The 72,089-nt window shown below is 42.3% G+C and overlaps 1 protein-coding gene across 1 annotated transcript; it reads left to right on the forward strand.

Moving 5' to 3' along the window:
- The first annotated feature begins 371 nt into the window (after positions 1–371).
- ajap1 (adherens junctions associated protein 1) lies at positions 372–43,170 on the forward strand. The gene is made up of 6 exons (XM_086107861.1): positions 372–1,149; positions 19,933–20,693; positions 30,450–30,537; positions 30,677–30,919; positions 32,811–32,943; positions 35,153–43,170. The coding sequence occupies exons 1-5, from the start codon at positions 1,121–1,123 to the stop codon at positions 32,881–32,883; spliced, it is 1,194 nt and encodes a 397-aa protein (XP_085963987.1). The 5' UTR covers positions 372–1,120; the 3' UTR covers positions 32,884–32,943; positions 35,153–43,170.
- The last annotated feature ends 28,919 nt before the right edge of the window (positions 43,171–72,089 follow it).

The following is a 72,089-nucleotide window of genomic DNA, read 5'->3' on the forward strand; positions in this document are numbered from 1 at the left end:
ATGGCTGGCGGGTAGTCGGGCCAGCAAGAGATATCTAAAATTGGTCCATTTCAATCGCACACAGCGATAACCTCATAATGGTGCAGGCATGTTTACTTAGCAGGCTTTTCTGTCAATAGTTAGATAAACCATATTTGCTTTTCCATTGTGCTTTGTTTTTGGGGGAAAGGGGGGAGAGAAGGTCCACGGTCGGTCTTGCTTGGTGCCTCCAGTGATTCAGGAAACGCCCCTCATGTGCCATGTGTGTGTGCGCTCTCGTTTGACGTGCCAGGCTCAGACGCGTGACATCTTCGACTTTAAAATGACGTCACGGAGGCGCGAGCCTCAGCAGGCAGCTCGTTTGTCAGCGGCAGAGAAGAAGCCGAGCGGCGGCAGGAGACGGAGCTGTCTTTCTTTCTGACTCTCTCTCTTTCTCTCCTCTCTCGCTCCATTTCTCCACCGACACGCTCTCATCCTCTTTCTCGCTCCAACTCCACGGAAACAACCGCAACCACCTCCTTCGCCACCCCTCCTTATTCTTATTTTGGTTATTTTTCTTTGGTTTTTTTTCTTCCTCTATCTCTCAATCAGAGATGTTACCCCAACCAGAGATGTTACCCCCTTCTTAGAGATGCTTGGGGCGCCTAACTCGCGACGACTTCTCTCCAGCTGTTTGTCAACATTTCTGGACGTATATCAGCCTGACAACGATGTAGGAAAGAGAGAGAGAGCAGGCGAAGATGCCGACTATATCTCTTGTTTTTTTGTTCTCTCTTAGTCTTCTTCGCCTTGAGAGGGGGTGAAGAAATGAATGCAAAGTTTGAGGGTTCGAATTTTGGCTTCCGATTCACCTGCCCACCTACACACGCCCATTAGCCTCCCCAAATGCCTACCAAGCCCCCCATCCCGTCTACTCTGAAGATCATTACCAAGTAGAATAAGTTAGAGGTTGTTTTCTGGCATCGCTGGAGGAATTATATGTGCGCCAGCTCAGTGGATATGGCTTAAATGATGTTGGCGTCACCGTTAGATGGAGAAAAGTCCGTCACTTGAGTGTCGTTAGCCGCTCTCGATTTTGGTTGAACGCTAATCTAAATGGGAAGATACCCGATGGACTAATTCGGCATTTGAGAAGGAGAACATGCGGATAAAACGGAGTGTCGCACGCAGGTAAGACTCGATAAAAAAAATACAGTATATATTAACACATATATATGTAAAACACAGTATATGTCTCTATTGAATGTTTGAGTGGATTTGAAAATGTGCGTTTCACTCTTCTGATCGATAACCCTTGATTTTCAAACTACGTCGCTCCAATTGAGGATATAATGATTTATGGCAGCTCTCTATTAATACTTCAGTATAGTCTGCTAGAGTCTTTGGAATAAATATTCTCATTCTATATTCAAACCATATGTATATCTGTTTCATGTGTTTTAAATTATTAGTATTACTGTATTATTATTATGTGTCTCGTTTGAGTGAACAATACATCATCCGAACGCTGGGGGTCGCCAATGTAACGGCGTAAGCAGCGCTTTTGACACGAGGTTGGGTCCGCTCCCCACCTGTGAGAGCACACGCACTCCCACATACGCACAATTATCTGGCTAATTGCCGGGTGAAAACAACAACACCATTAATGGATGCCTTCTTTGTTGTCTAGTAAGAGCAAAGATAGGAGGGAGTCAAATGAAGACCAGACCACCTACTTTGACTTAATGAAGTGTTATGTTTTTGGTAACAGGTTTACTCGTGATACATGAGACCTACCAGCAATTCGATATTTACTCTCAGATCGAATGGCAGGTCACTTGTATGCATGCATGACAATACTGAACATCTCACAGCTAACCTCGCGGGGAAATTATGTTCTCTGGAGACACACATATGATGCTTATTTAATAGGTAACGTGCAAGTACTTCACGACCATGGGTTTGGACAGATGAATCAGAGGTGCAGTTTACCAATTTCCAGTTAATGAAAATACTGTCATTATTTTTTGACTTGATAGAATGTACCCCTGTCATAATGAAGCTAGTCACATGAACCCAATTGTCTTTGCCGACATCAGTCTCCAAATATTTCTTACACAGCTGTCAATCACATTGTATCCGACTGAACACAAAAACTGAAGTAAACAAACTACGAGCTCCTCATTACTGAAGTCATTCTCCTCAGGAAAAACACAAGATCACGATTGTATCAAAGACACAAGATTGTGCATTTAAAAAGTACACCGCAAGCTATAAATGGGGTCACTTGGGAATCGTTTTGTTTGTTTAAAAAATATGTATATTTGTTTAATATATCAAAAATATTCCTTTTTAAGGAAAAGATCCAGAACAAAAAGACAGACAGACAAAGAAAATCCTCAACATAGTTGTAGAAGTGATTCGGAGGAACCTGTCATGTAGTTAGATTTTTACCAGCAGAGATGAATCCTCCATTAATCATTATTAGCTTTCTTAGGCACATTACATGCTCATTCCGTGGTCAAGATTCCCCACACCAATCTCTCCTCCCACCACTGGAAAGAATATACAGCGCAATGCAACTGCAAAAATATCGCTGGCAGACACCAGTTGCCTTTCAAGTGGGCGCTGTAAGCAGCTCTTCACATCAAAAGGATAGTTAAATATAGGAAGCCATTTAGTTGCAGGAAAGAACAAAAGAAAGTTGGGAGAGTGAGATGAATGCTTTGCATGCTACTTTGAATAGATGCTCAGCTTCCACAAGAGCACGATGGGTTTCCAAGCAAACTGATGAGGATCGATTTTGCCCCCATAAAAGCAAGTTTTGATTCCGGCTCCCTTCTAGATATCCAAAAACACGTTTGGTCCAAGAACTTTGAAACTGCCCATATGTGAGTATGCGAATGGTCCTCTGTCTCTGAGTCCGTCTTCTGATTGACAGATGGTCTGTCCAGGGTACAGTCTGCCTCTCAACCAATTTTTTAAGACCCTTAAGAACCAAATGACATTTCTGATCAAGGCGATTTCTGTGGTCAGAGATGAATGCTTTTGATACGGCCAGTTAGAAGTCTTCGCAGATGTCGAGGCGTAAAGCTGGCATCGCTGATCTTCCCGTATTCATGTAATTTAGGTGCCACCCTAATAGCGTCTATGAGGGCTATTAGCAATTGGGCCTCTCTGGAGTATGATTAACCTAATTTGCAGTGAAATAGGTTGTGCTGCTTCTCTGAGATTCTATCCTCTGGAGATGCCTGCGCGTCTGTAAGCTCCAACGTCATAAATACCCAGTGCACCGCAGTCTGTTGAATCCAGAAGGACCACAACTGGCACTCCCTTTGAAAAAGCGTACGACGGAAGACGCGTATGCTATTTCCTGCTGGAATCCGCACTGTTGCCAAGCACAAGAGTGGAGTAAAAAAAAACACAACTTATTTACATGTACAGAAATGACAACGCCTCTCATGGGTGTTGGAACATGAAGTTTTGTACATAAATGCATTTTCAACAACCTCATGAATAAACAATAGCCATCTGAAAGGTGTGCAAAATGGCAAGAGAGGTTCCTCGCTTTTAGAATTGGTGCATCAGAAACAAACTAGCATGGATTCATTTGTGCCCTTCTCTCAAAAGCAGGACATTGTACTGGCCGGAGCGCTCGTTTACGGAGCTGTTGCAACTTCACAGATGCAACTCTGTGAGGTTTAAGTTGATAATATTAACCCACTTCTGACACCAGGTCACAGGCAGAAAAAAATTGCAGTTTGATTTCAACACCCCTTCCCATCCAGGTAGGGGCAGTTCACGAAACTACGGTGAACAGACACATAAAGTGATGGAACCTTGACCAAAGGATGACTGCAATCTGTTTTGAATCGATACTTTTGTTAAGTTTGAGTTTCTCGTGGTGGAAAAGAACTTTCCATTCTCTACAGTACTTATGCGGCTCAGATTCATGGGGCGCCGAAGCCTCTCCCAGTCGACGAAAGGCGGACTACACCCTGAATTGGTCGCCAGACAGTCGCAGGGCACATATAGAAACAGATGACCATTCAGACTCATATTCCCACCGTCACTGAGTGAGAACTAGATGTTGCCTTTCCGCTGACTTAAACCTTATCAAACATGCCCTCATTAAACCGCAATTTAGATTTCAAAATCAGAATAGTTCTCTCTGTTATTTGCCTGCCATCGGTTGAGCCTACAGCGTGTCCATTTAAGAGCGGCGGCGTGTGGTGCGGGTGATGCAAATGTGCAGGACATCAGAGAGGGATCGTTTCTACCCAGCAAGCACATATGCAGAGCCTCAGGCGTGGGGCTGTGACAACCTGGCATTCATGTTACTGCATACATACGCACACGTTCAAATCTCAATGTCCAGGGTCTCACCACGGTGCAAGCAGCCGTCGGCCCGATTGCGTTCCTGAGCATCGTTTCAGTTTGGTCTACTTTCCACATTGTGTGCGTCCCTCCCTCTGAACACGTCCTTAAAGCACAGAGGGATGAACCTAACAAAACAGAGCCCCATCTTGATTCACGTAGTGCACTTTTAATTTTTTTTTTTTTCTGATCAATACTGCCTCTCCAGTAGATCAGATTTACCATTTGTCATGGACCTTGCCACAAACTGGGCATTTGTCAGGAAGGCACTTTTGACTAAAGTACTTTGTAAATGAGAAAAAGCATCTCTTGCCCGCATTAGTGGTAACTGATGTGATTGTGACGTCGGATGCAATAAAAACAGAGATTTGACTGTGCTGCTCTGAGGTTATTGGAGCCTTTTATAGCTCTTTTTCTTTGCGACCTTGCTTATGTTTTTGCGCACGAGGGTCATTTTCACCATAGTGAGGACCTTGTGCACAGAGTGGCAATAGCAATGGGATGCCAAATTCTTCGCACTCGCACTTGAAGCTCTTTGTAATGCAGCAAGCTCATTTTTTATTCTTTCATTTGTATAGTGCTTCCAAACAAACGATGGCACTTTACAAAGCAAAAGACAAAAAACAAAAAGAACAGGAAAAATAATACAATATTCATATTAACTGGGGGATATCTTTGGTGCGGGAGTGGGTGAGCAGATGGGGAGCAGAATTTTGGATGTATTGAAGTTTGTTGAGGGTTTTGGTGGGTAAACCCTCAAGAGTGCGATTGCAGTAGTCGAGGCATGAGGTGATTAAGGCGTGAATCAGTGTTTCAGCAGATGAAGGAGAGAGAGGGGTGACATTTTTGTGGTGAAAAAAGGCAGTTTTGGTGATGTGGTTGATGTGGGTTTCAAATGAGAGTGACTGATCAAAGATGACGCCAAGGTTACGGATATGGGTAGAAGCGGGAAGGGTAGTGCCGTCAATAGAAAGTGAGAAATCAGGGCAATAATTTTGAAGTGCTATCGGGCAGATGATGTGGATTTCTAATTTCTTGCAATTGGGATTGAGGAAGTTGGTCTGCATCCATTTTTTTTAATGTCGATAAGGCAGTTGATGATGGTAGAATGAATGTCAGCAGTGACGGATTTTGGTGGAGATGTCGAGTTGGCTGTCATCGGCATAGCAGTCGAAATCGAGACCATGGTGGCGTATGATGTGACCAAGGGGAAGCATGTAAGAGAGAAAGAGGAGGGGGCCAAGCACTGAGCCTTGGGGGACAGGGGCTGTGTCAAAGGCGAAGTTCACAAGTGCAGCAAGTCTCCTGTTACACAGCTAGACCAGCAGCTGCTCAGCCTTACCACAATCTATTTATTTATTTACACTGCATTCACCCTTCGTTCCCCAAAGGCCTTCTACGCAGAGGCAATTCAAAGATCTCTGCAAGCAACTATTTGCTCTGTGATATATTTCTCCTAAATCCAAGATATCTACTGTGGGGGGCTTAATTTGACACCACTGATCCTGTTTTTCAAAGCAACAAAGCCACTGTTAGAAGGAGGGAAAAGAAATCAAATAATCATGAGAGAAATACATTTTTATAGTCAGAGAACCTGGAACAAAATAAGTCAATCAGTCAATGTGGATATTGCAGCGATGGGGTTTGTCCAAAATGTTTCATGGAAATGATTCAGGGCTAATGTACAGGCTAACAGGCTTCCTCTGTTGCCACAAGTAAAAAGCAATTTTGTTCATTTGCGACTTGACATTCTAGCTGACAATTGCAAAGACATTTGTGTGCTTGTATGAGAGTGTGCATTTCTCCATGCTGGGTTTTGTTTTCCCGGATTGCGCAGTCAAAGAGCTTGAGCTCGCTGGCCTCTCCACCTCCAATTTCCAACAACAAACATTTTGCCTAGTCAACAGGACATGTGTCACAGCTCTCCATTTTGTGTTATGGTGATGATGCATTGAGGTTCCATCTATTTGGGTCCCTCATAGGTGGAAACATCATGTCAATCAATCAATCGATCAATCAAACTATATTTATATAGCACTTTTCATAGATAAAAATGCAACTCAAAGTGCTGTGCAACAAAAAAAACAACATAAAAAGAGGACTCCTCCTCCCCCAACATAGAAGGATATATATTCCCACATGCATGCTTATGCTTACGCACACGCACACACAACATGCACACATATTCTGATGACCATGATATTAAAAAAAAAAAAGACATGGTGAGGCACACAGAAACCATATGTGGGGAAAAAAAGCACCCAAGGGGAACTGATCCACACTGAGTGGACAGCAACCACACCTCCCAGCGTGGAGGTCACCCAAGAGGAAGCACTGGCTCTTAAGAAAAACGGTAAATAAAATAAGTAAAGAGGCTTAAATTCGAAGAATTTAAAAAAGTAAATAAGTTATTCAAAAGCCAAGCTAAAAAGATGTGCCTTAAGCCTCCTCTTAAAAACATCAACAGTCTCTGCAGACCTGATGTTCTCTGGCAGGCTCGTCCATAGCTGGGGACCAAAATGGCTGAATGCAGCCTCACCATGTGTTTTGGTCCTCACCCTGGGAATAATTAAAAGGCCAGTGCCAAAGGACCTCAGGATCTGCGATGGTTGATGTGATAAAAACAGGTCAGATAAATAAAATGGCCCAATACCATTAAGACACTTAAAAACTCATAAACGCACTTTAAAATCAACCCTAAAACAAACAGGGAGCCGATGCAGCGATTTTAAAACTGGTGTAATGTGTTCCCACCATTTGGTCCTTGTCATGGCTTGTGCGGCTTGAGTTTTGGAGGAATTGCATGCTTAAAACGCTCTTTTTAGGAAGACCGGAGAGCAGGGCATTACAGTAATCCAAGTGACTGGAAATAAAAGCATGCATCAGCACTTCCGTGTTGGCCTGAGGGAGAAACGGGCGGACTCTGGCTATATTCTTGAGATGATGAAAACCAATCTTAGTTATATTTTTAATATGAGGAATTAAACTAAGCTCAGAGTAAAAAATGACGCCCAAGTTCTTCTCGCATTGTGAGGGTTTAAGATATTGTCGTTTGGATAAAAGTTTCTCTCTCTGATCTTCAGGGCCAATAACTAAAACCTGATTTTTGTCCTGATTGAGCTGAAGGAAATTCTCTGCCATCCATGACTTAATATCTACCTGACTGTTCTCACGGGGGGGGGGATCATGATGATTAAAACTGGTGATGTTAAAATATACACCGTAGTGGTCTGACACAGCCAGGTCAACAACAGAGAACACACCAATGTGGACAGGCCGTAAATTACCATCAGGTTGCGGGAATGGGAAGTGCTAACATGTACAAGATTGTCACTGTTGAAACCGCGTTGTTTGCTTGTGGGGGGGAGGGGGGCAGTGTCTGCCTCTGACAGTTTGAATGGGGAAACTGTCTGACGGGGGTGGTATTGATAGCGGGGCCTGTATGCAAAGCTAGTGAGGGGGATAGTGCTGAGAGCATCTGGTAATGCCCTGTAGTTGGGTGTTGTAAGATTATTGCAGTGGTTAGGGGGAGAAGTAGAAGCAGGGACACGGGTTGATTAATTTGCTAACAAGAGTTAGCAGAGAGTGGAATTGATGACTGCGTGGGGCATGTTGGCAGCTAGCATCAAGCAAAGTTTGGATGAACACCATCCGACTGGTAAAAAGAAGGACGATTCCAAAACAGGTTAAAATTGTCAATAAAACCAAAATCGAGATGCCCACAAGTGCGTTGGAGCCATGTATTCGGGTATTAAAGGACGACTGAAGCGCGCGATGCTGCGGGATAGCATCGGTAGAATGCCGCTTATCCAGACCGACAGCCCGCAAGTTCTCAGCAAGGCAAAGAGGGCATGAAAGTCTCTTTTCGTCTACTCCGGCTGTCAACGCGCTGTCTCGTTCGTCCCCATGTGGACAATGAGCCGGGACATAGATGGTGGAAGAGAGTCAAGAAGACCAGGAGGAATGTTTACTATGTCCATAATTTTGGCTCTGGGGTTAATAGCGGGTGATAGTAGTGTAATAATGAGTGCGCCCCATACAATAACGGTAGTTTGTGGGAACAGAGACGCGGAGGGGGAGATTCCGAAAGCCATCGTCCAAAATGGTGGTGTTGAGGGCGGGTGATAGCTGAAGACCGCCCCAGTGAGAGGCGCCAATGAGGTGGTCCACACGTGTATCTGGACACTGCATCTTTGAGCAACCTGACCGGGCTATGCTCCACTCGCCTTAGCGTAGTTACCTAGCAGAGAATGGCTGTGGGCGGCGGGAAATCCGAAGGAGCACCTGTGATCACAGGGTCGGATACGAAAGCGGACGTTTCCGACATTCACCAAGGCGGCATCTTACTTCATTTTGCTCTATTGTGCTAGCAAGTGGACAATAAATGTCATCACGACACCACGGTTTTGCTCATTTGCAACTCAACATTCGAGCTCACAACTGCGGAGACATTTGTGTGCCTTTAGGAGTCTGTGCATTTATACATACCCAGTTCCCCTATTGCACAGTCTGAGTGATATCTTTCACTTTCAATCTGTAACGTTTTGAAATTAGGTATAAAGTGGATCCCACAAACGTAGACACAATACAATACAATACAATACATGCTGATTTATATAGCACTTTCACAACAGCGGCAGCTGTAACAAAGCGCTTAACAAAACAGTTAACATAAAGTAAAATAATAAACACAACACATAACATAAAACACGGACAGTCGTGCAGTCCTAACCACTTTTCCGTCACACGCTTTGTTGTTTGAAGCAGTTTGAGATGAAAGAGGAGAGAATCAAAGTGTCCTTTAACCAGTGGATCAGAGACGTCATGCTCAAAATGTGCACACGTCGGCTACAAGCTAAGTTTCAAAGTCAACAAGAAGCTGTAGCATCCATTGACGAAAAAAGAGATTCGTTCACTTCTCCTGTCCCACGTAATCCGCTTCAAACTCCAAGCCGCGACTCCCGCATCGGCGCTACGCGCTAACGCTCCTTTCTTCTCATCGTCGGCTCCTCAAGCCTTACATCCATCCAGCCGCAGACCGTTCAACACGGATAAAATGATGGTACAACAAGGTTTATGGACAAAACGCAATCCCAACAAAGTACAAATAATGACACTGGATATAAGATAAGATAAGAAAACCTTTATTAGTCTCACAATGGAGAAATTCCCAATTCACAGCAGCAAAGTTATGAAAGGAAGAAGTAGAAGAACAAAATATAGGAGCTGCTGTAAAGGCAGCCACTCTGGCATATGACAAGAAGAACATAAAGGTGCTTGCAAAAGGCAAGGAAAATATCAATCAATCAAAATTTATTTATAGAGCACATAAAAATGCAACTCAAAGCGCTGTGCAATTAAAACTTATCGGACTTCTCGGTTTCTCGGAAGCCCCGCCCCCGACACACACACCAATGCCCAACCACACAATAATTCACGTTAGTTTTTGATTGGGAAAATACATGCCAAGGCTGCCCTCCCCTCACCCCCTCCCCCACCTCTATCCCACCACTGTTGACTAAAGCGTGGTGGGGGGCCCCTCATGAGGATTATGTATGAGGGCCGAGACTTCTTGTGCTAAGCCCCTGATTGCATCTAAAAATCGATTATTTCTCCCAACCCATAAGAAAGCCCAAATTAGACCTTGTATTTAGTGAAATCCAAGAAATCCCATCACTGATAGAGTTCTCTTGTATTAATCAAGCCTGAGTAAACCAGAGTGCACCTCTTGGCAAAGGTGATTATTCTGGGTCACGTTCCCTCCAAGCTGCTTTCCCAAATTAATAGAATTGGCAAGGGCAGAGAGGCACTGATTTGCCCTCATTTTGTTAACAGACTGGGCTCGAGCGTGAAAACAAATTCCCACGGCGATTTGATAAAGGTCAGAATAGTTTCCGCTTCATATCAGGGTATGTTTTCTATGAAGACAATTAAGGAAGACAGAAATGAAGAGTGATCGAAAAAAAAATACGTTATTAATCCTTAGGTTTGTTGTTTGTTGTTGTTGGCCGTTGTTTGGGGTGGATGTTTTTTATTTTTTTATTTCAAGACGTCAGTTGGAAGATTAGGCAGCATTTTACTGCCTAATGGGCTCGTCATATGACTGTGTTGCTATGATAGCGTGAACCGAATGAATAATAATATTTAACGTAACAGATAGGTCTGTAATAATAGTCTGAGAGCATATTATCTCATTCGTTGAGCATACATTGATTGCTTCACATGACCTAGCAGCTGCAAGTCCAGATATGCGCCGACTTCAGTCACAAAATTCCACTTTATTGTCATGGCTCAGCAGTAAATGTCAGGTTGTCATAGTGTCTACCCTGCTGATGGACCAAACAATGGCAACTATCAGAGCCGTGTCGTATTTACGGGAAATGAGCTGTAATTTTTGAGTCCGAAAAGAAAGCCATCGTGAAAGGCACAGGGATGGAAGTCATTCGTAATTTGACCTGAAATCAAATGCGTTATGATTTATGCTGACCGTTTGGGATGGCCGTAATAATGAACTAATCAATCATTAAGGGTTGTATTGATTGTGTGTAATTTTGTTGTTGTTATTGATGACTCGCTTCTTGAAGCAATTAGGATCAAACGAGTGCAGTTCTTGCACGATACTGTCAAGGCGAGACAAAATGATTCATAATCGCTGAATACTTTTCAATAATTATTTACTAGGAGGCCCGGTGGTCCAGTGGTTAGCGCGTCGTCCTCACAGTGCAGGGGTAGTGGGTTCAATTCCAGCTCTGGCCTCCCTGTGTGGAGTTTGCATGTTCTCCCCGGGCCTGCGTGGGTTCTCTCCGGGTACTCCGGTTTCCTCCCACATTCATCGCACTGTGTGCCCTGCGATTGGCTGGCAACCGGTTCAGGGTGTCCACCGCCAACTGCCCGAAGACGGCTGGGATAGGCTCCAGCACCCCCCACGACCCTTGTGAGGATAAAGCGGGACTGAAAATGGATGGATGGATAGTTGAATACGCACAATTGAAAAAAAATCACAGGGAAATGTTTTGTTTGACAAAAAAAATGGAAGTAAATGTCTAAATTTTATTTTGCTCAGTGAAATGCAGTACAGGTCATTACAAGTCCACTTTTAAAAGTTGTAAGTCGTCATCACAGTTAATTCAAACACCAATCCCAACAGTCTATTCTGCATGTTTCTGTTGCAGTGCCCCAATGCCATTTTCTGAATTCACACTCATGGGGCCATTGTTATAATTTGATGAAGCAGTCAAATGCAGTTTTCTTCGCCGGCTGGGTCCTATCTGCCCTCACTGTGAGCCGTGAAAGGAGAAGTGCCCTTGTTCTCTGGCCTGGATGTTATCGGGGAATTTTCACCCCCCCCAGAGGGCAAAGATTGCTGCCTCACTCCTTCCCTGGTCTCTCTTTTCTTTTCTTTTTTTCAATCTCTTTTGCTCTCTTCGGGCAGTATAAACGCATGGTCGCCATCCCTCTATTTTAAGTCTCCTCCCCAGTGTGAACTGGTTGTCCTCGAGGCTGGCAGAATTAGGGGAAGTGGAATGGATGGAACCACAATGTATGAGCGCTCACCAGCATCACATTTATTCTTCCTGCATACTCACTCTTTCTTCATGAAACTTTTGAGTTTGCTCAATCAAGCAACACAACAATCGGAGATACTTAGGAATATGTCTCAGAGTGCAAGACTTAAAAGGAGTCATAATCCACACACTCATTCCCCCTGAGGCATTTCAAGAGAAGTGTGAGTGTATCAAGGTTTTACAGGGCGGGGGGGGGGGGGGGTGGCTATAAATAAAAAACACCACGCTCATTTTCATTAGGAAAAATATCTGACACGCCAAGGAAAACGATGATTGTTACATTCTTATAGATCACAGGTGTCAAATTCAAGGCCTGGGGGCCAGATCTGGCCCGCCACATAATTTTATGTGGGCCGCGAAAGCAAATCAAAGTTGTCAACTTTCATGATGCTTGCGAAAATCTCAACCAAAATTTCAAATTCTCATTTGAAATAAGTAAGAGTGATACCGTCAGCATTTTCTTCTTACCAAACCCCTCATTACAGTACCTTAAACAATAGGTGCATAAACCGTTATTCTTGACTTGTTTATATGGTTTCAGTCATAATGGCCCTACAAGGGAATTTGTAACTAAAATCTGGCCTGCAAAAAAAAATGAGTTTGACACCCCTGTTATACATCCTCACTTCACTCGGAGAAAATGCGCCTTATATGGCCGTTATAAAAAAATTATATTATCCAGAGAAACCTCAAGGGCTGACCGCAATCCAGTCATGGTGGTGAAATGCACCATATAAACAAAGTTGTGCTATATTGTAACGTTCAATAACAACATTGACACACATTAACATTTGAAAAGTAATAGTAAAGAATGCCACTTCACCTTTTTTATTTTTGTTTTGCTGTAAAAGCAAAATCATGTTCAGGAGATTCTGATGTTACCCGGTAATCCGTCATTGTTGTTGTAGATAATGACCATGTTCACGCATAGCCACATAACTGGGACACCACGTCATTGTCTCTCGAGATGCTTACTGGGTTGAATGGAGTCAAAGATTCAGCTCGTGGACAAATGACACGAGTACATAATTCTGAATGATTGCAACACTGAACAACATGCCCTGTTTCATGAGACAGTGAGGATATGTCAGTGATCGGCAAAACTCCATTCGAATGTCATTATTTGGAAAAGAGGTAATGGGACCGATTATCTCGTCTGACTGATCAGTCAGGCCATAGTGGATCGCGATCTCACGTAACTTTATGAAATATGGCGGTTTGAATTTTTCGTTTAGTGCACCTTTGAGATGCATTTTTTGGAAACATTTAATTGAACGACAAAATGTATGGTCAGAGGATTAAACTGAAATTGTGAGCACACGATCCCAGTCAGAGCCTTTCTAATATACACAGACTAATATTTTGCTCAAAACTGTGACCCAATTGCTGTCAAATGTCCGACAAACCAAAAAAACGTTTGTAATAACATCTATCTATTACTCTTGCAATATGTTCGGAAAGTTCCCTTTCCACTCTGTTTGGATCCGCCAGGGAAAACCACCCACTGTAGTTTGAAACTTCCTCAACTGAAGCTGTAACTGTTTTTTCACAGTAGGTTTTAAATTCTCAAAGTGACATTTATGGATGTGTGTGTTAGAGAGAACGAGAGAGAGACAGTGAGAGAGAGCAAGGAAACACAGTTAAGCACATAAACACATTATCAATTGCTAATGCTACCACGAGTCACAGCACTAGTTATTTTTGGTTCCCTGAAATCTTAGCGAGGGCCTGACTATATTCGCTAAACCCCGACACGAAAACGTCCCACTGAGAGATAAAACAAAGCACCCATTGAATCATTGATTCAGTCTAAATCCTGTCTGGCAAAGAGAATCTGCTTCCGCATTTGCCTTTTACAGAATTGGAGTCACCTTCACCAAGGGACCTTTCAATGACTGTGTGGGTTAGAAAATGATGTGGACTCAGCGGTGAGGCTGTCAAGACCACGCTGATAGCGGTGACAGCCCCGGGCTGCAAGGCGATGCGATGAATGAAAGACATGCCTCTTTCACCGCCCCCGCCCACCAAAATGGGAAGAGCACCTATTGAAGCATCACTTCTGCAAACTCAAGACAAGTTCTAATTAAAGACCTGCACGACTCCACACAAGTGATCACAGTGTGATGCCGACACTCGAAGTGGGCCAAGGATACAGTACAATAGACAATAATTGGGTGCCATTTCTAATTAGCTGCAGAGATGATTGTTTACGGAATCTGATGTGACACAGAAAGAAAATATCGCCTGATGATTTCGGGTTATATTGTACCGTTTGCCGTTAATTGAAAATTTCTGGCCGCGTGCATTCTCCCATCAACAGAAATCTGTCATTTGGAGCCGTTCCATTCATTGAAATAGCAAGTAAGATGGCCGACGATTAAGCAGTGTCCAGCGACGAGTCCCGCCGCACACGAGAAGAGCATTCCTACGAATTTCACGACCAGCAATATGTCAAATAGAAACAAATGATGCCAAAAGTAACTTAACACTTCCAACATGAGAATGACTGCAAGTTTTTGTGAGTCCACCCGGGACAATGGGGTCCATGCTGCTCGCCTTCCTTCTTCCGTCGACACTTTTCTTCTTCCAGATGCTTTTGTAAGTCTAGCGCCCCGTGAAGGTGAAACATGATATTGCACGTTAAGATTCAGTTAACCGCCTGCCTGGCGAGGTCCGACCTGTGCTGATGGCGTGGGACACACCTGGCATTTGGCACTCACCGACTACACCAGCACTCGTAATGTGTGCCTATCACATTGCATTAAAATATTATACCCTATTAACTGCCCCCCATCCCCCCACTCCAAAAACAAGATACGCCAGCAGCCTTTTTTTCACCTGGAGCTTTTCTACTTCAGACATGCTGCTGGTGGATTTATTTTATTTATTTATTTTTTTTACGGTAGCATTCTTACAACTGCAACTCCAGTCATCGTAATGACACAATTGTGATGAAAATATTGAATCAATTTTATTTGCTGATCATCAAATATGTTCAAGTGGCTCGCCCGGTCTTTCACAAAACAACAACCTCAAATAAATTTGATCCTGGTTGTCATGGCAACCAATCGAAAGCAATACTGGCACCAGCTACATTGAGGCACCTCTAAAAATACAGTACAGTAACTTGCTTACAGTTAAGCACACACACATATGCACGATGTACAGCACGAGTACATAAAAAATTATGATGATGATGAATTACTGGAGCAGCGCAGTGCGCTGTAAAACAATGACCATTTCACTGGCGCAGCAATGTGCAAGAGTAAACCCCCATGGTGTTTTGTGCCAACTCACCTTGGGGCGGCCTGTGAAAATCCGCTACTTCGGAGGCCACTGACTACCATGGTGAGCGCTTTGGCGTTAACTCACTGAAATCCATGAGATCCACTGTGTTTTGGAATTTATTTAACTGAAGACTCTTGGTGTGAGAGTCCGTTTTTTATCTTGTCTGTTATTGATCTGTGATTGGTCACCAGCTCATGATATACCCCATCTTTTGCCTCAAAGTCAGCTGGGATAATGTCCGCTTTACAACAACCCGCCTTTAAAATATTAGGGAGTACATAGATGGGCGAGTAGGTTTACTTGTGCAGAGTTGACGGAGGAGCAGCGACGAAAAAGTGCGAAGACCCGGACATGTAAAAGCTTGATCGTAGTGGCGTCAAGGCGGTTGTGCAATTAATCTAGGCTGCAGTATTGTGACAGTTCCAGGCCACAATTCTCTCTCTTGCATCCCTTTGCTAAAATACAAGCACCAGTTGATCATATCTACATGAAATCCATGAGGTAACGCTGACATGAAGCAAAAAGAAGGGCTGGATAGTAAGTCCCCAGATTTCAGAAGCACTCAACTTCCACCGTGGCTCATTCCAAACATCTAGAGAGCAGATGCATACTCATACGACATTAAAAAAAAATGTTACAAGGGCAATATCCTCTCATGCAAAACAATCTTTATCTTAAAAGCCCCCGTAATAGAAGAATGAAAACAATCATCGTCATCCTTTACCCTGCCTTTTATTCAGCATTTTGTTGTGAAGCTAACTAGAAAGGCAATATGAGGCTCATTTCATCCTTCATGATGTGAGGAACTTGAACCTTTCAGTTAATTAGTCTGTCCTCACTTTTCGTGTTTGCAAAGCACTGAACCCAACAAATTATATTTTTGACCCAGTACAAAAAAAAAGAGATTTTAGGCCGTCATAAAATTTTGATTAGTGCTGAAAATATTTGCAATTAAATCCACTGCTATGGTGTATAATAGTGTGGCCATGAAAACGAGGAATGGTTCAATCGCAAATGTGTGTTTGGCACAACATCAAATCAACTTTCTTTGCCAAAGATTCGAGATTAAACATGAAGATCAAAGTCGAGCCGTGTCTAACCGCCCCTCCCCAACACTGCCACCCGACTGCTACTTCATATTTTATTTTACAACAAACTATTCGGTTCTACTCTGTGCTTTGAGATTCTTGATTAGCTCATTCAATCCCAGTCATTTTCACTGGAGCAACCCCCTCAATCCCAGCGTTTTACTGGATTTTGACCGATCTTGCAATATATACGTATATATATAAACATGGAGCCGACCAAAATAAAGTATGGACTCTCTTCTTTCAGCAGAAAAAATCGTTTTCCTTTCTTCAGCAATCGGCATTACAAAATGGCTAAGTTTCATGGAAATGGTGATTCCTGGGCAAAAAACTTTTTGTAAAATCATGCTTTTCAATCACGTGAGGTACCACTGCCACCTACTGGTCGCTTTTTTACGAATAAGCCGTCAAACGGCTTATTCTCACTCACAGATTGCATCAGCCCCTCCTCCTCTCTGTGATGCAAAAAAAGACTTAGACGTACAAGTACGTCCTTGGTAGGCAGGGCCTAATTTTAAAAAGACACACAAATATGTCTTGTGGAATGAAAGAGTTAGGAGGTTGCTAATAATGCTCCTGTTCTACATACCTTTGGTCAATTTAAACCTTCCCAATCGTGAATAGGAATTGTCCCCAGTTCACCAGAGGTTTCAATTGCTCAGTGTTCAGCTCCAAATGTGGCTTTCCAACCAAAACCCATCTGTCTTTTTCCCCGCAGAGAGAGCATTCACCGCCATTATGTTTTGTGACCCTGTCCTCCGAATCAGGGAACATCACAATCTGCACTAAAAGGATTTCCAACCCTATTGTTTAGGCTTAACTTTTTTACTTAGGTTGGTAATGACGGTATGATGGAGCATGTGCTCAAAAAGTAGGACACCAGACACCCATTTGCATCAGAAAGCAATCTGGTATGCTCACATCGCTAATACTAGTCTTTAGCTTTCATCTGTGCTGTACACATGCAATTTTTCATTTTTATTTTTTGGTATGGTCTCAAAATATCAGTCTTGATATTAAATTACGAATCCCTGATGTCTGTTGAATCAGTTTCTTTATTTTTACTTTTTTGGGCGGGAGGGGGGTCGCGTGTCGTGGAGGGTGGCCACAACAAAATCGCTAAAAGTTCAAAATGAATTTCATGATCAATTTGCTGTGTTGCGCGATTATTACGTCAGTCACCCTGTTCTGTCCCTGCTGTGTACCTTGTATTGAAGTGTGCTGTTCCTGCTGTGTGCGCGCCTTGGCCTCTTTGGGGGAAATGCACATGCAAATCACGTCAGATGAAAGACCAGAAGAAGCAATTGGAGACTGAACCGCATTGAATATAACTTGTTTTTCATCATAGGAAGAATACACACTTGTCAGTCGGGTTACATGAGCTTTATGTTGATGCAGTGTTTTGAAAAATTGTTCTTTTGGAGCCAGAGAAGTACCTATTCTTAGCCGCTAGCTCTGTTGATAGGGTTTTGCAGTGAATCCGATTGCATTGCTCACGATGTTTGTAAAACGCATAACGTGTCGAGTTCACATAAACCCGTTATACGTGTTAATCAACGTGAGGGTCAATAAACAACTCCAAAACAAGCAAAGTTGGACTATTTTAAGAGATCGCTCACAGCCGTAAAATGATTGACAACATTTGCTAACATTAAAAAGAGAGAGAGAGAGAGAGAGAGTGTTGGCATTGTGCTAATGGCTGTACAGTAGTTAAAAAACCCAAAAGGCTTCTTCATTTCTCAATTTTCTATGTGGATTCCCTCGATTTATGCCCCAGAAGGGGGTGTTACCTGGGGGCGCTCAACAGAAGGGGGTTGCTGTTGACCAACTTGGAAACGACCGTCCTACCAACCAATCACTCAGATAATTAACATTGTATATGTACACATATATCCATCCTTCCATTTTCCGATCCGCTTATCCTCACAAGGGTCGCAGGGGGTGCTGGAGCCTATCCCAGCCGTCTTCGGGCGGTAGGCGGGGGACACCCTGATCCGGTTGCCAGCCCATTGCAGGGTGCACACAGGCGAACAACCATCCACGCTCACACTCACACCTCGGGACAATTGAGAGTGTTCCATTCATCTGCCACGCATGTTTTTGGAATATGCGAGGAAACCGGAGTACCCAGAGAAAACCCACGCAGGCCCGGGGAGAACATGCAAACTCCACACAGTGAGGCCGGAGCAGGAATTGAACCCGGTACCTCTGCATTGTGAGGTCGACCTATGGACCACCGGGCCTGTATATATATATATATATACAGTATATATATTTTTTTCATAATTGTATGACTATAAGAGCTGTGGGATTTTAATGCAGCAACCTGTCTGTGTACCTTTGTGCACTGCCAATTTGAAAGAATGTGTTTTTGAAGAGAGGGGTGGAAATTAAAAAAAAAAAACGTTTGACATTATCCCATTTGACTGGTTATCAAATTAATAATTGTAGCCCTATTTCAGTGTATGTAACACTGATTGGCGCACTTCTTGAAACAATACTGTATGTTTTGTAAAATTGCGCACCCGGTGTCATTTTCCGGTCTTTTGTTCACCGTATGCTTCTTAATTCAGCTCTCTTCTCCAAACACTGTCGCCTCCATTGTGATGATTGCCAGGATCTCAGTCGAGGTCAGGGCTGAAGCTCTTGAAATACTAATTATACTTGTCAACAATATGTCGACCTTGTCACTGCGGTGTCGTGACCACATCAGTTACCTTTTATGGCTCAATTAAAATGTCATTCTAAATTATTTATCAGGCAGTGTACTTGTGCTTTCCTCTCCGGTGTTTATATTTGGGAGTAAGTTGCATGGAGTCTCAGTGCCAGTGAAGCTTACGGAGAAACCTAAAAGAAAAGTATTAACTCCTTTTAAAGTGTCAAATAAAACCCAAGTGTTATTTGCCTCGACCACGTCATAGTGTTGCAATGCTATGGCTTGTTAATTCAAATCGATGTGGTGATTCCAAATCAAATCCTTCACATGCTTGAGCTGAACATGTTCAAGGATAGACGCAAGATATACTTGAATGAATCAAGGAAGAAATGCGGCCTTGTCACCGGGCGGCATTCGTGGTTGTCTACCGTTGAAACATAAAAAGGGAAGAATTTGTTCATGCAAACATCCATTTGAATCAGGATTTCTGCGATGTGCGTGCTGTTCTTTTCTCTGTTCCGGGTGTATCACGGGAGAGCTACCTTACTGAACATCGCAATGCATTCGGTATTATAATTAGCCTCTGGGAAACATATGCTTTTTGTGTCTGCGGTAACTAAGGCATGAAATGAGGATTAGGTAAAGGGTGAATGTCCTTGCGTGTTGCTTTAATTATCCCAGGGTTCATATGCATCTGGAAATTCAAGGCGTTCCAAATGCAAAACGTCAAAGGATAAAAACCATCATCGTCCATGTTGTACATTCACTTTCTCTGACCTTTACACTTTAATTCAAGTGGGTTTCAGTGAAACAAATTAATATCGCGGCTTAATTGAGTCGACGTTATGGAGTAAAACTTGGCCAAGAGTTTAAATGGAGGGTAAATACAGACGTTAATCTTCATGATAGACCCTTACTTATCAAATTTGTATGGTTTGAATACGTAGTGCGCAGCCTGATTCTCAAATGACTTTCCTCTTTTCATGTCTTCTTTTATCAGCAGTCCATCTGCTTTGAAGCCAGGCAGCTGTGTGGGGCACCGGGTGTGGATTCTGCTGGCAATGACCCACATGACCTTGGACTTCTCTGTCTGCAGCCCCCTCAGTCAAGGTTTGGCGCTCAAACTCATGCCTAAGCCGGTGCCTCGCTCAAGACCTCGCCTGCAGCCCGTTTGGGACACGCCGAACACCATCCACTGGAGAACGGTCAGCCCTCTGGCGCGCAAGCTTTTGAGCCCTATCCCTCCACCCCAAGACAATAAATTAAGGATAGGGCCAAAGGTCGCAGCGCAAAAGTCTCGGAAGACCCTGCACAAACGACCGTCACCATGTAAGGAATGCAGGTTGCCGTACTCTGAAATGGAGATGGGTGAGCCAGTCATAGCGGAATCTCCAGCGGCTTTTTCCAGAGCAAACAGGGGAGACGCAGCAAGGTTGCTACTCAGAGCCAGAAGGCAGCTCAAATGGGAGAGCTTCGACAAGTCTCAGGAGGGCCGGACTACTACGGTGGCCGGATTTATTGACTGGGGACCCACAGGCACAGATAGTACAGATGAGGATGGTAAACATCAGCCCAAAGTTAACCTGCCCACCCGGGCCTTAACTACCACAGTGGCAACAACCACTAGCAGTACTACGAGGCTCTCCCAAAGGACGTTTATTATGGTGACTACACCGGAACCCAAGAGGCTCAGCACCACAAAGGCCGCAAACAGCTTTGGGGAGACTGTCAAGCCACCAAAGCCATATGGAGATACATCAGGTAAGATATCTCCAGCCATTTGCTTATCAGTCTGTCTGCACTGCCCCAGAGATTCATTGTGTGGAGAACACAACGTTTTATTTAGACTGCCATAACCCCACCCCACACACACCAAACAAGATGAGTCAGTTGTTTTCCTCCCTCTTGGCTGTTTGCATGTTATTGGGTTACTTTGTTTGCATTGGACAAATCTGACACAAAGGATTTCCACAAACTTTGTGGATAGGTTACCGTATTTTCTGCACTATAAGGTGCATCGGATTATAAGGCGCACCTTCAATGAATGGCCTATTTTAAAACTGTTTTCGTGAATAGGGCGCACATAGAATAGAAGCTACAATAGTGGCTGCTGTGGTGTTATGCATCCACTAGATGGCGCTACGCTAAAGGGAATACAATACAATGCAATTGCAGCTTTATTTACACAGAGCTTTCACAACCGCTGCAGTTGTAACAAAGCACTTGACATTTTAACATTTAAAATACTACTGCCAAGAAAACAGAATATTGATCCATATATAAGGCGCATCCAATTATAAGGCGCATTGATGGCTTTTGAGAAAATTGCATGTTTTTAGGTGCGCCTTATAGTGCGGTACACAAACAATTTCCATTAACTTTGTGGATAGTAGTTAGATTACATTTCAGTGCAGAGTGGAATAAAAATTTGGATTGAGGAATTTATATTTTCATGTCACTGTTCGGCCTCAGTAGAACCATCAACACCCCGCATAGCCCAAAGTGCAAGTAGTCCTGTCTCATTCATTGTGCGCTTCTGACAAAAGGTTTTTGTGTTCATGATGTATGTTTGCTGTCTTGTATCCGACTTGTATTTGTGTGCAGTTGGAACCCAGCTGTTTTGGGTGTATGTGGATACAATATATCCTCGCTATCCTGTGAAACGCGGACAACCATTAATTTCTTTTTTTTTATGAGAAAAATGGGTGTATGTGTTTTTCACAGGACAGCGACGATATGTTCATCATCATGTTGTCTTTTAGACTTACCCCCACGGTGCCAACTTACTTAACCATGCTAAATATTTCAAGATATTGATAAAAAATGCACCGTACATTCCAGTTTGACGTGTCCTATATAAGCGAAGGCAAGCCTAAACATTCCTTTTCTCCAGCAGGCGTTTTTCTCTCATATGGGCTACATAACACACTCCTATTCACCTAAACCAGATTCATCATGTTTTCTCTGTTGAACTATGCATCCGCAATTAAGACTTCAGTCGCCCTGCTTTTTGTTGTTGTTTTGTTTGTTGTTTAACACATTTGGCATCAATCGCACCCTCTGCTGAATGTAACATTATTGGTGTATAAAATCTTCCAAAGACATTTTGCCCCAGATTCAATTTGATTTGTTTAATTCAAAACATTTGAACAAACTGCAGTTTTTAAATACTTCTTTTAACTTTACATAAGGCTCCTGTCACTACAGATTAGGAAAAAAAAGTACTTATCATAATTAGTCAGGCTCTCAGTAACTGTGAGATTACAGTATGTGCACTCACCCTTGCACTAAATAATCTGCATGAGTCAAACTGACTCATGAATAACGTCAGCAGTCAGCACAAATGAAAGTCATTAATATGCTTTGTCTCAGTGAATAAGCACGCATCTAATTTGTGTGTTTATAGTTGTCTGGGATGTATTGGGTGGGCGGGTGTTGAGTGCACAATCCCCCAAATTCATTCAGAAAAACGCCCCTCTGACATGAAATTCGTTGGTGAGCAGTGGATGTATTACCCAGACTTCAGTTGAGTTCAATTTTCGCATTCTAAGGATTTTCACAATCAAGTTTGAAACACGGCGGCTCGATGGTCGAGTGGTTAGCGCGTGCAGAGGTCGAGGGTTCAATTCCAGCTTCGGCCTCCCAATGTAGAGTTTGCATGCTCTCCACGTGCTGGTGTGGGTTTTCTCCGGGTACTCCGGTTTCCTCCCACATTCCAAAAAACATGCATGGCAGGCTGATTGAACACTCGAAATTGTCCCTAAGTGTGAGTGAGTGAGGGATGGTTGTTCGTCTTTGTGTGCCCTGCGATTGGCTGGCAACCGGTTCAGGGTGTCCCCCGCCTACTGCCCGAAGACAGCTGGGATAGTCTCTAGCACTCTTGTGAGGATAAAGCAGATCGGCATGCTTCTGAGCATGCAAAACACACTTTCAAGATTTTTTTTGCTCTTCATTTTATTTTATTTTATTTGCACGGCTGGAATTCAGACTTTTGAGCTCGATCTTGACATAATAGTGGGAGCATAACAGGGTGTCCAATAGCCGCAACATGACATTCGCTCCAGCCCATTTTGCCATCGTGCAGACGAACGCCATCCATAGATAGCTCAGCTATCACTTCAATATTGCCATTTGTACGTGTAGTCGGGTTGTAGAGTTTGACAAACAGGAACATGAAAGGCTACTCTTGGCTGAAACAAAAAAAAAAAAAGCCAATAATCGTATTCTTTTGCAAATGCATTCCGATCAAGGTCTGTCACGAAATGCTGCTCGAAGGCAGGTGGACCGAAATGCACTTAAACAGCTCAGAGCAGCCAGCAAACTGAATAATAGCCAAAGAAGTAGGACTAACATACAAACACACTAAAACAAACAAACAAAAAAACCCACTTAAAAAAAGAAGAGTTATCATGAAACATTTATTAAAACAAATCGAGTGGAATCTCAATTTGTACATGACCTTAGGAGGGACCCCAAAGCATGTGTTTCTATGTCCTCGTATGGTTCCTAGTAATTCTGAATGGCTGTGTTGTTCAAACTGCCAACTCACTGAATGCCGAACCGACGGCGCTGTTGGCACCGTTGTAGATAAAGCGATGATTGAAAATGCAGTCGGGAAAAGCACTTCCGATAATTTGGCCCTTACTAAATGCTCGTGAAATGGTAATATAAATGCAAATAAAAGTGCTGTTTGTAATATATTGCGGTCTTCCACCTTTGTTTTGCAACTCTGATGTGTAGAGGTGACTGGAGGGTTGAGGAAGAGTGTGAAATGAAAAGAGTCAGAAAATGAATGCCGTTTTGAGAGACGAGCAATGTGAGGACGTTTAAAATTAATGCTAAGTGGAGTATGAGTTAAAAGCTTAAAGAAGAACATTCACTGATCATTAAAATGTATCATTCTAACCTGTGTTGAGACCTGCGAAGACATATAACTAAGCCTCTTAAAAAAAAAAAAAAAAAAGGACATGAAAACACACAAACCACTTTCACTGCAGTTACCCTGGCCTGTCAAATTCATTTCCCCATGATCAGTATTGACGATTGAAAGTGGATGAAAAATCAATCTCCTTCTCCCGGGTATTTCATGTAGACTGAAATGCTGATGCCGGTTGACAGGCGAGGCGAGTCACACCCCCTTTTCCACGATTTACACCCAGCCAAGAGGACATGAAGAGACCAGAGTGTGCAGATGCTTTCACTGTCTGTCCTTTGCTCAGCAACTTTTTCATGGCTTGACATATCCGCCTCGAGCAAGAGAGGTCCAGATGCTGTCTTTTTTTTTTGATACCACTATTAGACAGGAAAGAGAGCCGTTTGGAATATTTGAGATGAATGGAATTCCATTGCCCGTCTGCTAACCAGTTAAGATTACCTAAATTAAGAAAATAAACTTCTCCTGACGGAAACAGGGACGAGCTAATTTTAAATGTCAGAAATGTGACATGGATTGTGGATGCACATGGGGGAGCTGGGGGCGGGGCTTGGAACGAATTAGGGCATTTACATGGAAAATGCTACTTTTTCTCCCAGAACCAATTAATTTCATAAGTAGAGGCACCACTGTATTTGGTACATATTTTGATGCATTTTATGCTTTAGGAAACATTTCTGTGTGAATTTTTTTTTGGGGGGGGGGGGGGGGGGCTTGGAACAGATGAGGGCATTTCCATTGAAAATGCGTCTCTCCTTCCAAAAATTTCTAGTTAAGAAATTTCTTGCCGAACACATTGATTTCGTGAGTAAAGGTACAATTGTATTTCAAAAGCCTGCATTTAATTACAACAATATGTGAAAAAAAATGTTTTATTACATTAACATATTTTTTGAAACATGATTGTAGGTGAAGTAGTCACTAATTATATTACATTGGACACACCTCCCGACAGGAGGTGGGCATGTTTTGCCGCCATCTTTCTGCGATGGATACCCGAAGAAGACAAACTTAGTGAACGTATTTCCTCATTATGATGACTACAGCATCTGTAAAAATAGCCATGCACTTACTCACTCGCTTGAGGTCATACTTAAAGTCGTATGAGGCGACATTTTGCTTGCACCTCTGCTGAAGAAATTGGTGGTAGGCTTGCTAAGTGTGCTCCCTCTGAGGCACCGTAGTGCGCATGCTTCAAAATGCACGCACTTTGAGCTTACGTCATTGAATTCTGCCAGTTCACCACTAGATGGCACCAAATTCTACACACTGTATATTTAAGGTATCAGTACTCGTGGTGACTGCCAATACCGGCCACCGATACTTAAGGGAAACAAAATCTGACATTCTAAGTACAGCTCGGCTGTAGTTGATGCGATTATGCTGTGATGCTATTACTGCTTCAGAAAGAAAGGTCTCTGTTCACATTTTTGTCATTATGTTCAACTTAATTTTGGATTTCAAAAGCGCTAGACATATTGGTACTGTGTATTTGTGAGTACTAAAAGAGTGAATACTGGTTCTGAAAAAAAAAGTGATATCTAACATAAATATATTCGATCAATGCCGACAGATATTATTCTCTTCTAAAAGACACCACCGTCGTAGCAATACACCCCATTTTCCTCTTTTTGGCCATTTTTCCATCCAGACTGACTGAATTATTCAGTGATGCCTTTGACAATGAGAGCGATGCATTGTCGAGCAATTGTTTCTGATACCCCCTTCAACCTTTCCCTCATCTCACTCTGCCCCCGCTCTCCACTCCGCCTCTCTCAGCACTCTGTCCTTCAGTAAGTGTTTTAGATTGCCTGGTGGCTCAGTGGAAATCAGTATAGATTGACACTTTGACACCAACGTTAATTGCCAATTCCTAACTATCAGCAGTCCGCCTTTGACGGAAGTCTTCTCCTCACCTGTCCTGTCAAGGTTTCTGGTTGTGGCAGAGTGTTGGCTGTATTAAATATGTCTCTGGGAATCTCGGCTGGTAACAAGGTGACTGTGTTTCTTTCAGTTCCATCGACATTTCAAAGATAAGAGGCATTCCCCACATTGTTCATCGGCTTTATGAGCGATGCCGCGTGGGTGTTGTCTCCATTAGCTCCAAATGTCTCTTACAACAATTGCCTGCAATTACACACTGATAGCCAGCCAGTTGCACAAAATGAAAGCTGTTTGACACTTAGAACTCATTTGCTTGGCAACTACACTGAAAAAAAGTTTTTGTCCAATTTATTCCATTTTATTTTGTCAAGTAGGTGCACAAATTAAACTCATCTGGATCCAGATATATTAATAGCTAGATGTATAGTCCATCCATCCACCCCATTTTCTTAACTGCTTAATCTCCCCGACGGCTGCGGACATGCTGCAGCCTATCCCAGTCATTTTCGGGCAGTCAGAGGAGTACACCCCGTACTGGTTTGGCAGCCAATCATAGCGGACACACAGACAAACAACCGTTCGCTCTCACAATCACACCCAGGGACAATCTAGACTTAAAAAAAATATATAAACTAAAAATAAATTGTGAGTTTGCAAGTAGTGAAATATGGGGGTTTGCTGTACTCTTCAGTCTGCCCTTTACTCTTTTGGCAGTTTGAATTCATTTTTTCTTTATCTATTTGGATATTTTGTGGTGTATCCTCTTTTTCATTTCGTTGAACAGATAATGTAACCGTCATACAACCTGCACTGGTGTATTTTCAGATTACCTTTACGTGCCCATGCATTAACACTGCTCTGAATCTTTATATTCTGCTCTAGATCTCTTATTAAATTAAGTAGCAAGGGGGCATAATCCATTTCACCACCATCCTTTGTCACGTACATCAAAGCACCATGAAGGCTTTAGAGGAGACTCCAATGCTCGCTGCCCAGAGGTATCTTCTGTCCCCTCCATCTTTATCTACCATATCATCTTCTCTGCCTCTTTTACTTGGCAGCAATTTTACCAAACTGAGTATCTTTGAAGAAAGGTGCTTGCCAAAAATGATTTTTCAACCAGATAGCCTGCACAAAGGATATATAATACATACTCAGACCAAGGGACAAGTGGTCCTTCTGTTTCCTCCGTTTCTCTGTGTATCTCCACAATAGTATTTTATTGAAGAATTATTAGCTCATTCACTGCTAGCACGTCGGCCCCGCAGTACAGAGGTGCAGGGTTTGCATGTTCTCCCTGTGTTTTCTCCGGTTTCCTCCCACATTCCAAAGACATGCATGGTAGCTTGGTTGGACAATCTATATTGTCCATAGGTGATTGTGAGTGTGGATTGTTGTTTCACTATGTATGCCCATAAAGGATGGATGGATTACTAGCTGTTTTCAATGCAGTGTTTTCCATAATGTCAGCCATTTTAAAGCCTTCTGATCTTCAAAGATGCAAAGAACAAAAACAATTACAGTGGTACCGCTACTTACGAACGTCTCTTCATACATTTTCAAGTTACGAAACGCCTCACCAGGAAAATATTGCCTCTTTTTACGAAATAAATTTCAAGATACGAAAGGTAAAAATACAGGATGGGCTGCTGCTCACAGCTCCGAGTTTCCTGAACACAACATACTTATATAGCTGCTCTGCCATTGGCTATTACCGAACATCATCCTGGCATCCCATTGGCTAAGAGGGACTACTGTACGTGTCTATGTGTGTGGATAGATAGATATGTGTCTATGCAGTGTCCTCGTCATTCGTCCCTTGTGTCATGAGGCGTTCCGATAGTTTTACGTAAATGTGAATCACCCAGAAAAAGGGTTCACATGTTGGGCGATCGCTCACTATGCCGATGTTTGCCTTGGATATTTGTGAAGGATTGTTAAAAGCCGACAAAAACAAACATCCTTGGATCAGTTCTTTACAAAACGTCAGGCAAAAACCACGGCTTGGAACGGATTAGGGCATTTACATGGAAAACGCGTTTCTTCTTACAAAGTTTTGTAGTAAAGAAATTTCTTCCACAACCAATTAATTTTAGTAAGTAGGGGTACCACTGTACATCATTTAGCCCAACCTACCAGAATAAATCATTGGTTGTTTTACAAGACACCGTTTTACAATTACTCTATGCCTCAGAGTACAGTGGCTCCTACTCCCACTACCATTTATGAAATGAAGCTATTCTGGTCTAAAGGGACCTTGGCTATTGATCAAGAGGGGTGTTCACACGGCAAGATTTGGTCCGGTGCTACGCCGGGGCTGCCCCAGTAGAGCGTTCACACGTGCAAATTAGCTCCGGCGTAGCCCCGGAAAACAGCTTACACCGGACCAAATTTGATCCACCTCAGGGAGGTGGTTTAAAAATCTGCTCCGGAGCAAATGCTCGTTTGCGAAGCAGCACCGATGTAAATTTGCACGTGTGAACGCAACTGGGTTAAATTTGCTCCAGAGCAAATGCTTGTGAAGAGTACGTACGGCGAGAATGCGTTGCTTTCGTGCTCTGCCGGACTTCCGTCATGTGTTTGTTTAATAACGACACAAGACTTGGCTGGTAACATCTTTCCTTTTGTAGGAGACTGGACTGTCTCGGAGTTGTTTGTGTAGTTTGTTCCTTTGTTGTGTGTTCACAACCCCCCGCCCCCCATATAATTTATTTTGTGATTTCCTCTCTTGATTTTCTGTTTGGCGCATTACGTGTTTGCTTTTCTGAGTGTCATTGAAGTCATCGTTGATCTACGTTACCGGGGGCAGTCACTCTCGAGCAGAAGGAGAAGGGCGTGCCTATCCAGTAGTCCCTTGAGTTGTGTATACGTTTTAAAAAGGACCAACACGACAGCTCATTTGTTTTCTGTCGTTTTGCTCCGCTGCAGAAACTGCCGTGTGAACGCAAGTGGGGCTGCACCGATGCTGTGCCGGTGCTGACACGCTCAGCGGCTTTGTACGTGTGAACGCTCCACACAATTTGCTGCGGTGCAAAATATATCGCAACAAAATACATCGGTGCAGCGCCGCAGCAAATGTGTGCCGTGTGAACACCCCTAAGGCCTTGCTCTATTATGGCTAAGATTGGACAGATGTTACTTTATAAATGGCCACAGCCTTGACGTCAGTCACGGCCAGAGAGGGTTTGAAGGAAATGCAAATGACTTGTCAGAAGTTAATCTGTCTTTTCTGTGGCAAAGGACTCCCGATTGCAGCTGGAAGTTATAGCTGCCAAGTATACATATCATTTATCCAAGGTTGACTTGGACCAGAGATGTTTATAATACGAGGGGGCTGTCCAGCCGGGCAGCAGGCAGCTTTTCCAAAATGACTGAGCTGCACTTGCTTTTGATTTTCCCAAAGACAAATTGGCCTGGATCAGTCTCACTAGACAGCTGGTTGATGGAGAGGTGAGACGTATGAGGGCCCACCGAGGCCTTTTCATCATGACCGCTCTTTTCTTTCTCTTTTCCTCTTGAAGCGTGTCACCTACTGCAATGTGTCATTGTGTCCAGTAAGCTTTCATGCACTATCACTCACTCACACAGCATACTAAATCTAAGATATGAAACAATAAATTCGTGCACAAATTATCCACTCAAACAAAAATGTCACCAAAATAAATAAAACCACAAACCCACAACAAAAAGGTTGTGGGTCTGGGTTATTGTCTACATTAGTGTGGGGGAGAAATACAGCCAACTAGTACTTCACACACATTTGGAACTAAAAGATTGTCATCGGTCAAGTTCACCAATTTAAGGCCACAATGAAAATGTTTTGCATATTGAATTTGGCAGAAACAATAGGTAGGGCTGTGTGACTACTTGATATAAAATGATACATTGAGTTTGGGTCAGGACCCAAAATGTTATTGTGATAGGCCTATGACGTGCATGCCTGAGTATGTCGTGCCTGTCATTGTGAAAACACAAATTAGACTCACTGTTTGTGCAAGGTGTCAACTCGGTTAATATTGTCAGCTGTGTGTGTGTGTGTGTGTGTGTGTGAGTGAGCGAGAGCAAGAGAAACAAAGAAAACAAAAAAAACAAAAACAGTATACCGTATTTTCCACACTATGAGGCACACTTAAAAGCATTCAATTTTCTCCAAAGATGACAGTACAAGCCGATGCGCCTTATATATGAATCAATATTCTGATTTCTTGGACATAGTATTTTTAATGTTCTGTAAAGTGCTCTGTTACAGCTGCAGGAGTTGCGAAAGCTCTATAGAAATAAAGCTACATTGTTTTGTATTCCCTAAAGCATAACTCCATCTCGTGGATCCATAACGCAACCACAGCCATAAGTGTAGTTTCTATTCTATGTGCCTTGTAATGCGGTGTGACCTATATGTGTACAGACCATTCATTGAAGGTGTGCCTTATACTCCGAAACGCCTTATAGTGCGGAAAATACGGTAAGTTAATACAGGTAGATGCTGAATAAAAATGTGTTTGCTTCCAGAAGCAAACCAAATCCCGCAAGAGTAAATCGATTTGAATGTGTATTTTGTTCGTTTTGTTTTGTTAAAAAAATGAAAAATTGCAGGGCCCTATGAAAAGTAGTGATGATTTTATGTTTTGATTTTATTTCAGGGGCATTTCCTCAACTATTAATTACAATTTTTGTGTTCTTGTTTCTTGACTGTATTTTAGGTTTGGCAGTTCATCAGATAATCACTATCACTGTGTCTCTCATTATGGTTATCGCAGCCTTGATCACAACACTTGTCCTTAAAAACTGGTAGGAAAGTCTCCTTTCTTTTTACTCATGACAGGACAATGTATAGAACACCTGCTTTCTTCAGATTGGCCTATAGACTCCTCAAGCACAAGGTATGATTTTATTTTTGTTTTTTTGTCTTTGGTGCGTGTTTTTGTAGCTGTGCACAGTCAGGAAATGGCCGCCACAATAGCCATCAGCGCAAGATCCACCAGCAGGAAGAAAGCTGCCAAAACCTGACAGATTTCACCCCGGCCAGGGTTCCCAGCAAGGTGGATATCTTCACTGCCTACAATGACAACCTGCAGTGCTCTCATGAGTGTGTTCGGACTGCCGTCCCCATCTACACTGACGAGATGATCCAGCAGACGCCCGTCTACAAGACGGCTTACAATGGAAACAGGTACAATAGACAAGGACCCATCACACATGTTTATTATTCAGTCATGTGTGTACTCTCACAATAGAATACTTGAGGTCGTACAAGTTGCAATTTGGCCAATGATTTTGGTCCCAAAATCTCAAGTGTGATCCTCCAAGCCGCCATGCATAGCGTTCTATATCGCAGATAGAAGTCAACAAGTTTCTATGCTGGGAACCTAGAATGGATGATTTTCATTTCCTATGAGGAAAATCAGTTTTGTCCCAACGCAGATCATGTTCAACTCATTTTTGTCACGGGCCACATTATAGTTAGCGGTTCCCTTGGAGGGCCGTTATGACTGTGAAACCATATAAGGAAGTCAAGAATAATGGTTTATTCAACGATAGTTTAAGTTACTGTAATGAAGGTTTTGGTAACAAGAAAACTTACAATAGCTCTCTTATATATTACATACGAGAATTTGAAATTTTGGCAAAAATGTTAGTAAGCATCATAGAAGTCAACATGTTTGATTTATTGTTATTGTTTTGATTGTAAAATGTCCTTGAGTGTTTTGAAAGGCGCTTATAAATGAAATTGATTATTATTATTATTATTATTATTTGCTTTCGCGGACCGCATCAAATGATGTGGCGGGCCAGATCTCGCCCCCAGGCCTCAGGTTTGACACCTGTGCGTTCACGGTTCCTGTGGCTATATCGATTTTTATTTAGCTGTCTGACTTTACAAACCATACCAAATCACAATTGTGTACAAGTTCTTCCAAGTTGAAGAGGATGCCATTGTTTTCTCGTCAGCTATTAGTGAAACACACTTTTTTGCGCGGAGTCAAGCTGCAACATTACAAGACATTCCCTCAACTTAAAATCAATCAGCCAGTTATTATATTTGCATGATATAAGGCTTAAATTTCAAGTCTTAATGTTTGGTGAATCCGAGCTTGAGGGTACATGACTGGTCTATCGTAGGTTACATGCTGCACTTTAATCTTTAAATGAGCTTATATCAACCTGAAGCAACCTTGCTTAGCCACAAATCCAGGACCCAAGAAAGCTGGATGAGCAACATGCCCCGTACATTAAATCACACTCGACTGTATGATTGAAATCTACCAGGGGCTGCTGCTGCTGCTGCTGTTGTTGTGTAAAATGACTCGGCCCGTGATGAGAAGGGCTATGAAGTCTCTCCGGGGATATTTTCTGCCTGATAGAAATTGCAGACAGGTATACTATTTTGAAAACTCAACTCCAATGTAATATTTGACAAGTGCATGCATCTGAGTCACTATAATAACATACGGTCACCACTGCAACTTAAGACTTTAAATCCACGTTAACTTGTTTACCACGGGGAGATCCCAGAACACAAATGCCGGTAAAGCATCGGTGAAGAGGGAGTTCACGCCAATTTTGAAAGTATTTCACTTTGGGGATGAATATGGCAGGCATAGGCAACAATAAAATATTGCCTTTTTGGATTTTAATACCTTGAACATTGTATGTGTCGTGTGACGAGAAGCTTCTTCATTTTAACAGCATTCGCTGTCAGAGTGGATAACAGTTTCTGTCATCTGAGCTGCTGGGCATGCAAAGATGGTCACACTTACTTATTGTATCCAAAGCCCTGCAACAGATTTATTATGCTGGCACTGAGGGAAGAGTAATTCATCTGGTACAAACAGTCCAAAGTGTCTTCAATAATTAAGCACGCTGCCTCCAAAGTGCGCTGCTGGTGAATATGGGCACATTATTTTATTTTTTTTAATTGGTTGTTGTGACCCAATTGTTTGACTATGATGATCATTTCCCACCTATGCGGTCACGTTTGTGATACAATACCAACGGTCCACTTAAACATCGTATTGAATATCCTATGATGAGCTTCTAACATATTTCAACTTTACTCGCAGGCCTTCGCCCTCCGAAAGACAACTGATTCCTGTCGCCTTTGTGTCAGAGAAATGGTTTGAGATCTCTTGTTGACAAGCTGAAGGCCTTGTTCACTTCCCTTTGGAGGAAGAGGGTTCCCAAATTCATGCTTTGGTAGGTACTGCATTGTCACTGTCCAAGTATGTACGGTACGTTTGATATTTTCCTATTGTGGGCTTTTTTCATTCCTCTCTCCTGTCAAAGGATTAGGTTACTTAATAACAAAGGTTGGCAAAATTAGTCAACGGTATGGTACAGTGTGGACATGAACTGATTGTTGATTATATGTCTGGATGCCGTTGAGGCAAAAGATAGAGCACTACTCGAGCAGGGGTGTCGTTTGCATGACGTCAACTCTTGTTATGGTTGGAATATGCTCAATCTTCGACCAAAATAAGAACAATTCAACAGAACTGTATTGTACAAAAGGGAGAGCGAGAACATCGCAACCACAACATACAAAATGAAAACGACAAAAGTGTTGACGTGCAAAATAAACAACCAAAAATTCCATTAAATAGACAGAGCCAGATTAAGAGATGGAAGATACTCAAGTGAAATTGCATGTTCACGACACAAAAACGTCAGCAAGCACAACGAACAGAATTGTGACTGCGCAAGAAGTAATACAAATTGTGGCAAGTAGGCAACAGCCTGATATGTATCTCCTGTTTCTTCTGTGCCTGAGTTGATTGTCATGGAGATCAGCTGTGTGAAGCAGGCTCCGCCCATTTGAACTACCCAGTTGAATGAGAAAACAAAAAAATAAACAGCAAACAGCATCCACCATCAGCAAGCAGCATTTATTTTTTTGCCACAAAACAGCGCAAGCACCAAAATGGGAATTCAGAACATTCATCAAGAGATGAAAAAAAAAAAGATTTCAACAAAAAAAAAAAAAAAAAAAATCAAATAAGCCCTAAATTGATATCGATTTTTCTCCGTCAAAGAAATTTCATCAAATGCCCAGTGCAGCTGGATATCAATCATTTTACGTACCGAAGATAAATTAACCAACAAATGATTTCATTTCTCCCATGAAAAAGAAAACCTACTCGGAACAAGATATTCTGTCTGCCACTGACCCGTATTTGAAAATTAACAGATTACCTGCAGGTGGGGTCGTAAGAGAAAAGCATCTTCCTGATCCCGGACATACCTTTGTCGCAGGCAATTCGGGGCTCTCCAGCAGCGCTCCCGTTGCACAACATTCTTGATTATCTCAGCAATATCAGAGACATTACCTTAAATATAATGGAACGGTCATGGGTAACGTATGGTCATGTATCTTTTTGAGGCCCTGGGCCGAGGGACAGAAAGTCACTCCAACTAAAATAGATTTTATTAAATGAATAAATGGGCGGTGTTACAGTGACTCTTTTTGTTTTTAACTAAGCTCATAATCAGTTGTACGGCGGTACCTCTACTTAAGAAATTAATTGGTTTTGGAAGAAATTTCTTCACTCGAAAATTTCAGTAGAGACTTTTATGTAAAATGCCCTGATTCATTCCAAGCCCCCCCCCCCCCAAATTCAGATATAAACGTTTCCTAAAGCATAAAAACACATCAAAATATGAAACAAGTACATGTTGCAATTAGATTATTGCACAATAAATGAGAGTTGTGTAGAATGTAAAAAACAAAACAAAAAACAAAGAATAAAGAATAAAAATGATGGTCATTCGCTGCTATAAATTGGGAATTTTGCCATTGTGAGACAATTAAAGGGTTTCTTATTCTTATTGAACTATTAACTGCGTCTTCATCATTTTTTGCCCTCTTTAGTTCATGTTCTCTCTCAGAAGAGGTTTTTTGCCTGCCTTTTTGTAAAGAACTGATCCGACGACGGCTGCTTTTGTCGGATTTTAACAATCCTTCGAAAATGTCCAAGGCAGACATCAGCATAGTGAGCAATCGTTGGACTGGTGATCACTTTTTCTGGGTGATTCACATTTACGTAAAACTATCGGAACGCCTCATGGCCCGAGGGGCGAATAACAAGGACGCTGCATAGACGCGTCTCTATCTACACACATAGACATATACGGTAGAGGTTCCTCTTAGCCAATGGGATGCCAGGAAGATGCCAGGTAATAGCCAATGGCAGAGCAGCTAGAAGTACAGGTATGTTACGTTCAGGAAACTCGGAGCTGCGAATAGCGGCCCAGACTGGATTTTTACCTTTCGTATCTTGAAATTTATTTCGTAACAAGAGGCCATAATTTCCTGTTGAGACGTTTGGTAACTTGAAAATGTCATATGAATAAACATTCGTAAGTAGAGATACCACTGTAATTGTTTTTGTTCTTTGCATCTCTACAGGATCCAAATGGACACAAGCGGCTTCTTTTGTAAAGTAGTGTGATCTCTCTTTGGACATTGGTGAAGATATTTATTTTTCTAGAGATGACAAACAGAGCAGTCACAGTGCACACCCTCTCCATATTTCACCATGAAGATGTAGACCAGATAGCGCATTGGGACGGACATTCACGGGACGTGTGGATCATCATCACCGGTATCTCTAATCATCGATACGCGTTTGACATTTGACAACGGCACCCAAAGGGGCTTCTGTGGGTGGAAGATGAACTCAATTTTTGAACAATGTGCCAATAATGCCACTATGTGCCACAACCTGGATAGAAGAAAGTTGTAACGACAACAGATGGACAAAACAAAGAGAGCTATATTAACCTTGTATTGACATTGTTTGTTTTGTTTTGTTTTTTTTGTTGTTGTTGTTTTTTTTTTTTTTAAGAACTGTGAAAATGATACAATTGTATTTGGATAGTTTTAAGAGATATTTTGAAAAATGGTCGTTATTTATGTAAAACTCTAATAGACTGGGGGAAAAAATGGAAGGAAAAACATAATATAAATTCCCATTTTAAAAACAGAACAGTGCTATTTTTTATACAGAACACCCTGCCACACCCTTGACAACGGAGATCCAAAGCCCCTTGGATTTGCCACTCTTATGAAAGACTCTCATTCGAGATTTTCTTTCCTGATTTGAATGACTGGAAATTCTCATAGGGTCTTTTTTTTTTTTAAACAGCATGCTGCAACATATCTCACAGTAGCCCATGTATGTACGGATTCAGTAGGGGGCAACTACTGTACACAACTAACTGCTTACAGCTGGACAGGACATTTAACTGCCTCAGGTCTGTCCAACTCTCTCGAACAATTTGTTATATTACACTCAATAGCTGTTTTGGGATCAATACTACATTTGTTCATCATTCAGCAATCGATCAACTAGCCTCACAAGCAAATATGTCTTTTTATGTATCGGTATGTGGTTATTCACATGAATAAGAAGAATAATTGCAAGAGGAAACCCTTTTGGGTGACACTTGCCCGAGTTTATTCAATCGATGAGAACGTAGTTTCATAACCTGTGAAACGAGTTAATATTCATAAAATCTGGAGAAAAGAAAATCAGTTTGCTTTGAATAAAACGTGACATCACACAATATTCTGAACACAAATAAAATAATCAGCGGTGCGTGAAGACACATTAATATAAAAAAAAAGGGGTATCTCAGGATCAAGGTAATCTGCAAAGAACCAAAAGTTCCACCCAACAAGTTAGTCTCGCCCACCCAACATTTCTGGGGATTAAGCTGAGTGTTTTAAACTTTTTATCCAAGTTCATAGGCAGGAAATGTAGGAGGGTGTGCTTCCATACTTAGATTTTCTGGTCCATGACAGTTGATGGCTTTGTAGACCTGGTTTGTTTTCGTTTCGCATTAAATTAAAAAAAAAAAAAAAAATCTAAGTTAACCAAAACGTGTCCCAAAAAAAAAATAATTTAAAACAACAACAAAAACCCCACATTACATTGCTCACTTATCTGATTGGTCCGTGACGGGCATAAGAATGCAAATAGTAATAAGGTTTTATTTTCCCAGAAAGTGTACTGAAAGGGGGCCTGGTGGGCGACTGGTTAACGCATCCGTCTCACAGTGCAGAGTTGCAGGGTTCGATTCTAGGCCCGGCCTTCCTGTGTGGAATTTGCATGTCTCCCCATGCCTGCCTGGGTTTTCTCCGGGTACTCCAGGTTCCTCCCACATTCCAAAAACATGCGTGGCAGGTTAATGGAGCACTCTAAATTGTCCCTAGGTGTGATTGTGTTGTTCGTCTGTGTGTGCCCTGCGATTGGCTTTCAACCAGTTCAGGGTGACCCCGCCTCCAGGACGGCCCGCGACGCTTGTGAGGATAAGTGGATCAGAAAATGGATGGATGGAAGCGGTAATGAAAACACCAACATAACCACGCCGGGTTTGTTTAGCACGCGGCAGTTGATCTGGTCCACGCCCGAGTTCTTACTTGACCAAACAAATCACACCAAGGGGGAAATACAAACACGCGATAGATCAAAACAGACCAAAAGGTGCTCGTGTGAAAGCACCCTTAGGCTCTCTTGAGATCCGCCGAGCTCCAATCATTGAACGGTGAAACACAAAGCTTCGGGGGGATGGATTATGTTTGTGCTTTTCAGGAAGCTACTTTTGTACGTGCTGTTGGTTTGTAAAAAGCACAAATCCATTTCTTCAAATCTCCATGTTTTTTGTTTTTTTGGGCTGTAGATAGCACTTGACAGATGTGGACTGAACTCCATTGGTCACCGTATGTCACCAAAGTGATTTTGGGTTTACAGTCATTTCCTTTACCATACATCACAGCCACTTTCCCCCCTCGATGAGATCATCATCCTGCGTAAATTTTATGAAGGAGGTCCCCAGATGGCCTGGGACGCAAACACTGTGGCGCAAAACTGCTTTTTTTTTTTTTTTTTTCCATTTCCCACATGAAAACCACTTTCATGAATGACATACAGCAGTTCAGGCTCACTTGTGTCAGGCTGCCTCGTTGCTTCTTTGACATAACCTATATATTTTTTGAATGAAGTGTGTTAATCTTAATAGACAGAGGGTTATGAAGAAAAAAAATGTATATTATACACGTGTAAATGTATTTTCTATATATTTGTGTACAGGTGTGTAACATTTTTTTTTCTTTTTTCAACAACTCGCCCGTTTTTGGGGAACGGTTTAAGCTAGGTCTGAGATAGTGTCTTTGTTTACATGTGTAATGACGGTAATTTCTTTTCAAACACAAAACTAACATTGTGCCAAGCTTCTTACCTGCACTTTCAAGCAGTACGTGTATTATATCTTTAGACAACCAGTATAATATTTCTGTAGACGCTGCAAAAGACGCTGGGGGGGTGGGGGGAGCAGCGGCGAGGAGATCTCTTTGGTTGTTCTGTGCTCACGGTCGGCTGGGAAACCAATGACTTGCTGTCATCCACGTGTTAATGATGATAGACCGTGTTTCGTCACGTGAACAATAAATGGGATTCATCTTACAGTAGCTGCCAAGAAGCCATCCGATTGCATTCGAACGAGATGGTGTTCCGTTCATTTGTCGCACTTGTTATGTTGTTTCATATTTTGCCACATCGTGTATGATTTGTCACACTCATTTACGACGACTATGGCGACAGGGAATCGGGTAAGACATCTAAAAGGAAAAAAAAAAAAAGATGATTGGATTGGTGTGTGTACGACATTAATCCACATGCCAAGATTTGAGGTGTCCCTGATGCGATCGGGAAAACTTTTATCAAAAGGATACTCTTGGTTTTATTTCAACTCGGACCTTCTTCTAAACTCTGCGCGTGTCTCTCGAGATGCAAGTCACGGTGATACGGTGGTTGGTCTTCCGCGCGTTACATAATTGATAAAATAACTAAAATATTTAAATATTTGATGGCCTGTCAAAAAGCTTCTGCGGAGACGGTCGCAGTTCCTTTGATGAAACTCACCCCCATCAACTTTTGATCTCCCGATGAGTCTTCTCGTGCCACCGCGAGCCTTTTGGATTGTCATGGAAGGCCCCTAGTTTTTTGCATGGGTTGCTTGCTTACTTTTTTTGCGGAATTTGTTTGTTCCCCTTCCCTCTTAATGTGGTGAAAATGTAAAATACCACCCGCTCAACACTAGCATGTTCATCATCTCGAGAGAACGTTAAAGCTTTATTATTTGTTTATTCTTAAAAAAAGCGTGTTACCTCCCTGAAATCAGCGATTTTTCAAATTTCACATTTTGCATGGCAGTGGTTTGTACCAAATTTGTTTGCCTTGCATGGGGTCATCCGGTCAATCAATCGGCGAGTGTTAACCGGAGCATGTTCGATGTTTATGAGCAATCAAACGTTTTCCCATCAACGTATCAACAACTTAACTCAAGTCATGGCAGCTGTCACATGAGAATCTTAAATGACGTTGAAGATACATCCGGTCCAATGGCGGCATAAAATACCTATTTGCAAGCTTATGATGCTGAACTCCTGCCGCGGAAAACAAAGCCGATTAAATGATGATTAGGTTCCTGGTGGAGACACAAATGACTTGTTGACAATTCCTTATGGTGGATGGTAACTAATTCTAAGATTACTGTTGATGTTACACTGGGAAATGATAAATCAAAAACATAAGTTGCGCTTATCGCAAATCACGTCCAAAACTCATGAGGTGAAAATTTATACTTAAACATATCAAAGCCACACGGACAAATGTTGATCACTGCGACTGTTTTGGCGCCCTTAAAGACTGTGACCATATTTCGATTGTTTCTGAATTACTTTCAATGTATCTGGCAACTCGAAAGGATCAGATTTTTGCTCGACGTTGAGTTGATCAAATTTGATCCCGATATAATCATGCCAGGATGTTTGAAACTTGAACAAGAAGGGATTTTTATTACAATCCAAATTTCTGTGACTCGATCCGGGGTGTGATGTTCAGAAATGATTCCAGAATTACATTTAGCTGGGGAAACGAAAAAGAAAAAATCAATTCTCTTTTACCTCTCATATGTAAGGGAATGACTCGTGCTTTGATGCCTTTTCATTTGTATCTACTGTAGATGTTGCCTATTACAAACGTGTATTACAGTAACGTGGTGTTCACAAAAAAACTAAACGAAACAAAAAAATAGTGCAGACATGCCAGTAGCTAAAAAGTCTTAACGAGGCACCAAAGACTTTGACATGCTTTTTTGTGACAACAAATGGATATTTTCAGACTATTGTCCCCCCCCGCCGATTAAAGCCTGTGCTCCGCTCTGCGCAAACAAACAATCAATCATCATGAATTCCAGTTTAGCTGTAGACGCGGCACGGCCATATCACGCCAAGTGTAAATGTATTGACGTGCCAGTTGTGTTAATTAGATGTTGGCAAATATTAATACCTTCAACAAAAACATTTTAACACAGCACTTTGGTTTTTGCTCTGTATTTTTCATGAGCTGAATTCAGAGATCTGAGACTTTCTCCGAATAAAAAAAAGACCTACTTCTCTTCAACATTTTCCGCATATCTATCGAAATCCGTGACAGTGAGTGCTTCTCCTTCCCCGAAATAATTGCACGTTCTTCCACTCCCTCCTCGATGGCTGCGCGGAGTTGCTGCCTATCGGCAGGAACTAGAAACACACTGTTGTATACGCCAAATATCCGGTGAGGATGTTGGCCATGCAAAGACGAGGATGGAATCGTGTGCAGATTCCTGTCCAGGAACATGTTGCAACATGAGGCGACGCGGTCAGACATGAACGACTCAAAGAAAAAAAAAAAAAAAGAGCCTCAGGGTCACGTCCTCGGTGATACCTCAGTGAAGGCCGCCCATAAAACGCACTTGTGTTTGTTGACCGTAATAGAGGACTGCACATACCATGACCCCCCCCCCCCCCACCTCCATCCCCCATCGCCAATGTAGGCCACTCGATCCACTACGGCAATACACTCGGTCTGCCATCTGCCTTTTCCCCGTGAAAACAGAAATTCAAGTGCGATGAGAACACCTCTTTCTAAAGTCCAAACGACAATGAATGTGAACATTTGCCCACTCAATACGCAGATTAGTTCCTCCAGGGACGCTCTCTGACAGTTGGTGCAGAAATGTGGTCTCTGATGATCTTAGAGGAGAGGATTGTGGATGTGGAGATCCTGGGCTACTGTGTTCTGCTGTTATGAGGCTGGTTGGAAGCACCGCCAAGTTCTCTGAGACGCCTTTGGAGACAGCTTATGATGATGAAATGATATACGGTGTATAAGCTCTGGTGCACGTTCCTGTAGTCAGCATGCATTTTGCATGCTCCCGCAAACTTGAGACATCCGGAGCAGTTTTGCTGTGAGTAAAACCGTACATTTTAGAAATGGGCTTTTTATTGAGGCCAGCCTAAGGCACACCTGTGCAATCATCATGAAGCTTGATTACCTCGGCAAAGGAGAAGTGCGATTCAGACAGACGTGGAAACAATACTTGAGAGAAACGGGCCTTTCGTGTCCAAGGGCGTAGTTTGCGTTCACAAGGGCAAATAATAATTAGCACCGTTGTGTCCTCACTTGTAAGCGTAGAGACAGAAGGACACCAAAGACATGACGCAACAAAGAAACGGTTCAAATTTGACGACTAAAATGTTTGAATCATGGGGGAAAAAGGAGAAATGCTTATCTTGGTTTTTACAAAACAAAAAGAGCATTTTTTTTTCTCCGTTTCACCGCCGTCATGTTTTGTTTTGCTCCGTTATCGTTTCTCCGCACAAAATCTAAGGTCAGCTCTTATCAATGCTATCAATCGATACTCTACAATCTCAAAATGTCAAAGTACCACGCTTCCTAAGGGCTTCAATTTTGACCTGTGAATTTCCCAGCTTCCCTGCAGCCAGAATGTGAAGCGTCACATCTCACGGAGAAATCACCCAACCGCTCGTGGCCCTTTGTGTTGCAAGCAATTGTCGCTGTCACAGACACTGGCTTTGCCATGCATCCAATTATCCGAAAGTGCAAAGTTGCACCAGTCGTGTGAACGCGACATCTCGCTTTGATCAAATCGGTCCCGCAATTTCAGGTGAAAAAAGTTGGGATGATCCGGCAATTTGCTAGGATGGCATCGGTAAACGCGAGTCTGTGACACAAATATGACTTGGAAGGAGTTGATCGCAAACCTCTCAACTCAGTTTTTCGCAGGCGTCCTACACATGAAAAAATACACTCCTCTTTTTTCCTACTCACCCCCCCCCCCTCCCAAAAAAACCTGGTGGTGCTGCTAGTATGATTCTTTTTTCATGTCGCAAAATTTCCAGGAAGTGCGATACACCATACCCTGATTTAATTAGCGGTTCCACCGCGGGTATGCAGGTGGGGCAGCAGGACAGAATGCAAAAGTCGATTCCACCAAAAAAAACAAAAACAAGGATGAGGTGCTATATTTTCTTCCCACTGTGTAGCATCCCAAAGTAGCACAGACAATTAGAGAGCTGCTTCTAAAATCAGGCCTCTGTTCATTGGGCAAGCCAACCCTGGGTTGGGTTTCTGCAGAAATAATTTAAAAAAAAACTAAAACGTGAGACAAAAACATTAGCATTGTCTAAATGCCTTGCAGCCTCTGATTGTGCCACATTGTTCACAGAGTTTCTGCTTCAAAATACACTACGTGATTAATAGGAACCAAGAATAGACCGGCGGGCACATGGATACCATCTGCGAATCGTGCTATTCTCTGTCAATCAATCCAATTATCTGCTCGGTTTCAAAAATGCTGGGATCAAATCAGGAATACATTGACCGATGTTCATATTCCCAGAGGGATCCCGACATCAGATCGGAAGAGGGCTGCGAGATAAACATGACATATTTTCGAGAGCGACATCGAATAGGCTGATTTGAACTGGTTGAGAAAGAAGGTGACACGCTGTTCTAAAAGTACAATCACAATTCATCGCTCTCATGAGAAACTTGACTCAAGTTGTGTTGTTGCCATTAAAAATGAAAGGTTTGTACTTTGTATTGAACTGTTTTTTGATATTTGTGTTGAATATATACATGAGTACCTCTGTGAACTTTTGTACAAGACCTCTCTGACTTTATGACCTGTATTTACAAACACTTAGAAACAACGCGACTCACAAAGAAGTTTGTCGTTGCGAAGGCGAAATGTACACTTTGATTTGTTCCGGGGGGAGGGGGGGGGGTGTTTGTCTTGACAAATCGCACCTCTTCGTTTTGTAGGTATCGGTACACATCACCAATTTCCAAGTGACTTTGATTTGGTTACTCTTGTACGACAAAGCTCTGTATTTGCAAGCACTGTAAATGCGATTCTCATTGGACTCTTCCTTCTGTACATTTAGTACTCTGATGTTGCTCTTAATAAAATGTAAAACAACATGAGCCTGTTCTATAATCACTTTGTTGAGATGAATCCCAGTGAGAAGTGTTCAGGACAAACTGCACAAAATAAAATACTTCAATATGAACTGAAGCTTGACTCTTTCTATATTTGTCGATTTCTTTTGTTACGGCAGCTGTGCTACATTAACATTTTAATTAAGGCACGCCTTGTTCAAGATGATATAGCCTTCTGTATTCGAGTTGTGCTGTCAACAAATTGAACCAGCAGTAGATTTTACTGTCAGCTTTCATTTTGCTGTGACAACACACAAGCATACAGTGCGAGCATAGATGCAGATAGATAGATAGACAGACAGACAGACAGACAGACAGACAGACAGACAGACAGACAGACAGACAGACAGACAGACAGACAGACAGACAGACAGACAGATAGATAGATAGATAGATAGATAGATAGATAGATAGATAGATAGATAGATAGATAGATAGATAGATAGATAGATAGATAGATAGATAGATAGATAGACAGACAGACAGACAGACAGATAGATGGCGGCAGGGGTTTGACTACATCACAGTGTAGAGGTGCCAGGTGGAAGGCTACAGTGTTCCGTGTCCATATAAATAGAGCGGGTGGAGCTTCTCTGTGTTCGTCTGTAAGTCAGTGACGGTGAAGTTCAGCGGTGCAGTGAAAATAAAACGTCTTCAGTGTTGTCATCAAACCAAGTGTAGTCATCCGAAATGATGTCTACACAAAACCGTTGAGAGACTTCCGCGCAAGAACCAGAATCAACATAGCCTTGCTGCTGTGTTCAAAGCAAACTTGAGAAAAACGAAGTATGCAACCATGGCTTAAATCCACTACAGGCTGAGTACTAGTTTACCTTAGATGTGCACTTTATAATGTTATATTGTTCTGTTTTGATTCCATAAAAAGAGCTGTTAAAGCAGCTGTTGTGTGACAAAATATTTTTTTTACTGTTGTTGATGGACAGTAATATTGTGTGAGAGATTATGTGTGAATAACTGCTCCAAATGAAAAATGTTCATGTAAAATTGAAAATCGAAATTGTTATTTCAGTAAATATTTGCATTTTGCACATAGAAAACTGATTCATGATTCCATGTTGATGAGAGCATTAAAATGGGGAAAAATAGGACAAAAAAATATAAAAGGAAATTCAGAAACGATAAAAAATGCATGAGTAATCACGATGAATTTTTAGTGAATTTGAGTTAATTATGACAGTTGCATTTTTAATTAGATTAAATAGATTAATCATTTGACAGCTCTAATTTATATATATATATATATATATTATTTTTTTTTTGCCACCTGCCCCTCATTTTGGGGAACGGGTTGCTGCCATGATATTCTAAGTTAATGATTATTTCCTAAAAACAATAAAGTTTTGGTCACTTTGAACATGAAGTATGGTATTTTGTCTTGGTTGAACCTGATTTGCAAATTATTGTTTTGTTTTTGTTTAACACAACATCCCCATTTCATTGGAATTGGGTTTGTAATTGACTTCAGGGGCTGAGCTGTCTCAACTGACAGTTTTCGGTTGGAATTCCATTGGTTTTCATTAAGGTTTATTTTCCTCCTCGGTTTGCGAGATGCTTTCCTGGTGTCTGTTTACTTTTGGTCATTGGTTTTCGGCTGCTGTCATTAGCTCGGCACCCCTTCCACCATTTCATTTAATCAGCTTTTTGCCTGCCCTTGTGCTCAACCAGCTGTGTCTCATCTGGCTGATTAACCCGAGTCTTAATTCCTCCATTTGTTTTCATGTCTTGCGGAAGCGTCATTTGGTGTTCCGTACCGTTGGGAGGTGTTTTATTTTTCTTTCTGGCGCTATTGGGGTTTTGTTTGGTGTTGTGTGTCTCGCATGGTATTCATTTTGGTGATTATAAAGAGCGCTGAGCCAAATGTACCCAATATTAGTAATTTTTTATTAACCGTGTATGGTAAATGTTGAAAAGAGGCTCTGCCGTCATTGTCAAGAAAATTACGCTCCGAATGATCTTTGCTGGCCCCAACACGCCATGCTTCACAAAATTACAAAGTTGGCAGTGTACTGCAATTTGTCCAGATAAAGTGTCATAAATGAGCAGTGACATATGTGTGTTGGGAGCCATAAATGCCGCAATGACTATTTTTCTACCCGATTAACGTGTGAAATGTCTCGTCTCTTGTGCAGGCAACCATTAATAATGGCTTTGATTAAAGCTTTGTGAGTGCAGACACTATTTGTTTGATATTCACTTTTGTGACAGTCCTGCAAACCGTGTGAGACATCTTTAAAAAAAAAAAAAAAAGAAATTACAAAGTACGTCACCAGCACTTTTCATGACATTTACAAATGATTGGCTTTTAATTCTGACTTGTTTTCTGTGCTTTTTTTTTTAAACCGATATAACATACCGTACTTTCCAGACTATAAGTCACTCCAGAGTATAAGTCGCACCAGCCATAAAATGCATAAAGAACCAAAAAAACCATACATAAGTCGCACTGGAGTATAAGTCACATTTTGGGTGGAACTTTATGTGATAAAATCACCAAGAACAGACATGTCATTTTTGAAGGCAAATAAAAATAAAACAACAAGCTAAATAACAGTATGACATGCTAACGTTACATGACGCATAAACAATGAACTGAGAATGTGCCCGGTATGTTCACGTAACATAATAAGAGTTATTCAGATAACTGTAGCATAATGATCATGTTGACAAGTTTACCAAACCATCACTGTCACTCCAAATCACTAAATCCAATGAAATCTTCATCCTCTGTGTCACTTTTAAGCAACTCTGCCAACTTCGGAGGTAGAAGAGACGGTGCTTCTTCTGCGATTTATAGTCCGGAAAATACGGTAATCTTTTGATTTTGTTCACTAAGAAGCTACATTGATGGATATCAACAAAATACTGGTCTTTCGTTAGCCATTGTACAATGTAGATATACTGAAAGATAGTGCAAAACAACAGACTGACAAAGACAAACGCTAAATGACGGACCAGCAAAATTTTGTAAAATGCTTCTATCTCCTTAGTTAGTTTCAAAATTCTGACTTCAATGTCCATGCAGGAGAAAATAGAGATGCTCATATTAAAAAGTCAAGGTTATAATTTTGACTGCTTTTGTCATGAGACAGTGATGTTTTTAAAACTGAGTTGAAACAGTAATAATAATAATAATAACAATACATTTCATTTATAAGCGCCTTTCACAACACTCAAGGACACTTTACAATCAAAACAAGAACAATAAAACCACAAATAAAATTATAAATAATAAGATAAGAAAACCTTTATTCATCTCGCAATGGAGAAATTCCCAAATCACAGCAGCAAAGTTATGAAAGGAAGAAGTAGAACAACAAAATATAGGAGCTGCTGGAAAGGTGAATTCAAACTGAGTATGCGATTTTAAATAGGTGGGTTTTGAGATGTGATTTGAATGTGGGAAGAGAATCAATATTTCGGATGTTGAGTGGGAGTGAGTTCCAGAGTTTGGGGGCAGAGCGGCTGAAAGCTCTGCACCCCATCGTGCTGAGACGGGCAGAGGGTACACAGAGGTGAGGGCGGATGAAGACGGTCTTTGACGATATCCCTGACAAGACAATTTATTCCGGGTAAGTAATTCATGCCTTTGTCACATCCCGGCTGGATTACTGTAATGCACTTTACTTTGAAGTCAGCCGATCCTCCATTAGGCGTCTCCAGTTGGTCCAGAATGCTGCTGCTCGCTTTGAGACTGGTATTCATAAGAGGGAGCACATAACTCCTGCTCTGGCATCCCTTCACTGGCTCCCTAGACATTTTAAAGTTCTTTATAAGATCCTATTGTTTGTTCTCAAATTTTTTGATGGCCTCGCTCCACCTAAACTCTCTGAGCTCCTCCGCCCCTTCACACCTGCCCAGTGCCTCAGGTCTGTGGACCAGACCTTGTTAGAGGAACCAGGAACTAAGCAGAGGCTCAGAGGGGACCGAGCCTTTTCCGTTGCTGGTCTCTCTCTTTGGAATGACCTCCCACCGAAAATTCGGCAGGCCCCCTCGCTGCCCATCTTTAAAACTCATCTCAGAACTCAGATTTGATTTTTAGTTTTTTGTGCTTCCTACTGTGTTTGTTTTTAATTTAATTGTTTATTGTTATGTGTATGATCTTTGTTCCATGTACCGCACTTTGTATACAGCGGTGGTTGTTTCAAAGTGCTCTATAAATACAGTTGAATTGAGATGAGTTAATATTAACTTATTGCTTTGACAGATCGACAGCACTACGGATTTTTTCTGTACACCTTCACACAAACAATGGTTAAAAGATGTTTCCCTTTGCTGGAGGTATTCAGTCACTCGCATTAGCCTGATCAAGCATCCTCCTTGTGATCAAAGAAAATATACTCGGGTGTGCGGGGCTGACAACTTGAGTAACTAATGTGCAATATCTTCATTCCTTTTTTTTTTCATTCAAGCTGTCAAGGTGTTTTCAGAAAGACTGCTCTCCTGTTTGATGGATTTGCACGGGCAGACTGAGTACTGCCTGAAGCTGGGGTCTGTCCTTGTAGAGCGGTTGCTTGGCTGCATTAGAATAAAGCCAGATGGATACGTCCACACTGACTTTGACAAGCCAACAGCACTCCCTTGTTCCTCATACATTAAGTAGAACCATGCAGCCCTGCCTACACAGACGGGCCAGATCAATGGGGTGGGTAGCACATGCCAACAGCTGCCAGGGAGATACTTTCCTGTGCTGTGATCAATCCTGCCTGCAACCCTGCACCTGCCAAACACACTGACACTTCCCCCAAGAGCTTGGACGGTACAGTTGACCAGTTCGATGTTTCCCAGTATAGAGGAGAGTGCCCAGCCACTTCTAACTGGCGGCTTGGCCACGTGGGTGAGTCCCAGCGGAGGCTGGCAGTATATTATTCTTTAAAGGTTGGGACACTTTATTCCCCCTGCCCCCTGGCGCGCGCACACACACACACACACACACACACATACTCAGAAAAGACTTGCAGCACAAGTTTCACTCTGCTTGTGAGGCCCCCCCCCCCCCCGCCCCCCTGAAATTGACCTGTTTGAGCAGGGTAAAACCATTCATTGTCCCATCCATCCATTTTCTACCGCTTATCTGGGGTTGGGTCACAGGAACAGCAGCTTTAGCAGGGAAGCCCAGACTTCCCTCTCGCCAGCCACTTCTTCCAGCTTTTCCTGGGGAAATCCGAGGGGTTCCCAGGCCAGCTTGGAGACATAGTCTCTCCAGCATGTCCTGGGTTGTCCCTGGGGTCTCCTGCCGGTGGGACATGCCAGGAACACCTCACCAGGCAGGCGTCCAGGAGGCATCGTAATCAGATGCCCGAGCCACCTCATCTGGCTCCTCTCGACGTGGAGGAGAAGCGGCTCAACTCTGAGCCCCTCCCGGATAACCGAGCTTCTCACCTTATCTCGAAGGGAGAGCCCGGACATCCTGCGGAGAAAACTCATTTCGGCCGCTTTGATCCGGGATCTCGTTCTTTTGGTCACGACCCATAGCTCGTGACCGTGTTCGCATCCTAATCAGATAGCCGAGCCACCTCATCTGGCTCCTCTCGATGTGGAGGAGAAGCAGCTCAACTCTGACCCCTTCCGGATGACCGAGTTTCTCGTGACCGTGTTGCCAACTGAGTGTCCGTTCAGATCACTCTGACATTTTTCCCCCCAAAAATAATTCTGCAACTTTTTCCAGCATTACAGAATACACCGACACTCCATCCTGTCTTCTTTGAAAGCAGAAGATTTTCATCCCTACCCTATCTGTTCAGACCGAGAGTGAATCAGGCTTTAACAAAGCCATGGTTGATGGTCAGTCTGTCAGTCAGAGAAATGTGCACAACTTTGGTTCGTAATCTAGTAGAGAATACAATTGAGCACCTGTCCTGTCATTGGATGGTACAGATGTGATGACATTTGGGTGCAAAGGTTATGTCGACAAAACACTATTTAACAAATCTGCAGCCCTAAGTAACATGAACACTCGCCATCACATACCAACACACATACACACAAAAAATGATACTGATGAAATAACAGCAGGCATCCTGAAATATTGCTGTGATAAGCCGCACTTCGATGTCATATCCATATTTCTCTGTCATGTTTGCTGGAGTTGGCGGGTCTTCAATCGATGGTATAGAGTGCGGAGTCTATCGGCTCAACACACTGCCTTGTAGGGAGCCGGTGCTTGGTGTTTGAGAGAAGGCAAAGAAGGGATTAAGTTTGACTGTTGGGGTTCTGTTGGAAAGGAAGTCCTTAAAAGAAAGCCCTGAATCTAACAGCAGGTGAGTAGGAGGGATTCCCAGGTCATATCACTTTGGGACCAGTCAACAAAGACCATCCTGACTTTACCCCTCCCGATGTTTGAGGTGGATCCAGACTGTGCAGAGTGTCGTGGCTATTGCGCCTTCAGCCAATCTATTTGCTTTGTTTGCAAACTGGTCGGGTCAAGGATGAAGGAGAGCAGGCTTTGATGTGATGTAAGACCAGCTGCTCCGTGCAGTTGCTGTTAATTAGGGCTAGTGTAACTGGGCAGTCGTCCATGAGGCTAACGGTGGTTTTATTGCAGATAGGGATAACGGGACACTTGGTCACCAAAGGCCCTGAGTACCCTCCCAGGAGTCCATCAGAACCCTGTGATTCCCGGGTTTGACCTTGCCGTATGTTACCTCCTGAACTGTTACACCGTCAGTGGTTTGGTGGCTGAGAGCTTGCAAGGGTGATGAGGGGTATGTGGCTGCAGGTTTGGTTGAGTGAAGACTTACGAGTGTGCAGAGAAAGTGTTCGGATGGACCGCCAGCTACACCTGCTTGGAGTTTTTGTGGTCTGATCTTGCTTTCCAGATTCTTCTTTTCAGTGCATTTGTGACAGAACTTTACAACTATTTTCAGACTCTGGCTAGTGACTTGATCAGGCTTTTCATCTATGGTTTCAGGTCGCCCATCACAAGATGCACATCAGTTTTTGTGCCACTTAGCACAAAGCAGATCACTGTTGACGAGTGCTAATCTGCATCCAGAAACTAGTCTGCTGAGGTTTCTGAGATGCCATGGTAGTAAATGTCTCGAAAGGTAATGCAACATCGTCTTAACTCAAAGGTACAACGTATGTTTTTGTTTTTTCAAATAAGGCAAGGCAAGACTTGTATGCAGTTGCTATATGCTCTCAGTTTTAACATTTACATAAAAAGGGTCTACCAGGGGAAGAGTGTGACATTCACCAGTCTAAGTACGGTGTGCTGTACACTTGTGTCTGTCTCAGAGGAAAGCTGCAGCATCGTGGGAAGACTGAGCCAACTTTGTTAAAAATAGGGGAACATCTGGCAGTGAGTAGGGAGCAAAGGTGTATTGTCTCGAACCAAAAGCTGACTGCAACGAAGTCGAACTCTTACCGCTGCTAGCCACCGCTGTCAGTGAATCAATCGATACGAAGGAATCATTAAATGACATGAATATCACCATGCCCGCACAGAAACAGCCATATTCAGTACCAAATTTAAAAAAAAAAGGAGATGGAGCAGAAAATGTCTGTGGCAAGCACAACATTTCTGTCAGAGACTGAAACTAGAATCAGCTCTGCTCTGACCATCACACAGTGTGACTATTCAGTCAATTTAATTAACTACCCATTTCACGTTGTATAATGTGGCTTTCTTTCATCTATGTAGAACAGAGGTCCCCAAACCTTGCGACAGTCATTTGTCATCCCATCACACAGAGTGACTGGACGGCAAGTACCTTATTGATCATCAGTCTGGAAAAAAAGTTTAATTTTGAAATTCAGGGGTGCCTGCGTGTCAAACTGCCGATCTCTGTCCCATAATATAATGTAAAAAAAAAAAAAAGAAAGCATGTCCACAAGCTAGCAAACATTTGTAGAAAAAAAAACAAAAGCTAAAATACTAAATAGGGGAAACGTCGTCTGATGAGATTAAAGAAGAGCCGACAAAAATCATCACCACCAAAAAAATAAAAATAATGGTGCCTCAAAGTGACAATATTAGCAGTCCTACTTAATATGTGGGTTGTAGCAACAGTTAATTGTCACACAGGAAGCCTGCTCTACGCAATATGAGGTGACAGGCTTGCTCGTGCGGCAGTGTGTCTCAATTTCAAACGTATTCTATGTGAAATTACGACATATACAGAATTTAAGTAAAGCACTTCAGGTGATATTTTCTCTAATTAAGCTAAGATGTGCTCTTTTAACGTAAGTGCTTGGAACATGCTTTTTTTCCCCGCCGTTCTAGAATAAAGTGTAATTGCACATCCGCTCCAGTGGGTGGCAGTGGCACTCTCATTCTCTGAGCGGGTGCAGAGAGTAAGGTATAAGGGGTTTTTTTTTGTTTGTTTGTTTTGTTTTGTTTTGTTTTCTGCATCGAGCATGCGCACACAGCACGGAGCAGGAGATATGAATTGCAGTGAACAAAGTAGCCCTTAAGAGACTCTATGGCAAAGTATTTAACCGGGATGAAAAAAGAAAGGTGGCGAGAGATGAAAACAAACAAAAAAAAAGAACAATGTAATTTTTTTGTTGTCAGTTCATCTACATTTCTTTCTCAGAATGTTACGCAGGAGTGTGTTTAAAGCAATTAGATTGATAGTCGTGGCAGACAATGCAGGGGTACGCAAAAAATGGTCTTCTTCCAAGAGTGGCATAACAGAAAATAAAGAAAAAAAGACTGCATGTGAGGCCGGTCCGTGGCAAAAAAATAAAGAAAGAAAGAAAGAAAATAAAATAAAAAAACAAAGCTTGAGGATCACTAATCTACAAGACCGCATTAATGTACACTATAGACTAAGCATTAAGACATGTGAATGATTAAATATTGACGGGTTCGGCATGACTTGAATCACTAATGTTTGACACAAAATCAGTCGCTATAGTGACTTTGATTTTATCCCATGAGACCATAATTTAGTCTTACTGTGCTAACATTGCACGAGGCTGTCCAACATAAAGGCCGCATTATAATAAAACATGTATCTGAATTACCACCCCGTCACATAGAAATAAGTCCGTAAATCGCAGAAGGTGGCTGGGAGAGGAACTCGATAGTGCTTACAGCTGAAGGAGCTACAATCGAATTCATCTCATCTTTGACAGACACATTTGAAAATACATTCGGTCGTATCGCCTGGAGTTGGCCAGAGGTGATTGGTGGTGATGTCATTCAGCTAAAATAGCTCCTCATTAGCACCTCTGAAGCAGGCCGTATGATTAATCATCACCGAAGATTTACAATCCAATTAGAGAATGTCTGGGGGTGGAACAAATGATTCACCTTTTTGAGGGAAGCACATCAATGAGAGGAGCCGAATGGGCTTTGGGGACAAGTATCGCGCCTCGGGCTGATTGATGCCGGAGAAGATTGGTGATGTCCCCAGGACAGCGGATGTTTGTCACATTAGGAGGACATCACTCACCCTTGCTGTGTAAAGTATCATCCCAAAAAATAAAATAAAAAATGGCAAGCCAGTAGATTTACGATTTATTCTTGACATCAAACACTTTGGTAAAGCGGTTTTACATTACAATTTGACAGAAAAGCGCAACCAAACAAAAAAAAAAAAAAGAACTGGGTCTCGCTTAATGTGAGACTGCGTGCGCGCGTTTGCCCGTGAATGCGTTTCTCGGAGAATGACTAATTTAGCAGCGCGCACCAGCCCTCTCTCCAGCATTGCCTGAAGTTTTAATCCCCACATTTGCATGGCTAAACATAGATCAGCCTCCACACATCCACAACGGATATTGACTCAAGGAATAGAGATGCTCGTTTTAACTGCGGGTCGAAAACTTTGCTGAAACGCTCATGATCTCCGAGCTGTCTCTCGCAGCGTTCTCTCCGACATTACCTGCGCGTGATACAACCAGACAGGAATGCGACAACTTTTGATATATTCCTTTCCTTTTGAGGCCAGGCCACTCTGCGTTCCATAAAGAGATTCGAGTAGTTGAAAACAGGCCTCCCCAAGAGTCGCTTTGCTGGGTTTTTAAGCCGCCAGTTCACAGATGCGGAACGGATTCAATAACCTCCAACTCACTGGCTGATAGAATAGCTTTATCACAGACCACTTACTTGCACAGTGGCGCTCGGGGTTTTTTTTTTTTTTTTCTCAGGCTGTTGCGTGGTGTACAAGCAGATATAAAAATGCACGACATGACAAAAAATACGCCTTGTGCATGATGATTATAGCGGTGATGGCTTTATCGCAAAGGAAAACTACGTTTTAATGTTCAGTCCTTTCATGTAGATTGCAACATGTTTGTGTTGTGGCATCATTTCCTTTAGCTTATGCAGTGTCATTGTTTTTTTAAACCAGTTTCTTTGTGTCATTAAGAATAATAAATAATACGTTACATTCCGTATTGATGAACAAAGCCGTGGTAAAGCACACAAACGTGAAAAAAAAAATTATGTATAAGTGACTGCACACAAGAATCAACTGGATCGAAATGCATTTTTTAAGGTCAATGTATAGTTACGTAAAAACAGAAAAAAATGTTTTTTAAGGATGATGAATGAAAAGGTTTCTTTTTTCATCTAGCGCAGTGAAAATTCCGTCGAAACCTCGACCTGATCTCACTGAGCAGCAACACAATGGACACGCAGAGAATTCACCTGTTGCAGCTATCGATTTCCTCCCTCTGAATGTTAAATTTGTTTCGTGAGCTGCCGCCCGAAGGTTTTTTCCGTCTCCTCTCACAAAGGAAACGTCCACCCACCAAAACCCCGCTGCCCTCCACCTGCTCCTGTCTCCACTTTGAAGAGAACGCATTGACTTTATGACAGGCTAGATTTGCCTCCCCACCTCTTTCTTGTGGGGCCCGCTCGACTCTCTTTGTCACAATGATGCGCTTCTCTCGTCCACACAGAACTTTGATTACTTTCTCTCAGAATGGTCGGTCGGTCGAGGGGATCAAAAGTCCAGTGATAAAAGAACCGAGTTAAATAAGGGTGAGCTGCTGCGAGATTCCCTTTGCCATCTCGGGCTTTTATACTTTTCTCTCCAACTCGTTTTTAACGAGTAACTTTTTCTTTTTTTTCAAACAAGCTGGGATATTTTTTTTTTTGGATTGTATATTTGATTTTGTATCCAATCATCGGCCCATGAGAACAGGTGAGGAAATTAATGAAATATGTATGATGACCTCTCGGCACTTGAGATGTCATAAGTACGTAAGAAACGCTCAGTTAAACATCAAGCAAGAGTGATTGACACATTTTTATTTCGATCGCCCAGCGTTTTCCTCATGTTGTATTTTCTTTAAATCCATGGTTTGAAAAGGAAATTCGTGTATTTCTCCATGTGGACGCAAACACCGATGACCCCACTTTCAACTTGAGGGTGCCGAACCAGACGAAAGCGAGGGAGGAGAAACTGCACTTGTGCTTTGAGCTAAGCACTCGGATTTAATCCTGCGCGAGTATTTGCTTCAGACAAGAAACAGAGCAAGTGGGAATGCTAAAACGACACAAACTGAACTTGTGCAAGAAAACGTGCAAATGTTTATGCCATCGTGTCAGCAAATAAAGCATTCCATCTCAGTGCCCGCTGAGCTCCAAAGTAGCCTCCTGTTATATCAAACTGGAAAACCTACGGCTGAATTGTGTATGCTGTTAATAGAGCATAATGCTTGCACCATTTCCCCCTTGAAGTCGACTGCATGTCACAGTGTGAAATTAATTTTAGCTGTCTTGACATATTCCCCTCCAGATGCTAATTGCCGGCAGGCAACGGAGGAGGTGGCACGCGGTCGTTATGATCACAGAAGTTTGCGATTTTCATATTTTGCAGACGGTGTTCCCGCCGACTTGACCTTTCGGCTGTTTTCATGGCACCATTGTGTTTGTGATCAATGCAGCATCTGTCCTGCTGAGGATTGAGCCCTGCACTCCAAAGCTCTGATTTCCTCCTCAGTATCCGTTTCATTCTGTTTCTTTTTTTTTTTTTCTTCTGTGGCAGAACGGTGTATGACTGGTCAGCACGTCCGCCTCACAGTGCAGAGGTGCAGAGTTCGATTCTGACGCCGGCCTTCCTGTGTGGAGTTTGCATGTTCTCCCCGTGCCAGTGTGGTTTTTCTTTGGGTACTTTGATTTCCTCCCACATTCCAAAAACCTGCATGGCAGGTTAATGGAACACTCTAAATTCAAGTTCAAGTTCAAGTACAACTTTATTGTCAAATGTGCTGTACAGCACAGATGAAATTTCTTCCCTCTCAAGACAACATGCAACAAGAGGAGCCGCTGTGGGTGACCCCGCCGCCATCAAAAGAAAAGTTAACATAAAATGACAAAATAATTGTCCCTGGGTGTGATTGTGAGAGTTAATGATTGTTTGTCTGTGTGTGCCCTGCGATTGGCTGGCAACCAGTTGAGGGTGTCCACCGCCTACTGCCCGAACGGCCGGGATAGGCTCCAACACGCCCCGTGACCCTTATAAGGATAAAGCGGATCAGAAAATGGATGGATGGGTAATAATTCTGTTGGCCACAAAAATAAAACATTACCTCATGCCCTAAATTTGAGACAATTAGTTTGATTATACAAGACAACTAACTTTGGGGAAGAGCACCAGAAGTTACAACCTGGACTAAGTTGCCCATGTCACTTTATTATTTTCTTGATGAAGTGTTCCGGGTGTAGGCTGTTTTCATTAACATACGTCTTACAACGAACCCTTGGGACTTAGCGGCTCAATTCTTCTGCAAAGTCACTCCTCCAGCGGCAGTTGGTGAGAACGTTAATTACCAATCATACACTTAATGCCGTCCATTGCCTTTCCCGCCTTACATTGATGGACTGTTGTTTAATGGACACTCAACTGTAGAGACTCAATGAACTTTTAAATAAGAGAGTGTTTTGGTACTTTCAGCACCAGATTGCTTGGAGCCATTGAAGCTTCGGTGGGAGGGAGCCTCCCGTTCACAAATGACACTGCTGGGGTGTACCAGCCTTACACGCCAAAATTGCCACAATTCATTTTCCGTATTCTGCAGGAATATCTCCAAGTAGAATAGCTTAGTACGGCCAATGTGATTTTATCAACACCTGAGACCAACCACAACGTTTGACTTTTCTTCTTTGCAGTGCCAACATAGAGTAGGCAACTTGAAAGGTGGCACGGAGAACCTTTCTGCTCCAGTAAACATTTTATGGAATGCCAGAAACGTGATTGCGACATCTTGTCTATTCAGCAATGCGATTTTTAACCTTCTGTATGTTTTGAAGTCAGTCACAAGAACGAGCCAAATCAACAAAGACAGAATTGCTTTTAATTTTCATTGTGTTATGACTATTGTTTGGTGCTGGCTTCTCTTCCAGAGTAGTTTTCGGGGTGTGCTATTCCAAGTTTTAAATGCAATGTCAAGCGAGATGGGCACATACATCCAGTTGGAATACACACACTAGGAATGAGTTCCATTCTTCACTTCATTTTCCAATCTGCTTACCCTCACGAGGGTTAGGACGTGCTGGACCATATCCCAGCCATCATCGGGAAGTAGGCGGGGGGCTACCCAGAACTGGTTGCCAGCCAATCGCAGGGCACACTGAGACGAACAACCATTCGTGCTCACAATCACACCTAGTGACAATTTAGAGTTTTAACCTGTCACACATGTTTTTGGAATGTGGGAGGAAACTGGAGAACCCGCAGAAAACCCATGCAGGAACGCAGACATTGTGCAAACTCCACACAGGCAGGCTGGCGCCGGAATCGAACCCTGCATCTTTGCACTGTGAGGCCCACTCGCGAAGCAGTCGACCACCGGGCCGCCTGGAATGAGTTGAATAACATATGGCATAATAAAATATGTCTTTTACACCACTACTGGCTTCCTTGAAGTTATCTGAGCAATGAATATCGTTTCTGTAAGTCAGTCAATAAGTAATCCAGTATGTTCAGCTCTTCGACTAGCACTTCCAAATTCCACTATCTCAAAAATGATTTTGAGCTTTTGGTGCTCTTTTCAAATGTTCCGTTGTGAAACCTATCACAGCTATCTACAACGCGAACCCTTTGCTAATGTGGTGGTCTCCACGACTTTGTTGCCCTCAACACGAACGAGTGGGTAAGTGAGCCAACTGTATGTGATCTTAGTAAAAGACTGCAATCTTGGATTGCTTCGTCGATCATGTGCAAAACAGGCGCCCAAACTGTGAGACTGAACACACAATCATAAAGCAGGCCGGTCGCACAATTGAAGAGGGAGGTCAGATGACCAGACGTCACCTGCCCTGTCAGCGGTTCGCGTGAAAAAAAAATTGCGGATTACCGAAGACAATTGTCATAAATTGATGCTGGAAGAGAGGTGTCCACACAATCCACCCGGTGGCCATCAGCTTTCATCTCAGAAGCTCGACCAGCTTTCATCTTTTTTTTTTAAACTTCTTAATCAGCTTAGAACCAGGAGAGCTCACAGTGCTGTGGAGTCGACCATCAGACCTGCCCGACACATCTCTCCTTTCTCAGAATGCAAATTCATGGACATCTTATCATAAATCATTAAAATATCCCTTTGATCTTTGCCAGCAGCGAAACAGAAGTGAGAACATGCGGAAGTATTGAAGAGCCACCCCGGCTCTTTTTCATTTGCTTTAACCTATTAATCAACAAATTATGATTAATGACATTGATTTTGACCATTTTTCAACATAATTCAGGTTTTTTTTTTTGTGGGTGATTTACATATAAATTGGAATCTCTGGAGATTAACGCCTCTGAAGGTCTACAGTCCGAATTCAACCCTTTTTTGGGAGGGAGGTGACAGGGGGCATGCTTTGCAAAGTTGCTCAAAGAAGACAAACTGAATGTTATATTTTAATGATCGTTGAATCACATGCAGGACCCAATATGTGGATTTCCTATTAAACTTTCTCATATTTCAGTAAGTTATTTCCAGAAGCAGGTAGATAGACGTTATATGTTTACACATTTGGTTTTGTTGAATCAAATAAAGCTGCATGTTCTCTGATCATGCTTGTTCTATCAAGTTTGAACTCAAAATGTGTCTGCATAGACTGAGAACAGAAGGTGGTTTTGGCTTTGTTGTGTTTTTGCAAATGGACATTCAACTCCATTTTAGAAGCTCTCCTGTGTACTTACTGTATTTAATTAGACTGGGGATAACCAAACATGTTCTGCTCAAGGGCAGCATAGTATTCATCCATCCATCCATTTTATGATCCGCTTTATGCTCACAAGGGTCATGGGGCGTGCTGGAGCCCATCCCAGCTGTCTTCAGGCAGTAGGCGGGGGACACCCTGAACCGGTTGTCAGCCAATCGCAGGGCCCACAGAGATGAACAACCATCTAGCTCACACTCAAACCTAGGGACAATTGAGAGTGTTCAATCAGCCTGCCATGCATGTTTTTGGAATGTGGGAGGAAACCGGAGTACCCGGAGAAAACCCGCGCAGGCAAAGGGAGAATATGCAAACTCCGCACATGAAGGCCAGAGATCGAACCTGCAATGTGAGGTCAACACGCTAACTACTCGATCACCGGGCCGCCCAGCATCGTCTTAATTTATTTGTTTTATGGATAGATCGGCTCGGCCATTTGTACATAAGGAAAAAGGAATACCGTATTTTCTGTACTATAAGGCGCTTTGGAGTAAAAGACACACCGTCAATGAACGGCCGATTTTTAAAATTGTTTTCATGTGATATTACTGGGGTGGAAAAAGTCTGATTTTCAGGTGTGCTGCATGCCAAACAATGGAGCCGGCTGTCCTCCAGTGCACCATCGGTGTACCTTTGAGCAAGGCACTAAAGTCACATGGGCTTGTCTTGTACTGCGTGGATCATGTTTGTATTTGTGTTCTGGATTCGGATATTGTATGCGCTACTAAAAACCAGCAGGATCGAGTTTAATTTACCCTTAGGGGGGGATTTATAAAAGTATAAATTCTGCTATTTCCTAAGCTTGGTTTAACTTTGTTGCCGTCACTTGACTTTGCTCGCAAAGGCACTGTCCTTTGGAAACCATCCAAATATGTTTGTCCTCGCTGTTTCTTAAGTCCACAAAGACAAATGTGAGTCATCTATCCTCAGCCGCCTCCTTGATGCTATGGCACAGTTTGATCATCCGTCCCTTCGCTCAGAACTGCGAGAGGAGCTATCGCATTTTTTCCTCACCCTGCCTCGGTGTGACCGTCCATCCATCTTCAGTGGTTTTCAACAACACATTAGCATCATTGGGCTATTCATCTTGCGTTTGGAAAAGGAGGAAGACAATGCTTTCAGAGGTTTCTGAAAAAGGCACGATGCATTTCACCTACCTTGCCACTTTATATTTGCATATACCGTAGTAATAATGAAAATACTGTGGCGACTTGACTTATCAGTGCCACAACTTTTGAATTTTTCAAGTTACTAGCCAGTGAAATTGTGTTTTTTGTGTTGTGTGTCAAAATTTGGATCAACAACAAGCTTCATATACGTGACCAAGTCAATGGATCGGGTAAAATAGTTTTCAATTATTCTCTATACTGTAGTTAGTTTTTCTTTTTTTTTCTTCTTTTTTTTTTAAAAATTGTTGGTTTTAATTATTTTATGGAGCAGGTGTCTCAGTTTTTACCAAAATAATTAAATTAAAATTTTAATTTATTTTAGAATTTGTTTTTTTAAAAGAGCACGAAATATAATTTTGTGTATTTCGTGTGAACAACATTTAAATAAAACCAGAATTCATGTGACTGCTTCCGCTCATCTCTGAGTATCATGACATTGAAACAAACCGAAGCTGGGTGGAGGTACAGAGAATTGGAGTTGGTTTACATCCTCACAGAGGCTGTCGGCACGTATATATGCGCTGGGTTGACAAATGCAAACTTGCAGCTGTGTCATCTCACCCTCTACTTCCCTAATAACATCATTTGCATGTGCACAGCAACAAAGGGCCCGGCCGATTAAGTCACTGCATATCCAGATTATTATGAACTGTAGGGCGGACATGCTTGACTGTAGCAGTCACAAGATCAATGGGAGTTGCTATCGTTTCAAAAATAGTGCTCAAGAGAACATGGTCACAGGTTCATGAGATGTATCGCAATACATTTTTGAGCCATTACAAATGTCCGTTTGATGGCGGCAGGAGGTTCTTTTCATTCTTTCTGATTGGATTTCAAAACACAAACAATGGAAAGCTGAATCAATCAAACAATGAAGGCATACTGCCTTAACCTTAATGGTGAGTCGGAAAGTTCTCAGTGTGCCCTACTCATGAAAGGTTATTTTGTATATTTGACTTTTTGGGTTAAATTTCAGCCTGAACTTAAAATGCACTATAACCTTTAAAGGTTGACTTAAAGCAACTTTCTGTTAACCTTTAAACGTGTGTAGACTGTTTCAGTAGTTTTTGCACAACTTTAAGTTCCCCAACAAGGAGCCGAGCAGCAAAAATCACCTCGGGCGTTCACCACATGTTTAACCCACGATTTGACCAATACATTTCCTGGCTCCAATAAAATTGGTTTACAAACCATCCTTTAATCACACTGTTTGCATTTTGACATCATTAGAACAGGACTTCACCTCAATTGATCAACAGTATCTCACCATCACGAGGCTTCAACCCGAATGTCCTCAGGGGTAAATGGCCACTGAGCACAGAAGCGTCAGAGTGTCATCAGCAGACTGCAATAGTGCTACAGAGGAACTGGAGGAGTCACAGAAAGGCAACCATAGATCAAACACCTTTTGTAAATTTTGCCGTTCAGAAATTTAAGTTAATTCTGACATTCGATCCGAAAGCCGAATGGGAGCATTTTATTTTTTAACCCAACTTTCCAATATAAAATAACAAATAGCACGATCTGCTCACAGTCTATATTTGCGAAATCAGAGACTTTTTCAAGTACCTGGTACCAAGGTATGACAAGTCCAAACTTTAGGTTAAACCACAGCTGGCCGCTCATTGGTTGTGCCGTATATTATGACCGGCCTGTTGTAGTTTTGTTTTGTTGTTTCCCGTGGCAACATTTTGAAGTGGAAAACTGACTTCCCCAAACTAAGGTGAATCAAGTTGGTACTAATTCAGTGTGGGAGTGCAAGCGCAATTAAATTTTGATTAAGGGTCAACAGCACTGAGGACAGAAGTATTGAGTTTTCAAAAAAAAAAAAAGGCCTGGAATAAATTAGCTTTAGTTTCACAGGGTCACTCGTTGTGTGCAGAGTGCGTCCAGATTGACCAGACAGCTTGATTAAGAACACGATGAGATAAACAGTGTGATGAGTTCTTCCTAACAAAAATAACCACTGGGAGCAAAAAGTGCAAATATATGCGGGTCTTTCAAGTGTTTAAGGCAGAGGTGTCAAACTCATTTTTGTCACAGGCCACTTTGGAGTACGTCTTACCTCGGAAGGCCGTTACAACAGTGAAACCAAATAAATCATCAAATCGTATAATTACTTGTACACAACAAATTGATGTTGTGTACAAAACATGTTCTCCCCGGGCCTGCGTGGGTTTTCTCCGGGTGCTCCGGTTTCCTCCCACATTCCAAAAAAAACATGCATGGCAGGCTGATTGGACGCTCTAAATTGTCCCTAGGTGTGAGTGTGGGCGTGGATGGTTGTTCGTCTCTGTGTGCCCTGCGATTGGCTGGCAACCGGTTCAGGGTGTCCCCCGCCTACTGCCCAATGACGGCTGGGATAGGCTCCAGCTCCCCCCGCGACCCTCGTGAGGATTAAGCGGTTCGGAAAATGGATGGACGATGTTTACTAGTTTGTTCAATTTGTTGTTTGTTCAATTATTGTTCAAGTGAGTGTAAACAAGGCAACAAATTTCTTGCAAAATCTCAACATTATTGCACATGACAATTTGACATTTCGGTACAGATTTTAGCAAGGGTCATTGAGGTTAACACACATGATTTGCTTTTGCGGGCCAGATAAAATGACATGACGGGCCAGATCCGGCCCCCGGGCCTTGAGTTTGAAGCTTTTGGTTGAAGGAAAGGAAACTAACTTCAAGTTCTCGCCAGATTGCTGAAATATGTCTCCTTTGAGTAGCCTCATTCTTTGGTTTTATGTTGTCTTTATTTCGCCGGCTACTTTTGCACTGAGTGTGCCATTTGCGAGACGAGAGAGCAGACAAGCCGCATGGCCTCTGAGAGACAAAAAACAAGTTCATTTTAAACTGGCACCTGGGACCTTTTCTGCATTCATGTTTGGGCTTACCAAAACAACATTTTTTCTGCCCAATAATCCCCAAGGATGCCCTGAGTGCTTTCTGTGCATGCCACCTCTCCTCATCCCTGACTGCTAGCATTGTTGCGATTGTAAGACACCAAGCAAGAGTATTGAATGCCTTGTTCTCAGCAGGCAGGTGTGTATGTGTTGAGTTTTTTTCCCCTAATTACCTCCCAAAGGAGCTACATATACTGCTGTCATACGAAAAGAAGATGCTTCGAGGGGGTGAGGTGGAAGTCGGGGAAATAATTTAGGCAATGGTATACAGGGGGAAACAGATAAAATGTAGGCTAGGGATAGGAATGCTGCTATAGAGCCAAAGAGAGGAAAGCAAGTATCGTCAGAAAGCAGAGTCTCGGCGTGTAATTTTCCATTTAGGCTCGCTCCACAATGTCGACTGTCACTTCAACTCGGGAAAACAGGCAGCGTGCCTGGCTCCAACGAAGCTTTTAAAAATGCATGAAGCCACCGCCATCCTGGGCCCAAACACTTGAGCTAATGGTTTTCAACATAAACGCGGAGTAATCGTTATCTTGGCATAGTTTGCAGGCGATGGTGGTGTGATGCAAGTCAACAATGATACCGTCAACAAGGGCCACAGGTGTCAAACTCGGGTCCTCGAGGGCTGCCAACACACCTGAGACAAATGATCAGGCTCCTGCAGAGCTTGCTGATGAGCCAATGAGTTATTTGAGTCAGGCCTGTTGGAGGAAGGAAACATCAAAAATATGCAGGAGAATGTTTCTCAAGGACCGGAGTTTGACACTTGTGAACTGGACTAATTCTGGTTGTACTACATTTAACGCAGGTGAATTGGTAAATGGTGCTTCAGGAGCTCCGTCTTCTTTTGAACGGTGCCCTTTCATATGCGATTTACAGCAAGCACGCATACAAAACACATTTTGTGAGTATCACAAGCACGTTGAATTGTTCTTCACTTTCAATTATTCTCTTGAGTTAAATCTGCTTTTAAGAAGCCATTGTTGTGTGACCTAGTTGAGTGCAGCATACGTTCAGCTTGGGATAGATATTCTGTTCCTCATCCAGAAACATACATTTAAAACTGTACTATAAAAAACCCCCACAAAAGTAACCAAGGAAAACATCATAATTTTGGTTACTTTAAAGATGTCGGGATTCCAAAACGAAGAAGGACTTAACGTGCACTTAATCCGTAAATCCGCCATCCAGAGGTTTTAAAAAGGCAACATTGTTGTCCAATTGTGTGGAACCAGCAGAGAAGGAAAATAACTCCAGTCAATATTTCATTTTGTTGGGTGTAGATAAGGTAGAATCGCTTCTGAGTGAACTGTTGGTAAGAAAGGCGCTGAGTGTCAAGAGCCTATATTGAAGAAGCAGCCCTGACTGGCCTGTTTAATTGTTTCTTTCACCAGTATGCCTGCCCATATATATGTATATAATGTATATATGTTGTATTATATGCACGCGAGGTGCTTCAGAGTATAAGGCACACCTTCAATGAATGGCCTATTTTAAAACAGTTTTCATGTGTAGGGCGCAGCGTATTATAAGGCGCATAGAATCGAAGCTACAATGGCTGCTGTTGCATTATGCATCCACTAGATGGAGGTGTGCTGAAGGGAACACAACACAATGCATAAAATACAGCTTTATTGCGCTTTTACAACCACTGCAGCTGTAACAAAGCGCTTGACAGAACATTTAAAATACTACGTCCAAGAAGTCTGAATATTGTATTGATCCATAGATCGGATTTATAAGGCACACTGTAAGCTTTTGAGAAAATTAAATGCTTTAAGGTGTGTCTTATCGTGCGGAAAATACGGAATGTATGTATATGTGTGCGTATATATACACACACACACATGCACATGCACACACATACACACATGCACACACAGACACACAGGTGTTTTTGAGCATTAGTTTTCCCAGTCTTTTGTCACCCCTGTCCCAGCTTTTTGGAAACATGTTGCAGGAATTCAATTCAAAATGAATGAACATTTGCAAAAACTAGAGCGTCAATTTGAGCATTAAATACCGATTCTTGTCTTTGCCATGTATTCAACTGAAAATAGATTGAAAAGAATTTGCTAATCATTGCATTGTGATTTGTTTTGAGAATTGGGAATTAGGGGAAAATGAACAGCGGCGGAACAATATTGCTCACCATCAGAAAGTCAGCCTCTTTGTAACCCAGTTATTTTTTGATGCATTCAACAAAAACCAGGTTACTAGAGGAAGCAGGTCAAGAATGTAGCTCACTGTCATTTGAAATGAGGCTGACAAAGAAGACACATGAGATGATAGACTGAGACCTGCAAAAGGAATTTAGATGTTGCTCTCAATAGTCTCTGTACACAGCTGCATGTGAATTGGCCACTTCACCGCTGATAGTTAAATGAATAAAAGAATGATTTAAACAAAACAAATGTATTGATGGACTATTTCCTCTTGGGGGTGGGGGTGGGGGGTGCAAATGTTAGCCGTCTCACTGTGAAGGGAAAAGTGTTCTAATTGATCGAAAGTACTTGACCGTATTGGCCCTAAGATACCGTATTTCACCTGCCTGCCAAGCTTATTGCATTCGATATACCGACCTTTGCTTCCTTTCGATGAGCCCCAACGGAATCCAAAAGAAGGAAAAAGTATCCGTAGATGTGTTCTTGTCTATCTCGTCTATCTCAAGTGGGCACCAGGAAAATGTAAAAAAAAGGAAAAAAAACACTCTCGAATGGAGTCTATGTTCAGTATATACTATAAGTGCCTAGATGTGTTCACTGAATTTGAACAAATTGCCACATATAGGGATGGACATATCTTCAAGAACATGGCTATTTCAGCTCATGCCAAGTGTTAAAAGCAGTTAGAATGACTTATTTTGCAGAATTACACAAGGACCGCCAATTCAAATGCTCGTCTCACATCGATCCAAAAATGTTTGGCTTAGATAGATATTATTTCATATTTCCCCATTTTGCATCATTGGAAAAAAAAGATTAAGATGTATTGTTCTTTTCAATCTACTTTCATTTTTTTTTCTTATAATCAATACGCGGCACAATGGTCGACTCGTTAGCACGTCCGCCTCACAGTGCAGAGGTGCAAGGTTCGATTCCGGGCTCCGGCCTTCCTGTGTGGAGTGTGCATGTTTTCACTGGGTGTGCGAATTCTTGTTCGTCTATGTGTGCCCTGTGATTGCCTGGCAACCTGTTCAGAGGTACCCCGCCTACTGCCGGAAGACACCTGGGATAGGCTCCAGCGACCACAACACTCTCTTGGGGATCAGTGGATCAGATAATTGATGGATGGATGGATATAGTAGAGACTGTGCACACGAACTGAAGACATGCACTTCAGTCAATTCTCCTAATGTACTGTCTGTTCATTGATCAGAAAAACGTCAATAACATCTACGCTACCTGACTATGCAAACGTAAATGAATTAGCGCTTCTCGCATCAGGCTATTGAGCGACTGATTAAGTATTCAACATGTGGCTGACCGCTTCACAGAACAATTATAGTTGGAAAAAGCAATAAAATTGTAATCAGTGTAAATACGTTCATTGATCGCTTGATACCACCCTGCGTTCTGTATTGTTTTTCAATTTTGACCCACTTGGCCAAGTGCCAAGTGGGTCAAATAGTAAGAATCATGCACATAAGAATCTGTGAAAAACAAGGTCTGGGTCATGAATAAAACTGTGGGGAAATAATATACACATTAAATGCTTACCTTTTAACATAAGCATGTTTGGAATTCTTTTTTTTTTTTAAAGTGCGTTAGTTTAATTCCAAACCTAGTCAGCTTGACAGGATCACTGCTTTTTTTTAGGCTTGTCTCAGTACATGCTGAAAATTTAGTATGTGCGTACTGGGCATCATTGCATATCAGCTTCCGCTCGTTCATGCAGTAAAGCTATTTATTTCATTTAGGTCCTCTTATTCCCTTGTGGCGTCAGAAAATAATTTTATCCATCGTACGCTCGCTCTAGTCAAACTCAGTGGGCGAGCCCTGGGCGGGACTAGCATTGTTCCAGCCTCAATTAAATTGCTTCTTCTTGCATGAGTACTCGCCATGGATTGGATAGTGAATACTTCGGCCATTATGTTTCATGCTCTTTCTGACTGAAATCTTCCAAAACACTCAGCAACTTCACATGCCCGACAATAGATGTGGCGAAAGTCAAAAGTGGCGAGCGTTGTATCCTGTGTGTGTTGTGGTCTAGTACGCTGCGGAACTTCCTGTATTTTTTCATAAATTCTTGGGTCGGTAAAAGCACAAATAACTCACAAGAACTTCCATAGATCCTTCCGCTTTGCGAGCCACACGCTCAGAGTCCAATATTCCTGCGTCAACATTTTCTGCAAGGTCTAAAATGCCGGTCATGAACTCGGGCATGAAGCGCAATGAAACATACAGGCATGACTTTTCCTCAAATATCTGTGGTTAACTCACAGAGAGCTCGTGCAGGAACAAACAATTTGTTTGGCGCTGGAACAGGGCTAGACACACCCTGTGCCCGCCCACTGAGTTTGATGAGAGAGAATGACTGATCACATTATTTCACGAGGCCACAGGCAAATAAGTAGGCCAAAATGAAAACAAGAGCAGTACTGTTTCAACTAGTGCAGTGATAGCCAATCCACTCCGACTTAATTTTCTACATAATAAATAAATAAAAAATGTCGCAACAAATGATGACGAAGTACATGATTTAATGATATATTGATTTAATTTTGGCACCATTGGGCCGCCGTAGCAATGGCACAATACCCGCAAACCAAAGCTCCCGCACACAAAAGTTTCTTATCAACACTTGGGTTTGAGGAAGTTTAATTTAACCGTCGTAAAATAAAATGCAGGCATTTGTCAGTGCCAAAAAGTGAATGTACGGTCATCTTTTATGTCACGATATCACGCCCTCCTTTTTTGGATTGTACCTGTACACTTGTACTGTAGGTGAACCCGGATCAAGAAGGAGGTATGACTCATTAATATAGCAAGCATGGGATATTATCTCACTGGCATATTATTTTCTACTCTTCCGTGCCCACTCCCCTCGACAGGCGGCGGCACTGGCAAATGTTCACTGACAGCAGAGGTTACCTTGAGCAGGCCGCTGGACCTGTGGGCTGTATGTCTTCATTTAGCCTCGGATCTGCAGATGCCAGAGAAAAGGGAACGTTATTTTTTGTGTCTGACCCTCAGGGAAAAGTGAGGCTAACGATGTCGGCCATGTCGACTGGTACCTTAGTCCTAGAATAGGGAGATACTTTTAGGAGCCAGCACCAGGTAATGCAAACGGGATGGATGAGAACGTGTGTGTGTTTGTGTGTGTGTGTGTGTGAGTAAGTGTAGTGGCGTTAGTGTTTGTGTCAAAAGCTGGGCACTCATCCATCCACAGCAGGGGGGCTTTGAGCCCACACAAAGTCATCGGGTGGTGTGATTTGACTCAACTCACATGTGCCCTCCTATTAATCATCTGGTCATTTTGAGAAGGATTCTTTAGGTTGACCTTCATATTAACATATACTGTCCACATTTCTTCCCGCCCATCGTGCAAATTGTTCTGGCCCAGTCAACATTGGTTCATAACATGATGCCTTGCATTAAAATTAACCAGAGGACTAGTCACGAAAATGGAAACGCCGGATATTTATCCAGCATTACCGATCAATACCTCGAAATGGGCTGCCGGAGGTACACTTTAATTAAAGAAAAAATAAACAAAACAAGTCACCTCCCACTGTTATAGCAATATTGTTTTGGCCAAGATGGAGGTTTATACCCTGCTGTGTGCTGTTCTGTCTGTGTTGCCTGGTACCAAACGATCCATGTCCGTAGTTGGAGATTGTTGCTAAGCCGCCCATTGTATCCCTTGAAACATTTGTTTTGTATTCTTTCTCTACTCATATGTCTGTATAAGCAGTCCTCCATTCAGTAACATAATGACTGAATGACTGCCCTCTCACTTTAACAGCTGCCCGGGAAGTCATAGCACGGGCCTATTAGCTGGCAAAGGCAGTCACACATGAAGCTCCTCTCCATCCACAATGACTTCCCCTTTCAGCAATTCTCCTTTTCCTCTATATGGCTCCGTCTCTGGTTCTCCATGGGTCCAATTGGCCGTGGCAGGTGCACTTTGGGAGGCAATGGAGAGTGTTTGCCAGGAGGCTCAATGAAGCCTTTATGGTCTGCGTTTGAATATGCCCCGTGTTCCTCACTGTGCCATCAAAGGAAACTCACTGTCATGACGGTTATGATATGCATCCCTGCCAGAAGGACGGCAGACAGACCTCCTTGAAATATCGCATTACAGTACTTTACAGTTCATATCTTGAAGTGGATAACCTCAAAAGTTGTACAATTTGCAGTCAGTGCATTTCAGATCTAATTTCTGACCACACCAAAGATTAACTCTGCATGCGTTTTGAGATGGCGTTGGGCCCTAAAACGGGCGAAACAAGAAAGACGGTGATATAACTCTTCCACTTATTTAATATGTGTCCTTTAAAATTTGACATGTACAGTTGACAAAGGTTTTCCAAATTTCGGCCGAAATATGGGGAATTTGGTTTTGAAATGATGAGTGCCGCGGATGACAGCCAGGTGGAACTTGCAAGGTACCATTGTACCACATTAGCTACTTCCAATCTTTCTATCCATCTCTAGATTCACCACAGAGGCAAAAAATAAATAAAAATACAGCAGCCTGAAGACAGTTGCAAAGACGACCGACACTTGAATCTGACACACCAGCTTGCAGTGGATTTAATGCAGAATTAAGCTGGTGAACTGAGAAGGGAGGTAAGATGAGTCAGCACAGCCTGTCACTGTTGCAAGGAAAGCCTAACAGTCGGGCTGCTGTAAAGTCACAGATGCCTGTTAAGGCTTAAAAAAAAGTGCAACATTTAGATCCAAACAAACATGTTACGCAACATCACCCGTTGCGAAACAACAGTGCAATTTTCAGCTCATGGAAGCTTATACGCTCGGTCCCCTTAAGATTCAGTGATGGGGGTTTAACTGATAGGGTGTCGTCTGGTGCAGTTGGCCTGGAATGTGTGTGTGCGCGGTATACTGTAATGGTAGAAAGATAGAACACACACACACACACACAAAAAACAACAAAAAAAACCCAGTTGCGCTATGTGTCTCATTTTCATCATTTCTTTGAAGAAATAATTGAGACTAGGTGGACCTGTACTTGTTCAGACAACTTTTATGATCACATTTGGATCTTCTGTGAACATTGTTAAGCATTTGAGTCCATTCAAAAAAAAAAAAAGAGGAACTGAGCGAAGACCGCTACGTTAGCTTCTACCGTCATCACGCGACTTGCTAGCTGCCACATTCTTGTCACTTACGATCCAAGACAGAGAGAGAAGTTTTCACATTACACCAGAGCTTCATTTTCATTTCATACGTACATATGCTAGAGTACAGTTCATAAAGATTTTGGACTAAGGAACAAAATACAGTATTCCAAATCTAATTGAGCCCAGTGGGAGTTGTTTGCATTGAATTTGAGTCACAAATGTCGCTCGGCGCTGTCACAAAAGTAAAAACGCTTCTTTATCATACGCTTCAGTGACATTGCCCTCGAGCACATGGCTTACCATCAGCAATTCCTTTTTTTTTTCCTGTTTGAGTTCAAACCAGCACTTGGGCTCAACTAACTGCCTCACTGGATTTCCTAAATATACTGATCCTGCCAAAGACTTCATTGCTTTATTAAAGTGCACGCACGGATGCAGCCGCTGCCGTGAGCGAGCGAGCGAGCGAGCACGGCCTTTGATGGAGGTGGCAGAATGAGGCGGCAGTGGCAAGAGAATTCATTACACCACTTGTGTTGATGGCGTTTTAAAACAGTGTGTGAGATGCTACTCAAAGGTCATCGGTTTTGTCGTCGGAGTGAGTGACGAAGCTGGTGGCATGTTCTGGCCCTTCGCTGGCACCTGGCACATAGACGGATTTTGCACTCCAATGTTATGCAAGCAGAGACAATCGCCGTGATGATAGTAGCTCATGTTGAAATTATTATCGGGTTGGCAGGGTGGTTTTATCGTTTTTCTAGATTTAAACAACAGCAGCAAAAAAAAAAAAGATAAAGCGCAGTAATTCAAAAGTGATGTTAGACTCTTCAGTGGAGCAAGAACTCATCCTCGTTGGAGATAATCACAATTAGTGTTTTGAACCAGTGGTCCCCAACCCCTGGGCCACAGACAGGTACCGGTCCGTGGGTCATTTGGTACCTGGCCACACAGAGAGAATATATGACTTACATTACTTCCATTTCATTTATTTTGGAATCTGAAAGATGTTTTATTTTGAAAAATGACCAGATTCTCTGTTACATTCGTTTACTGTATGTCACTTTTGATGTGCTTCTTGGTCAAGTGATAGGTTACCGCTTAAATGAAACCCAGGAGCTAGCAAAATGTGTTAAAAAACAAACGTCTTTGGAACATTTCTTTGGGAAGGGGAAAAGGCCCAGCCAGGAGACAGAAGAGGACAGTATCATGATTTTCGAATCAAAATACGGATTTATCTCAATGGGAGGGAATCTCCAAGCCCAGTCTTCATAATAGGCGGCAATGTTGAGTCGTATTTTTCATGCACTTTGTATTTGCGGTGTATCTTATTTTGAAGGCACGTTTAAACGTTACCATAGCGACCAGAGAGTGTTGCGGCCAGGTAGGACGTTCCTCGTGTCATGATTCGTGTCTATTATTGTATTTAGAAAATACCAAAATTTTTCATGCAAGTCATGTCATATTTTGTTGTATTTAAATGCCGGTCCCCGAAAATATCGTATGACATTAAACCGGTCCGTGGGGCAAAAAAGGTTTTGGACCGCTGTTTTAAAGATTTATTTCACATGCTTCTAATTTTGACTCTCTCGCAAAAAATCATTTTCAGTTTATTACACAAGACAAAAACATCAATTGTAACTAATAAATACCGTGATTGATCTTGTACTTCTTGCCACTCATTTTGGTCATTTGAATCATCTCTGGCTTTCATTCTTTAGACGTCCTCGGTCAACTGTTTTTACGCCATCACTACGGTGTGGTTATTTATTTGATTTTAAAGGATGGCTGACATAATTGATGTCAACAGCCAGGAAGCAAGAAGGTCCGTGTCCTGTCAGCTTAATAGCATAACTATCCTCTGGCTTGACATCTTCATTTTTGCCACTATTTTTTTTCAGTTGCATTGTGTTTCTTTTATCCCTGAGTAAATGATGAGAAAGTAACTCCTGAACTAACCTGTTTTCACAGTTACGCTGCTGGACCTACTTTCATTAGTTACCTCACTCCATGGCACGTGCCCCACCTTGGCAGTTATGCGTAAATTACTTTTTTTTAATGAGTAATAAAATTAAACAATTTTCCTTGGGTCTGCAATGAAGTAAATGCAAATGTAAGTGAAATTTGTAACCGAAAGCCCCAGCGTGGCTAATTTCACCAAAAACTAATCCGGTTGATTCTCCAAAGAGTAACAATAGCGATAAACAAATAAAGAAAACGACTCCCATTTGATAAACCCCATTGGTTCGCGATGGTGAAACTTCAGAACATGCAATTAAAATAATTTTGCTTCTGCCTCGAAACCATTCCTTCCAAAAACAAACAAATTGTCGGCATTCTGAAAACACAGCAAGAAATATTAACCGAGGGGACTCATTAGCCATGTCAAGTTACTTAATTGATCCCAGAGTCATTGAAACAATTGTTGTTGTTTTTTTATTTTTTAACAGAGGATCTGCTTTTGGCTCACTGCATATAAAATGCAAGCGGAGCAAAATACAAT

The sequence above is a fragment of the Hippocampus guttulatus genome, chromosome 1, assembly GCF_054856545.1.
Source record: "Hippocampus guttulatus isolate MCC_2025c chromosome 1, RoL_Hgut_1.0, whole genome shotgun sequence".
Classification (NCBI taxonomy): domain Eukaryota; kingdom Metazoa; phylum Chordata; class Actinopteri; order Syngnathiformes; family Syngnathidae; genus Hippocampus; species Hippocampus guttulatus.

What these genes read in the sequence shown, in the direction of transcription:
- ajap1 (XM_086107861.1), top strand. Translation starts at nt 1,121, where the DNA reads ATGCGGATAAAACGGAGTGTCGCACGCAG. An exon ending in GCCATATGGAGATACATCAG is followed by an intron (nt 20,694 to 30,449) that starts GTAAGATATCTC and finishes ACTGTATTTTAG; the next exon opens with GTTTGGCAGTTCATCAGATA. An exon ending in ACACTTGTCCTTAAAAACTG is followed by an intron (nt 30,538 to 30,676) that starts GTAGGAAAGTCT and finishes GTGTTTTTGTAG; the next exon opens with CTGTGCACAGTCAGGAAATG.